General features: G+C 40.3%; 1 protein-coding gene across 1 annotated transcript; it reads right to left on the reverse strand.

Moving 5' to 3' along the window:
• Positions 1-28,073: 28,073 nt before the first annotated feature.
• LOC119629258 (uncharacterized) lies at positions 28,074-60,347 on the reverse strand. The gene is made up of 3 exons (XM_062671611.1): positions 60,318-60,347; positions 53,142-56,080; positions 28,074-28,275 (listed from the first exon to the last, which is right to left on the reverse strand). The coding sequence occupies exons 1-3, from the start codon at positions 60,345-60,347 to the stop codon at positions 28,074-28,076; spliced, it is 3,171 nt and encodes a 1,056-aa protein (XP_062527595.1).
• Positions 60,348-60,948: the final 601 nt, after the last annotated feature.

The raw sequence follows: 60,948 nt of genomic DNA on the forward strand, positions 1-60,948 counted from the left end.
CGTTTTCGAAGCGTCCGCTTTATCTAACGGCACCTTTGTTCGCCACTTGATCATTCCTTTAATAAATGTTTTTCATTTTCACTTTTCTTTATAAAGGTTTACGGTTATGTCTCTCAAGATGCAAACGAAGGTGGAGTGAAGTTTTGCTGATAAAAAAATATTTATATTTTTTGCTCGCACCGAATTTATAAGTTTGCTTAATACAGCTATGTGTGTGTGTTTTTAATTTGTCGTTGTTGACCAACGTGTATGGGTCACCTGATGATACGTACTTACCGAGGCTCACGCTCACTGACGAAGGGCTCATCCTTTCTGAAAAAGCTCCCTTTGAAACTTTTAAGGAGGGTATACCACACCACTCAAAGAATACCATGAAGAAGAGCCCGCAAAATTATAATTTGCGTAATTACTGGTGGTAGGACCTCTTGTGAGTCCGCACGGGTAGGTACTACCTCCCTGCCTATTTCAGCCGTGAATCAGTAATGCGTTTCGGTTTGAAGGGTGGGGCAGCCGTTGTAACTATACTGAGACCTTAGAACTTATATATTAAGATGCAAGCAATAAAAAAAAAGAAAGAAGAATTCATTCCAATGGCAAATGAAGAGAAGAAGAAGGGTCGTCGTACCCCCTTTCGGGGGCACGGAACGGGCCTCGAGGCAAACCCCACTACCCGGGACGGAGCTCCCTGCCACATAGGGCAGGGGTGAATTAGATGCGGGGAGGACTTGGGGAAGGTACGCTGTTCGCAGCGTGCACGGCTGCACTACATCGACAAAACATATATACTTATACATAATACGATGGGCTTGAATGGCTCCAGGGATGACGCCCGGCAGCAGGATCCTCCGGCGTCGTGTTGTCCTCAAAATTTTTTTTTTTTTTTTTTTTTTTTTCCCTTACTAACTAACTACAAACTAACTACAAACTAAACTACACTACTATTTACACGGGGACAACAGTCAGCGGCTACGAGGGGCCCGCCACCGGCCCCATGCCGCGGCCCCGCCTCTACAAGTCAGAGGGGGAGCCGCGGCACTAGTATGGCGCTCACCCGCTCCGGGCTCCCCAGAAGGGGAAGTCCGTCACGGGGAGGGGCCGACTTAAACACTCCCCAAACGGGGGAGTGGTCCACCCTCGGGGGTGGAAAATGGGTCCCCATAGGGGGGCACCCCAACAATGTGGGGGGAAGTGACGAGTGTGGACAGCTCAGTCCCATGGGGGCACTCATTATGAGCACTCCCATATCACTCCGGTTAAGCCGACTATCTTACCATAGCCGGGGGTTCCAGTAGCTCCATTGGTAGCGCCCTACCATCAGGTGGTCTGGCGTGCAAGGGAGCTATATTGTGGAGATGCTCGTGGGGTCCACCGTCAGCCCGCTCGTACATATTACGAGCTAGCCTCCGAATGAACTCCTCGAGCGACTCCACATCTAGATCCCGGGCGATTACGTCATTTCTGACGTAACGCCCTGCTCCGACTATCGTGCGAAGAGCCAGATTTTGCTGGACCTGTAACCTCTCCCGCATACCCTGCGGGATGAGGTGATACCAGGCCGCAGCTGCGTACGTGATACGGGAACGGACATACGTCTTATAAATGCCGAGCTTAGTCCTGACCGGCAACCTGGAGGCCAACACCGGCCGGAGGAGGAATCTCGCATAGCGAGCTGCCGCCAACGCCGACATGGCGTGGGCGGTCATCCTCAAACTCCGGTCGATATCGACCCCCAAGTACCGGATGCTGGATCTAAACTCGACATTAGCGCCACGGAGACTGAGCTGTCCCGGGACGACTGTTGTGCGGACTGGACCGAAGAGAATAGCCGCAGTCTTCCCCACGTTGACCGCGACCCTCCATCGGTCCAGCCACTGGGGCAGTAAGTCCAATAACCTCTGCATCCTCGAAATGGCCGCAGAGGGGAAGTTGGATGACGCGAAGTAGGCGCTGTCGTCGGCAAACAGCGCCAACTTCACGTCGGCTTCCCACGCTTGTAGGTTGCCCTCGAGCGTGGGAATATCGTTGGTATAGAGAGCGTAGAGGAATGGTGCCAGGACGCTCCCCTGCGGAACTCCGGCCGTGACTGGGCGCACCGACGACTTGGCGCCCTCGACCGCGACAAGGAAGGATCTTCCCTCCAGGTACGACCCCAGCAGTCGCACGTAGGCGTGCTGGAGGTCCGTGTTCTGCAACAGCTTGTGGATCAGTCCCGCATGCCAGACACGGTCGAAGGCCTTCTCGATATCGAGAAAGACTGCGGCCGTGTACTGGCGCGCGTTGGACCGATCCGCCAAGTGATGCATGACGCGGACCAATTGCAGCGTTGTCGAGTGACCGCTACGAAACCCGAATTGCTCGGGTCTGAGAAGGATGTGCGGCGACATCCTTCTCAGCAGCAGCCGCTCGAACAACTTGCCCACGTGCGACAGCAACGTGATCGGACGATAACTGGAGGGATTTCTCCTGTCCTTGCCGGGTTTGGGCAAGGCGATAACCTTGCCCAATTTCCAAATTCCCGGGAAGTGTCCTGTGGACAGAATGGAATTGAACAGCCGTGTCATATATGACACGACCGTTTCAGGGAAGTGGAAAAAAGCGAGGGAGGGAATACCGTCCTCGCCCGGCGCCTTGCGCCTCTTCATCCGCTTGATGATGAGGCGCAATTCGCTGGGAGTGATGAGATCACCATCTCCCAACGGTGGCACCGGGGAGGAGAGTAGGCTTGCTACGCTCTCTTCCACCGATTGGTGGAATGCGGCCTCTGAGGGTGCAGAGTCATTAGGAGCGAAAATGGCAAATGGTGCGTGCAAAAATGATCTCGGGAAAAGCACTATAGAGCAATGCAACAACGCCAGGTACTAGAATAGAACTATACTCCAATGCGGAACGATCGCAAAAATGAGCTGTCGGAATAATTTCAAATAATTTTACAGATAATTCCCAGTTTACGAAGTTTATGTTTTGTTCATTCCTAAACTACTATAAAAAAAATCATGTGTTATTAATTGATCGTGTTAAGGGATTATTTGAATGGCTAATGGATTGAAATGGTTACAATGATTCTTATGTAATAGTATGTCCTCATTCAAACGATCTTTAGCTCCATTATTACTGATATCTGTGAGCGATAGTACTTATTACTTATCTGGACAAAACTAATAGAACCTATTATACAAATAGCTATAAAAATAACATATAGTCATGCAAATCTAACATTAGCCAGCTTCAGAAGCTATACTTAAGCGAATACTCAAACATAATTAATACCACTTTCGCTTTCAGGTCAATGAGGAATGATTTGTTTTATAGTGTCACCAAGTGTCAGGAACAAAATTATAAAAAGTTGTTGTTGAACCTCAGCGTCATCCTTGGTCTGAGTACTCGGGTATTACTGTCCTTGTTGTCTTTCTTTTGTTTTTTTTAGTTTATTATTATTAGTATTGTTAAATATCTGTTGATATATTAATGTAATGCATGCTGTGATTGCCTCTAATTAGAGTTGCAGTTATCAATTGCTCTATACATGTCAATGTTATTTTATGTCTTACTGTAAGCCATGTTGGTAATCCTTAAATAAATAAATAAGTTCATGGGACGAAAAGATGGAATTTATTTATCGAACATTCAAGAAGAGATCAAACATATTAAAAAAGCGTTTTGTCAGTATCACCCAAAAAAACCGCAAGGCTTTGTGTCCCAAACGACACTTAGAAAAATAGTTTTTAAAGCGAGTCAGTAGAAGTTCATTGATGACTTTTGTACAGTGAGACTTGAGACGTTATAATTCCAGTTGGTGATTCAGACTAGATTTGGAGTCCATTAATTAAACCCTCATTAGTCTACACCTTGGTAGGTAGAAACAACCTTTTTCAATCCACTTTTGCTTACACGAAAACCTGACCTTGGTGTGCGTTACGAAGATATGTATATTTTTTTTCTTGGCGGGCAAACGATTTCATGATTAGACAGTTACCGGAACACTAACACAATAATCTCCTGATCCAAATTGAAAACTGAAGGTTCCCATATATATACATAAGTTGACGTCAGATTAGATCGAATCTAACTTAAGTACGGGAGACAAAGCATTTTGTTGTGTAAATAAGCAGAGGAGCTCTCGGCGCAATACGGAACATCACGTAGAAGACTTAATTGCATGTCCAACGACTGTTCCGCTTTTGAACCTGGTATGTAGGTACTTATGTGTAGTTTAATTGAAGTTAAAATTTATTTAGTCTCTTTGTGATTTGAAACTTGATCAAAAGAATATTACAGTCGAAAAGTGACACTAAAATGAAACATAGATCACATTAGTCTTTGAGAGACTAAGATAAAATACTTCTGAGTGTTCCACATTGACTTTATATTAATCTGTTTTATTAAATGTCTCATATAGTTGATATTATATATTATGTATGCTCGTAAATTCAAACAAATAAACACACATTGTAATACTTTCAATATTCATATACGAAGCAGAGACATGGACTATAAAGAAAGCTGACCGCAATTTAGCGGTAGGCAGCGGCTTGGCTCTGCTCTTGGTATTGCTGAAGTCCATGGGCGACGGTAACCACTCACCATCAGGTGGGCAGAATGCTCGCCTGCCTACAAAGGCAATAAAAAAAAATTTTTGAATTGATGCCTTCGAAATGTGGTGCTGGAGGAGAATGTTGGGTATTTCCTGAACCACACGTCGCACCAATGTATCCATCCTAGCTCAGCTCAAAATCCGGACTAGACTCTCCACCATTTGCCTGCGAAGGATTGAATACTTTGGCCACATTGCAAGGAAAGATAGTGACACCTTGGAGAAATTGGTGGTCACTGGAAAGGTCGAGGGCAAGCGACCAAGAGGCAGGAGCTCGACCCGTTGGACGGACCAGATTCGTGTAGCCCTTGATACCACAGTGCATGATGCTCTGCACTCAGCTGCAGATAGTAACAAATGGCGGTGGATTATAAATACAAACTGTTTCAAGACCATGACGATGACCCTCAGTAATGAGGAAACCGACGCAAGGAGAGATGTAATACTTTAATTGATGGCGTTTTGGGAAACCATCATCTTCAATCAGCTGTGTGGTACCTTAGTGGATCTTGAGTACGCATTATCCATGGCAAATAAAGAAATATCTCGCGGCCCGTACACCCCTATGCCTTAGGCCCTTATACGCTCAGAGAACAACAAATACCACGAACCTAAATATATTATCGAAAATTTATTGAACGAAAGAAAATGTTCGTGAAACAACACGAAAGTTTTCTCTCGAACGAAAGCAAAAGTTCATAACAAAGTCGAAGACTTTACGAAATGCAAATATTGTTCATACGTTTCTATGGAACCGTGTGTTATTGCTGTAAACATATCATCCAAAGTTTGTTTTCGTAATTCGCATATTGTTTCTCATTTGTTAGTTTATACAATAGATGTTTCTTTGTGAACCGATCAGTAACTTTGCTACCTAATCAGATATCACTGGGGATTATTACTGGTGGCATCTTTTGAGTCCGCACCACCACTCTGCTTATTTTTGCCGTGAAGCAGTCGAAGGGTGAGGCAGCAGTCGTAATGTTACAACTGAGACCATAGAACTCTTGTGTCAAGTTGAATGGCGGCAATTGTAGATGTCTATGGGCTTACGTACATAACACCAGGTGGGCTGTGAGCTCGTCCACCTATCTGAGCATTAAAAAAATTTCGAAACATCCCGATATTTGTTCCCAAAAAGCATCCGGGACCGCCATCATTCAATACTAACTAACTTCACTTTTTGTGACATATGGGTAGGTGAGTGTCGTTCGTCTTATGACGTCACTGCGCCTCAATCACCACTTTACACTAGGCTGTCCATGATCGCACTCACCCATTTACGCATTAAAAAATCGTTCTTTATCGGATTAACTGTCAAAGTAGGTAACTTATGTGAAGCTAGTTCGTTGTATGTGCAGTATGAAAGTGATAGTAGAAACCCATGAACAGCATCAATTCACGCACCTGAAGCAACTCCAAGTCTCAAAAATATTGTGATAACGCCTCTCGCGACCTTTAAAACGGAATCAATTCATTTTTATTAAGCGACTAGCCGTACACGCCCGCTTCGCTGGGCATTTAAAATTAACATTATTATTTATTGTCATTATTATTAGGGAATCCAACACTCATATAAATATTAGCCTATCCATTAAGTACATATATTTTCTACATGGATACAAAGTTTGAAGTCAATCGGATGCATAGTTCAGTAGCTATAACGGAACATCCGTACAAAACCAATGTAGATTTATATATTAATTAGTATAGATGTATTTCCTTCATAGTGGAAGTATTTTGATCAAGTCATTTAACTCTATATAGTTACTCGGTATGAGTATTGGTGACGCAGGTGAGCGTCACCTTAAACGTGAGCTGATGAGCTGAAAGGGAGCACATGAACTCTGCGGAGAATGAGCGGATACGAAAGGGTAGGTAGGAAAACGGGACTTACTTGGAGGCTGATGCTGGCACTATCACGGTCGTAGTGGTGTTCCTCTGCGATGGGTGGCACATACACCTTTTCACCGGTTCACACTCAACCTTTTACTTAGTATATAACGAAAGGCGCGCGCGCACAATTTACTCAATATCGAACGAGCGTATCTCCGCGTGCCGTCATGTACCGCACTGTTATGAGAGGTGCGGGGTGCGTACGGGCGACGGCACCCGAGTTGAGCCGAACATTTACAAACGTCGCGCTGTCGCGCGAACATCCTGGGGCGGCCGGGGCTGAACTTCTTCATGTTTTTTTTTTTTTTTTTTTTTTTTATTGCTTTGCTGTGTGGACGAGCTCACAGCCCACCTGATGTTAAGTGGTTACTGGAGCCCATAGACATCTACAACGTAAATGCGCCACACACCTTGAGATATAAGTTCTAAGGTCTCAGTATAGTCACAACGGCTGCCCCACCCTTCAAACCGAAACGCATTACTGCTTCACGGCAGAAATAGGCGGGGCGGTGGTACCTACCCGTGCGGACTCACAAGAGGTCCTACCACCAGTAATTACGCAAATTATAATTTTGCGGGTTTCATTTTTATTACACGATGTTATTCCTTCACCGTGGAAGTCAATCGTGAACATTTGTTGAGTACGTATTTCATTAGAAAAATTGGTACCCGCCTGCGGGATTCGAACACCGGTGCATCGTTTCAACACGAATGCACCGGACGTCTTATCCGTTAGGCCACGACGACTTCGACTTCGACTTCGACTCATGTGCTGAATCCAGCGGCAACCTGGCTAACTTGAACACAGGTCTCCGCAGACTTCCATGCTTCGTGTCCAAATCCACGACTCTGATCACTCCATCCTTGCCGGGTAACGTGCGGATAATCCTTCCAAGTTTCCATTGCAGCGGGGGCTGATTGTCCTCTTTGATGAGGACGAGCTCTCCAACTTGAGGAGGTGAGGATGTGGAAAGCCATTTGGAGCGGGTTTGGAGGGTATGGAGATAGGATTTGGTCCACAGAGTCCAAAAACGCTGAGAGAGAGCTTGGATGAGCTGAAAACGCTTAAGAGCTGATAATGGCCTATCATCAAAAGATGGCTCAGGAAGAGCGGTGAGTGGACGGCCAATAAGAAAGTGGCCAGCTGTTAGTGGCTCAAAATCGGAGGGATCTGACGAAAGTGGACAGAGAGGTCTGGAATTAAGTACTGCCTCGACTCGAGTTAAAAGTGTGGAAAATTCTTCAAACGTGAGGTGCTGTTCACCTATAACATGATAAAGTAACTTCTTAGTGCTCTTGACCGCAATTTCGTGAAGGCCCCCGAACCAGGGTCCCGTGGGCGGTTGGAGCAGCCAAGTTATGTGCTGATTAGCGAGCCTATGCGTGATTGTGTCATTATTTTGCGCGAGAAAATCTTGTACCTCAATGAGATGATTCTTAGCTCCTACATAATTTGTGCCACAGTCAGAACGGATAAGAGTAGGAGTACCGCGACGCGATACAAACCGTTGCATTGCAGCAAGAAACGCTTCAGTGCTGAGTGACGAAACGAGTTCCAAGTGAACCGCCTTAGTAGATAACAAACAAACAAAGACACAAAAGTATGCCTTCATGAGTTTGGCGTTACGTAAAGTACTAGATTTAATGAGAAACGGGCCAGCAAAATCTGTAGAGACCTGACTAAATACTGGCTGGGGTGTGACCCTGTCTGCGGGCAAATCAGCCATCAACGGAGCTCTGGCCTGAGCACGATATCGGAAACATCTAATGCATTTGTACACGCGATGCCTGATGACACGACGTGCTGAGAGTATCCAGAACTGCTGACGGAGGATAGCGTGTAATGTGTCAGCCCCAGGATGACAGTTTATTCTGTGATAGTGGTCTATGATGAGATCAACTAGTGGGCTAGAGCTGGGCAGAACGAGAGGATGCTGAGCATCGTATCTTATTGGCGCATGAGTGAGGCGACCACCAACTCTCAAGAGATCATCTTTCATCAAGGGTGAAAGACGCTGAAGTCGAACGGTACAAATCTTGCCTGCCTGAAGACGGTAAATATCTTCCGCAAACTCATTGTGTTGAACAGAGCGAACCCAGAATAACAGAGCATCTCTACGTTCTCCAACTGTCAAGGGACCAGAGCGCCTATCAGTTGAGTTGTGTCTACAATTGAAAATAAAGCGTTTTATGCAAGCTGTCACTCCAACGAGCTTGTCGAGAGAACTGAATCGAGTAAGCAAGTCAAGGTCGAGGTCAGGAACTGCTATATGAGCTGGTGCTTTCTTGGGCTTCAGACCTGGTAATGCATGGTGGCCTAGAGCAGGAGGCATTTTGGGCCAGGTGTCAGGAGGCTCCTTCAGCCAGCTAGGAGACCACCAAAGATCATGAGCCGATAGTGACTGGGCAGACATTCCCCTGCTCGCACAGTCTGCAGGGTTCAGGTTTGTAGGAACATGTTTCCATGTGGAGGTGATTGGATTGGATGTTATCTTGGCAACCCTGTTAGCTTCAAAGACCTGAAGTCTATGAGGAGGTGTGTTTAGCCATGCTAGGACAATGGTACTGTCTGACCAGCATATGTGTTGCTTTATGGTAATATGGGACAACAATTGAGTCGAGACACGTATCATAAGCTGTGTTAAGAGACTTGCAGCAGATAACTCCATCTTAGGGATGGTAAGACCTTTTTTTTTACGGGTGCGACTCGTGATTTAGCAATTACGAAGTATACGTTGACACATCTGTGCTCATCGAGTTCATGGAGATAAATAACGGCAGCAAAACCTGCCTCTGAGGCGTCTGCGAACCCGTGAAGCGTGTAAGTAGACTTAAGTTTGTTTGTACAAATAAGGCGAGGCAAACGAAGGGTTGACAATTGGGGCAGATCCTGTGATATGCGGTTCCATTCTGTCTGCACTTCAACAGGGGTGTGTTCGTCCCATTCTAACTTTAGAAGCCACAGCTTCTGTAGGAGAAGCTTTGCGCGGAAGATAACAGGAGTAACCCAACCGTTAGGGTCATAAAGAGAGGCGACTGTGCTGAGGATTGAGCGTTTGGTAATTTGTTTTATTGAGGGGAGAGAAATACGATAAGTTAACTCATCCGATTGAGGAATCCACTGTATACCTAATACTTTTATGGAGTTGGAGTCTGGGCTAATGTCAAAGTCCTTGGGCATGTCACACTGATCATCGGGAAATCTTTCAAGAAGCTGAGGGCAGTTTGAGGTCCATTTAATGAGCTGAAAACCACCTAAGGCTAGTAAGTTAATCAAGTCGTTTTGGAGAGCTTGAGCCTTTACTACAGAATCGTGACCAGTGAGAATATCATCGACGAATATGGACTTGCGCAGCACTTGAGCAGCTGCAGGATAGCGATGACCTTCATCATCCGCTAATTGGATTAAAGTGCGTATAGCATGATATGGGCTTGATCTTAACCCGTATGTAACAGTGTTTAAGGCATATGTAAGCAGGGGCTGATCTGGCGAAGAGCGCCAGAGAATGAGCTGGTAACGCCTCTGATCGGGATGTATGAGTATGTTTCTGAACATCATACAAATGTCAGTGCTGAAAACTACGGGATGAGTTCTAAACGACATGATAATATCGACAATGTCCTGTTGAAGAGCCGGACCAGTGTGTAAACAGTCATTTAGGCTGACACCATTTAAGCTTTTACAGCTACCATCAAAAACAGTGCGTAGCTTGTCTGATCCCGACTTGAAGATGCCATGATGAGGGATATAGAAGTGAGGTTTATGAGCAAAAGTACTCGGGTGGCATGGGGACATGTGACCCAGCTTCTGATAATCTGCCATGAAGTCAATGTATTTCACACGGAGATATGGGTCAGCTTGTAACTTCTTTTCAAGATTAAGAAACCTACGCAATGCTATGGCATGGGTACTTCCTAACTCGGGCATATTATGTAAAAAGGGTAAAGTTACCGTATATTGACCTGAGGGTTTACGAGTAGTGGTAGTGCGGAATATTTCTTCACACTGATCTTGCAAAGGGGTAGTTTCAACATGAAGTTGGGGCTCTTCAGATTCCCAGAACTTCTCAAAGCTCTTGCGAATGTCATGTGTAGATACCTCGAGTTCTGGTTGTGCGCTGACAATGTGAGCCGATTCAGTTTTGCTTACAGGAGCAGTATACAAATCGTGTATGGGTCCTAACAATGTAAAATCAAATATCGTGCCGAAGGCTATTGGCCTGCCGGGCCCCAATGTGACTTTAGTCCCATCTAAAACCTGTCCGAGGATATCCGAGCCTAACAACAGATCAATTGGAGCTGATGTATGGTATCTTTGATCAGCTAAGGGGATCGTTGACTGGTCTACCATATGTGATATATTCTGTACCTTCCCTAGAGGCAGATAACCAGTAACATGCTTTAAAATATGAGCTGTAGCCGTTATCGTAGGTGTTTCGCTATGAGTGGGTCGACATACAATTTTGATTGATGCCTTGGAGTACTGTGCGCTAGGAGTGGGTAATATCGGTTTTGCCGCGTACCGAATCGTATCTATATATCGAGTATCAATATCGGATATTGAATCTATATATTTTCTGAATCTATATATTGATGGATGCTAGTAGATTTTCTCGATTCATGATATTTGAGATTTGAAACGATACGCTGATATAATATCGTAGTAGATATAGATTTAAGTCAACGTTATACGGTTGGTTTTCTGATATCAATTTATAATATGATTTTAAAGTAATAAAAAGAACATGAAAATAAAAATAGCAAAAAAGCTTTCCTTCATGCTTTTATCAGGCTTAGGACTGGCTACATTATTTTCAGTTTTTAGTATTTTGTGTCTTAATTTAAAATTACAAAATATACCAAAAGAGTGTAGATTTCAAAAGTTTAATACAAACACAAGAAATAAACTCAATTATTTGGATTCAACTAAAAATAGAAAAATGTGTACTTTAAAAATCAAACACAAAAAACTTTTAAGTATTTATAAACACTTGTCCAAAAATTCTAGTTCAAGGTCAAAGCGCGTGAAATTAAATTCAACGATGCAAATAGGCTATACTGCATTCAAGTTAGGGTCGAAAGTTGAAACTTCTTTCCTAAATTGTATCCTGCTGATACGCTAAGAATAATCTACAGACATATGAACTTAAATATAAGGTTTACAATTGTATGTATAATGCCTGTTTCTGTTTCATTCATCACATGATATCCCTATCGTGCGCTCACTCACTCTGGCCGATTCGATACGAACCAAACGAATATTGCTGATACACGAATCGGTACGATACGCCGATGCGCATCACATCGAGCAATATCGTGTATCGGCTGATATCGATACATAGATTTCGATTCACGAATCGGTACGATATGCCGATGCGCATCACATCGAGCAATATCGTGTATCGGCTGATATCGATACATAGATTTCGATTCACGAATCGGTACGATATGCCGATGCGCATCACATCGAGCAATATCGTGTATCGGCTGATATCGATATATAGATTTCGTGCGGGGCGATATCGGATTCAACGATATTGCTGCGATATATAGATATTGAATCTAGATACGATTTATATCACCCACTCCTACTGTGCGCGCTGATTTCCCACTCCCGAAATTTGTAATGAAGTATTCTTTAGGGGTAGTTGTAAAGTTCTAGCCATGCGCTGAGTAATTAATGTTACCATACTGCCACAATCCAATAGGGCTCGTGCTCTTTGAAATTGACCATGAACATCTGCTATTTCTAAGGTGACAGTAGGCAATAATATGGGTGTATTAGGGTTGTGGTTTTCATGTTGTGCTGAAGTTATGGTTTGTGTTGATACCGTGGGACGAGTGTGTGTTGTATGGGTGTGCATGAGCTGAGCGTATTTCTCTTCCTGGTCGTGTTCGATGATGGTAGATAGTCATTGGTTCCGGCGTGGTGATCGCGATTGATGTAGCGAAGAACCATGAGTTTGATACTCTTGGGGTGAGACTGGCCTATCTGCCTCTTTATACAACCAGGGCAAATGTGGTGAAGCCACTTGTGGTGTGTGTGATGGGCTCGGCGTATGCGAGGTCGCATGTGACGAGCGTGCCCGAGGACAATGAGTAGGGCGCTGCCTAGGCTGCTCCCGTAAATTCAGGGGAAGGAGATGTGCAGATGACTGTGTTGGAGACGATGCGCCATGGCGGTGAAGTGAGGTGTGATGATTAGCACTTCCACATTCCTTACACACACCCGTGGTTTTGCACTCGTTTTCATAGTGCGGTCCTAGACAGCGTTGACAACGCTCGCGGGCTCTAATAAAGTCCCATCTACTCTGTATCGGCTGATCATTGTAGCGAGTACACGTAATTAGTTTGTGCCCTTTTGTATTGCAATATGGACAATATAAGTTATTATTTTGGGAGAGCTGAGTAGGATGAGCTGAGTTAATTTGCTATGGTGGGGCAGTAGTTCGGGGTAGATACTCAGGGCGGGAATTATTTGGGGTAAAGGGCCGACGCTGTTGATATTGTGTTTGTCGTGAAACTTGAAGGGGCTGAGAAGTGGGAGACTGCCTACGAGAAAAACCAGGCTTTTGAGAAGGTTGATTGTATTGTGAGTATGTTGTATTAGACCATTCGGTCTCATTACAGCGCGCGTGTTCTTCTAAAAAAGAGATGAAATTTTTTAAAGTGGGTAAAGACTGACGCGACCCATGTCTACGCTCGAAGAGAGTGCGGAGCTCACCTTTGAGTTTTCGCACCACTATCGAGACAAAGATATAATCGCAGTCTTTCATGGGCAGATCTAGATTACTAAGGGCTGATTGCGCGGAAATCAAAGGTGTCAAAAAGAGTGTGCGGATATTAGAGCGTGAATGTATATTTGGGAGGCTCATTATGATGTCCACAAACCTATCAATCAGCACGCGGCGATTCTCGTAGCGCCTGGTTAAAATGTCCAAGGCAACGGAGAAATTCTCATTAGTAATTTTGAGATGAGACACCATACCAAGCGCTTCGCCCGATAGGCATGAAAACAAATAATGCAGTTTGACAGAATCTGAGAGAGTGAGCATATCATCCGTGAGACTTTTAAAAATTGTAATAAATGAAGGCCAATCTTCGACCTTTGAGCTGAACTTGGGAAGGGCAATTTTAGGCAGAACAGTCGTCAGCGTACTAGAAGTTGAGGGTTGAGAGCTGGGTGAGGAAGCAGACTTCGAGTTTATTTTTTCCCATGCTACTAAGATGTCATGGTAGTCAGCAATCGAGGTCTCATAATTTTTTGTGTACATTTTTTCCTGCTCCTCGATGACGAGGATCTCATAATATACATCTTCTAGTTTAGATTTATTGGTATCCAATCTAGGCAAGCGAGCAGACAAATCGGCCATGTCATATTTTATTCTGTCCCCAGCCAGTATGGACAAGGCAATTTCCTTTAATAATGTTATGAATTTTGTTGCTTCTCGAAAAATAGCTGCCTGAGATTTCGACGGCATTGATAACAATATATGGACTTAACTAAACAAAGGTGAAGAGAAAAAAAAGACAAGAAAAAAAAAGTGTGTTCTAAAAATAAAAAAAAATTATAATAAAAAATACAAAATGGGGCACCCTGTATACTGAACCTACCCTGTGTAATGATAATGTGAATGAAAACAATTTTTTTTTTTTTCAAAAATCTTTTGACCTTCTGTTCTACACCGAACTATGGCAAAAATCAAAGTTACAGTTGATTTACTGTTGTAAACTGTACTGTGGCGCGCAAGCACTTAAATATCGTAGGAATTGTACGTACCTACAAGTATGTAATTACAATAAAAGTTAAAGTATAATGAAATGACACAAATCACGATACGCTTTGACAACAAATTTAATGAAAAAAATCATCAATGTTCCACACTTTTAAAAATCAAACTAATGTACTAATGAGGTCTATATGATTAGAAATATATTTAGATAGGTATATATAATATTCATTCGATGAGCCGAGACGATAAGTCCCTACTTGTTTACGTTCTTCGTTTTAACTTTTAATAATAACTTTTTATTGTTATGGGTAAAATGGAATGAAGTGATTGTATAATGGGCAGACAATTTATATACTTTTGCCGTGTTAGTAATTATTATAAACAACGAAATGAAGATATTATTTACTATGAGTTAAATAATGGGCTCTGATTATAACCGATTAAAACCTACAAAAGGGCCAATTTTTTTTTTTTGAGCCGTTTGTATATCAAAATTTGGGTGGGTCTATGGAGGGCAATGGATTGTATCCAAAGGATTTAGGGTTCAAAGCTCGAAGGACCAGAAAATGGTGACGCAGGTGAGCGTCACCTTAAACGTGAGCTGATGAGCTGAAAGGGAGCACATGAACTCTGCGGAGAATGAGCGGATACGAAAGGGTAGGTAGGAAAACGGGACTTACTTGGAGGCTGATGCTGGCACTATCACGGTCGTAGTGGTGTTCCTCTGCGATGGGTGGCACATACACCTTTTCACCGGTTCACACTCAACCTTTTACTTAGTATAACGAAAGGCGCGCGCGCACAATTTACTCAATATCGAACGAGCGTATATCCGCGCGCCGTCATGTACCGCACTGTTCTGAGAGGTGCGGGGTGCGTACGGGCGACGGCACCCGAGTTGAGCCGAACATTTACAAACGTCGCGCTGTCGCGCGAACAAGTATAGATAGAAACAGAGTTTCCATGTTGTTATATGTCTATGGACTCGATTGTCTATTTAACAATGTATAGGCTGATAAAAAATATACCAATAGCCCTATCCTTTAGGGCACAGTATCTTCCACACTGAAATTACTATAGAAAGAGAGCACCAGTGTCTTCAGATTAATAACCTTACTTCCATAATTAAACATTCCACTAACTACCCAACTAGAGCATGTCATAATCATCAACAATCAAAATCGTACGAGCAAGCATTATAACAACCCTTCACAAACGTGACAAATAACATTCTACAACTCCGAAGCGAAATTACAAAGTTACAACTTACAAGACAATATGTCAAACACATCAGAAACTTGCTTATTAAGTACACATGTACTTGTTATTGGGTGGGGAGTAGACGCGAGTTGGCTCGAGTATGTAACAAGTTTTGATATTATAAACAATATATAAGTATTTTTGGGTGTCAGACATATAAATTAAACAGAATAACTTTATTCACACTCTGATTTAAACTACCAATTTTACATTGATGCGTCTTATTCAACTACTGTGCTTTAAATATGTCTCAGCCGGCTATCCCTTCTTGTCTGGTCACGTGGCTTCGTCACGTGACTTTAAAAGCAGTCAATTGAACAACTAATAAACAATAACATTAAAATGCTTTGCAATACAAAGCTCATATTTAATAATAATTCTTAATATCTATAGGACTTTATATAATCATATTAGTATAAATAATCATAAACCTTACAGTATTGCTTAGCTTTTTTATATTTTAAGTGATATGCGTTTTTTTTGCCTACACACTGCCAATAGCTACGAGAGCCTATTTTGGCTTAATCTTGATGAATAGGCAAATTCATAGGGCTCAGACTCAGAAAATTTGCGAACATCTGCTCTAACAAGAGCTGTGCTTCACTTAACTTACCACTGGATCGTAATCACGGCGCGCTGAGAAGGTTGGGCGAAAAACTTAGTGACTCGGTATGGGTAGATGACATATTTTCCTTTTCAATTTATTTTTGTATGACTAGTTACATAGATTAGATTATTAATGTCTTACCGGCTATGCCCCTATTCAAACCAGACCTCAAAACGTACATGGGCAGGATGGTAACACCTACTTGGCTCACAATTCTCCCTTCATTTTCCCTTCAATTAGTATTGTAGATTCACTACTACCTTAAAAAATGGTGCGCGTGCAACGTGAAAGAAGTGAAACTTCTTTCGCGGTGTGTAGTATTGTGCTTATCTTCATTCTTCATCCTTAAATCAAATTTCTCTTATAATAGGCAATGGCGTGTATAGAAGAAACGACTTAGTTTGCTTTGTTATTTCTCTCTCTCTCCACTGTGAAGTATTCAGCTAGTTACACTCATCCAGAGCAATACAAAAACACAACCACATACAACAATAGCCCTTTGTCTTAATAAACAATCCAAGATTAACAGGCAAGATCGGGCTGATCTTACAACGTTCTGCCAAGCAATGAAAATCGTGAAGGGTCATTCACTCCCTCATACAAAGAGTTCCTTTTCGTCGACTCCTTAAACCAAGCGGTTACTTAGCAGGATCCGATCGGAGTGCCAACCCTGATGAGTGCCCATCCGTAGGAGTGCTTTCGGTTTTTAGGACTTGTGTACTGAAATTTAAGGGAGTAAAATATGAATTGGAAAGCTCCGTTATTGTATTTTGAAAATAAATCCGCACATTTGTTCAAACTACTTTTACGGTAAAATCTTAGCATATTTTTTTTCGTCAAAACGCGACATCAAAGCGTAAAACTTAATTTAATTGTATCTACGATTTCTGAAAACGGAAAAAAATACTAGTCCAAGCATTATTTTAATTTATCTTTCAATTGATTTGATACAGGATACCTATCACTCTATTTTTAGCGCAGAACTGAACCATCTCAACGAAATGTAAAAATGTTAGGTCAGACAGAGGACCTTGCATTAAAAATGGGCACTCCAACGATACATTTTGGCGATAACCTTACTACGTTCCTTCGTCAATTCTAGTAGTATGCTCCCGTTACCTGCCTACTTTTTCCGATATTGTAAAGGTGTATAGATGACAATCACCATTTTGTTTGATTTTGTTGCAAAAAGGGTCATACGCCACAGTTCGAAGTGCAGGACAAATTTTATTATCATCATCATCATCATCATCAACAGCCCACAGTCGTCCACTGCTGGACATAGGCCTCTCCCAATCTACACCACTGAGCCCGGTCTGCGGCTCTCCTCATCTACTTCTTGCCGGCCACCGTGCGGAGGTCATCGCACCATCTAGCCAGGGAGCGTCCCACGTTACGTCTTCCGCTGCGCGGTCTCCACTCGAGAACCCGTCTGGTCCAGCGATCGTCAGTCCTACGGCAGATTATGGGCATTTCCTCCATGAAATACACACAAAAGGACACATTTAATACAATACAATTGATATTCTTACGTTTCAAAGCGGGTGGCGACATTAACGTTTTGACATCTATGGCCTCACACTATTGGCACAGGTGAGTCATAAAATCGTCTACCCATATCTATACTATTAATATTATAAAGCTGAAGAGTTTGTTTGTTTGAACGCGCTAATCTCAAAAACTACTGGTCCGATTTGAAAAAGTTTTCAGTGTTAGATAACCCATTTATTGAGGAAGGCTATAGGCTATATAACATCACGGTAAAACCAATTCAAGTGGAGCACCAATAAAGGATGTTTCAAAATAGGGGTTTAAATAGCTCCTTCACATAATTCAAAAATATTTTCACACTCTACATAATAAATAAAGTGGGCGGTAAAATTTAGCGTTATGCCAAAGTACCTATTCCACGCGGACGGAGTCGCGGGTAAAAGCTAGTATAACATAAAGGTGACATGAACTGTGAGACCGCCCAACCCTATCCAAGTTAATTTTCAATAACACGGCGTCCTCATACGTTTTAATGTTCTGTGTGCTCCCATCTTACGTAGCTCGTCTACTGTTCATACTTAGGTCACGCGTGGTACGGAGAAGCCTTTCATCCGTCTACTGAAGATATCATAATTGTGTTCTTATAGCATGGATGGGTGGATGAGCTCACGGCTATATACATACATACTTAACTATAATATAAGCGTTTACTATTATAAAAGATATTGTATAAATGTATGATATTATGATGTTTTCCGTAAAAAAATATGTATCAATTTAATTGGTACAAGACAAAAATATTTCACTGGTGGTAGGACGTCTTATGAGTCCGCACGGGTAATTACCACTTACCACCACCCTGCCTATTTCTGCCGTAAAGCAGCAATGCGTTTTAGTTTGAAGAGCGGGGTAACCGTTGTAACTATACTGAGACCTTAGAATCTCAAGGTGGATGGCGACATTTACGTCGTAGATGTCTATGGGCTCCGATAACCACTTAACACCAGGTGAGCCGTGAACTCGTCCACAAACTTAAGCAAAAAAAAATCTATGTCTCTTTTGTTTTAGTGTCACTTTTCGACTGTAATATTCTTTTGATCAAGTTTCAAATCACAAAGAGACTAAATAAATTTTAACTTCAATTAAACTACACATAAGTACCTACATAACGGCTTCAAAAGCGGAACAGTCGTTGGACATGCAATTAAGTCTTCTACGTGATGTTCCGTATTGCGCCGAGAGCTCCTCTGCTTATTTACACAACAAAATGCTTTGTCTCCAATACTTAAGTTAGATTCGATCTAATCTGACGTCAACTTATGTATATATATGGGAACCTTCAATTTTCAATCTGGATCTTAAGACTGTTGTTTTAGCGTTCCGGTAATTGTCTAATCATGAACTCTTTGCCCACCAAGAACTAAAAAAGAAAATACATATCTTTGTAACATACACCAAGGTCAGGTTTTAGTGTAAGCGAAAGTGGATAGAACAGAGTTGTTTCCACCCAAGGTAGACAGAGTTAGACTAATGAGGGTTTGATAAATCAGCTCAAAATCTAGCCTGCATCACTAACTAGAATTATAACGTCTCAAGTCTCACTGTACAAAAGTCATCAATGAACTCCTACTAACTCGCTTTAAAAACTATTTTTCTAAGTGTCATTTGGAACACAAAGCCTTGCGGTTTTTCTGAGCGATACTTTAATCTGTTCTTGAACCCCATGTTTGAAAAATAAATTCCTTCTTTTCGTCTCATGTACTTGGCCGTTATACTTTTAAAAGTGAGACCTTAGACCATATGTCTCAAGGTGGGTGGCGACATTTACGTTTTAGATGTTTATGGACTCCGGTAACCACTTAACACCAGGTGGGCCGTGATTGAGGTGGATGACCCATCTAAGCAATAAATAACTAAAACATTTCTGTCTTTGTCCGTTTGTTTGTTTCATGTTCGCGCATTGATTATCCCATTCAGTTTGTACAATTGATTTTCAGGGATGGGTCTTGCCATAGTGCCATGAATGTGCACACCTGCGTGGTGCGCAAGTGCCAATAAACGGGTGTCTGCAAACATTTAGAGTCACAGCTACGGCGAATCCTTGGTGGAATTCAAAATTGCACCTCATCTGTTTCTAAATGCTAAACTATTGAAATGACATGCTTCTCTTACTGACATTTAAGACATTTTGAAGTGAAAACTTCTTTAGAATCGTTGTGATTTCAAACCGGATGCAACGGAAAAAACGACAGGTAAGAGACACAAATACAAAGAATGAGACAGAAATATACATACTATTTAATACAGCGCCATCTGTGAGATTTTTTAATACTAACGTGTGTATGAAAGCTCTTGTAGTGAATTTTAATTTAGGATTATACGTGAAATTAAAATATCAATTCACAGAGGGCGCTACCTTGCAATTATTTACTAATGACAAAATTTTACATATACTTAAGACGTTTAGGATAATTGTATTTTAATTTTGGAAGGTTTCACTTCTACCACGTGTGAATTGCACACATTTTGTTATTGAAGTGAAACTTCTTTATCGGCGTTGGAAAAAAATTTACCGTCACATTTTTCGGTTACGCGTCACATTTTTCCGTTACGCGCCATCTTTTTTGTATTCATGTCTATGATAATAAAATCCTTTTGTTTAAACTTTATCTAATTTAACTTTTTTGTATTCATGTCTATGATAATAAAATCCTTTTGTTTAAACTTTATCTAATTTAACTTTATTTAACCAATTTCTAGAAAGTTAGTAGATCATTTTTCGAAAAATAAGGCCATAAAGAAGTTTCACTTCTTACGTGTGTACACTAGTACACGCACACATTTTTTTTTCTCTATACATTTGTATTTGCAGACAGTATTGCTAGCGACATGCCTGGTAATAAGTGTCTACCAAAGCACGTGTACACAATCTAGATAAGCTCATCTAGAAATATAAGACTAAAGTCTCGTATACATTTAAATTCAAATATCATGCCATTCGGACAGGAATTAAGCGAGTCACGGGTTGGCACCGTCCACAACGAAATCTATAAATTCTTCTTTGTCGTTTCCTCATTACTGAGGGTCGTGACCACCTTAGTCCAGTTTTTGCACCAGCTTCCTCCAATGTTGCCTGCATTCGGCCTGCTTAATGGCAAATAAATAGGTAAGCAAAAAACAGACAAGTGCCACTTTTTATCTATTTGTTAACCGGTATGCTCAGTCGTCACCACAGTGTCTCGAAGAACGCACGCGCCGCCCGTCGGTCGTTGCCTCTCGCGGACTCGGAATTTTTCCACGTGTGATAACTACCTTCCGTAATAATAATTTTGCCATCGATAAAATGATGCTAAAGTACTCAAACTATATATAGTAATAATAAGAGTTTTAGTGTGTTTTTTATATTGTTTCTGACTACAGGAACAAAATGAGTACCCAAATGTTAGCTAACAGCCCCAGTTACGCGAAAGTTGCACAAAATACGATGTTCCCAAAAAAAGATCAAGCCATTGTTATTGACGCGATAGAAAACGTGCAAATTAAAGATTATGCACAAGCCTTAGGGAAGGTCATAGATCCAACTCAAATAAGGTTTCTGTCTAGAATTTCTAATAACCGCATTTGTATATATTTGTCATCAAAGTCGATAGCTGATGACATCGTTGATAATAAAAAGTATATAACCGTACAGAACCACAAGCTACCAATTCGACCACTGATCAACAGAAACAAACGTATCATTCTCTCAAACGTATGCCCAATTATCCCTCACTCTGAAATAGAATCCAAACTGAAGGAAGTAGGAATCAATCCAATGTCGCCTATATCTTTTTTGAGGGCCGGTATCAACGATCCTGGATATAATCACATATTGAGCTTCCGCCGTCAACTCTTTGTGACTCCCGAGGATTTTTACCGCCTTCCAGAAAAGATCTCCATAGAATTTGAAGACACTCCCTACTGGATCTATCTATCGTCGGATACTATGACCTGCTTCGTTTGCAAGAGTGAGGGCCATATTGCTTCGAAATGTCCTCAAAGCGAGTTAGGTATAACTTCTTCAATTGAAATTATGGACAACAGCGTGTCACAAAATGAACCTTCTAACTTTAAAAGGCCACATCCACCTACTGAATCTTCTACAACTGATGAGCCCCAGGTATTTGAAACAGAGACCCCAGAAGAGACTATCATCGACTACGACAGCGACACTCTTTCACAATCAAGTTCAGAAGGAGCCATGAAGAGGAACAGTGTTAAAAAACTTAGGAAGTCACCCCAGATCGACTTAGACTTACAAAACTGGAAAGATATTGAACACTTTTTATCAAGCTCTGTCAAACCCTACCCACTAACAGGAGTTCAAGTAAAGAATTATCTGGAACACACCTATGGTGTCAAAGACATCGAAGAAATCACGGCTAATTACACTGAGAACATTGACGATTTAATTATGCTTTTTAAAGACTTAATTCCCATTATTGCAAGTCGTTCTGTTAAAAATAGAGTTACTCGTATTGTTTCTAAACTTAAATCTATTAAAAATAAACAATAAGTATAATATTATGTGTAATAAAAGTAAAGTCAACAAATACATAAATTTAAAAATTGTACAGTGGAATAGCAGGAGCCTTAGTCCTAAATTATGTGAATTAGAAACATACTTAGTTAGAGAGAAAATCCATATTTGTATATGTACGGAGACATGGCTGTCATCTGAGAAAAGGGTAAGTGTGCCCGGTTTTTATTGTTTTAGAGAAGATAGAGAGGATGAGCACGGAGGGGTTGCCATTTTTGTACATAATTCGATTAAAGCAAAGTTAGTTACTACAAATATTCCGAACTGTCGGATGGAACTCATTTGTATACAGATTATTAGTTTTAGTAAAATTAAGAACATTATAGCTATTTATTCACCACAAAATGTCAATGTCAGTAGATCGGATTATGATAATTTATTTAGGTTTTTTGATCGAAACACTTTGATAGCGGGAGATTTTAATGGGCATCACGCGGCGTGGTCCTATAAAACTGATACTAGGGGTCGTCTCATCGCGGAGGCAAGTATAGATCATAATTTCGTGTACTTAAATGACGGCGAACACACACGATTTGCAATGCATAACGGTGAAGCTGTCTTATCTGCGCCGGACATCACCTTTGCAAGCTCAGATATAGCCCTAGATTTTGACTGGTCTGTAACAAACGAATGTTTTGGTAGCGATCACCGTTTAGTTCTACTAAAGCTGCATGATTTATTTAGTTATGTGCAACCAAGCCGTAAACGAAATATAAAAAGTGCAGACTGGCATTTATATGAACAAGAAGTGGGCGCAAGCTGTGTGGATTTTGCCTTGAATAATGATTTGCAGGACTGCTACGATAGGCTCCTCGTAGCTATTAACAGCGCGGCTGATAAAGCTATACCCTACACTCGTTTTCCAGAAAACCCGCATTCCAAATTTTCTCCAAAAAGTTGGTGGAATCAAGACCTTTCAAAAATCGTCGCTGAAAGACGTTTAGCTTTGAAAAACTTTCGTAAAAACCGTTCTGCCGAAAATTTTGATATTTTACAAAATAAAGTTAGGGAAGCCAGACATATGATTAGAGCAGCTAAAAGGGAGTCATGGCAACGGTTTTGTAATAGCATAGATGCAAAAACTTTATGTACAGACCTGTGGAAAAAGTTAAGGTGGTTAAAAGGTTATCGAGCACCCAAAAAACGAGATTTTTTACAAGATGAGGTTGCTGAAAGTTTTCTAGCTAGTCTATCTCCAGATTGTGTTAGTTCTGAGTCCCGGAAAATTAATGGCACCAGTTTAGAATCTCATCCATTTACTTTGTCAGAATTAAATGCTGTACTCAAGAAAAAAGATACATCCGCAGGGTTGGACAATATTGTATATTCTATGATTTTTCATCTACCACCAGACGTTAAGGCTCTATTGTTGTATATATATAATCTGATTTACATTTCCGGTCTTATCCCGAGTCAATGGAGAAACATCAAAATAATAGCAATTCCAAAACAAAATAACAACACATGTCAGTTTCGACCAATATACCTTCTAAATTGTATATGCAAAATATTTAACTTGATGGTAACTAAAAGACTAGAACATTTTTTTGAAAGTAAAAAACTATTTAATGAACATACACTAGGGTTTCGTCGTGGTTTTTCATGTGTTGATAACTTGTCTCGTTTTGTAATGGATGCTGAAATAGCTCTGACAAACAAAGAATACATGTTGTGTGGTTTTTGTGACATTTCAGACGCCTATAATAATATTTCAATCGAAGGTCTTTTTAATTGTTTAGTCAGTTTTGGTTTAGATCCTTATCTATGTGTTTATATTAATGAATTTTTAAAAGAAAGACATCTTTTTTTGTTTCTACAAAATGGTGAATGTTTATCGAGGTTGTGCCGACAAGGCCTTTGTCAGGGTGACCCTATGTCTCCGATACTTTTTAACATTATTACAATAAATTTAAGCAGCAAGCTACCTTTGGTGAGAATAACTCAATATGCTGATGACTTCACCTTTTACTACGTTAACAAGGATATTCAATGCTGTGTTGAAAATATGGAGATCTCTCTCAATGTATTTTCGATGTCTTTACGAGAGGTAGGATTAGATCTTTCATATGCTAAAACTAAGCTTTGTATTCTTACACGGAAGTATAAAGTTCCGTCGATAGAAATAAAGATTAATGGTGAACAAATTGATGTTGTTAAATGTACGAAATTTCTTGGTATGTGGATTGATAGTAGATTAAACTGGACCAAACATATTGATGAATTAGTCAGTAAGTGTGTGTCATACATAAACATATTTAAATATCTGTGTAATTCTGGCCTGCACCCGTTGCAGCTGAGACGATTGTATGGTGCCCTAGTACAGAGTAGGATAGATTATGGTAACTTTCTCTACGATAGTGCGAGTACAGGAGTCCTCAGGAAGGTAGAATTGATTCAAAACCAAGGCTTACGTGCTTGTGGTGGCTTCATACGGACAACTCCAATTCATGTGATGCAATCAGAATTAAGTATAATGCCATTAAGGTTTAGAAGGCAATATCTTTGTCATAAATATATGTTGAAGGTTTGGTCCAGGTCAAATGATTATCTAAGTTCGCGTATAGCTACTTTTCTTGATTTGTTATTAAATGGTGCCCGATATTGGCGAAGAACCGGTAGTGTTTTACTGGTTGATACATATAAAAAAGTTAGAGAGTTTGAAGTCTCCCAAAATCAGACACCGCTACAGTATCAGTTACCCTTTCTTATTACGAGGCTGCCCTTGTACGATATCATTTGTATAGATATTAAATCAATAACAACCACTAAAAAGCAAACCATTGAGTTTTTTTTTTTTTTTTTTTTTTTATTGCCCTTGTAGGCAGACGAGCATACGGCCCACCTGATGGTGAGTGGTTACCGTCGCCCATGGACTTCAGCAATGCCAGGGGCAGAGCCAAGCCGCTGCCTACCGCTTAATACTCTCCACAAGCCTCGTTTGAAGAAGGACATGTCATAGCGCTCAGGAAACACCGTGGAGGGGAGCTCATTCCATAGCCGGATGGTACGTGGCAAAAAAGATCTCTGGAAACGCACTGTGGATGACCGCAGTGGCTCCAGGTAGTATGGATGAACTCTACTCCGGTGGCGGGCGGTGCGATGGTAAAAACGAGATGCCGGTATCATCTCGAACAATTCCTCAGAGCACTCCCCATGGAACATACGGTACAAAATACAGAGGGAACCGAAGTCCCTCCGCAGACCCAGAGGCTCCAAACGATCCGTGAGAATGGGATTATCGACAATCCGAACGGCCCGCCTCTGTATGGAGTCAAATGGAAGAAGCTGGTATTTGGGAGCCCCGGCCCAGAGATGGGAGCAGTACTCCACGCGAGGCCGGACTTGTGCTTTATAAAGCAAAAGCCTTTGTCCAGGCGTGAAGTACCGCTTCGCTCTGTTGAGGACTCCCAGCATTTTGGACGCCAACTTGGCTTTGCCTTCCAAATGACTCCGAAACTGGACATCGCTCGAAATGTCGACCCCAAGTATCCCAATACTCTCGGAAGGTTGCAGGGATACTCCTTGGAATTGCGGCGCCATGACAAAGGGGTCCTTCTTCGCAGTGAACGCGCAAACTTGTGTCTTTATCGGGTTGAATTGAACCAAGTTCAATTCACCCCATTCGGAGACTCGCCCCAGAGAGTTCTCCACTTCAGACACAAGTTTTGATCGTCTCTCTTGCACCGCGCTCCGAGAGAGACTCTGATGGCCGATATATCGCGCATCCCCCGTGCTGTCATCCGCATAGCAATGCATGCCATCAATAGACAGCATGTCATTGATATACAGGATGAAAAGCGTGGGGGAGAGCACCGAACCTTGTGGAACGCCAGCGTTAATGGTCATGGTATCAGAGCAGTCACCGTCTACAACGACCGTGATGCTCCGCCCATCCAAAAAGCTAGCGATCCACTTGCAGAGTCCCTCGGGGATTCCGTAAGATGGTAGCTTCGATAGAAGTGCCCTATGCCAGACCCTGTCGAAGGCCTTCGCGATATCAAGGCTCACAGCAAGAGCCTCGCCCTTGCTCTCCAAGGCTTCAGCCCACCTGTGAGTAAGGTATACAAGAAGATCGCCAGCTGAGCGACCGTGACGGAAACCGTACTGTCGGTCACTGATCAGCTGGCGATCCTCAAGATACTTCAGGAGTTGTGTATTTATTATTCGCTCCATCACCTTGGAAAGCAAGGAAGTTATCGCGATAGGCCTATAGCTCGACGGGTCCGACCGGTCACCCTTCTTGGGGATAGGGTGGACGTGGGCGGTCTTCCATGAAGACGGAACCCTGTTAGCGCAATAAGAGAGGCGATACAAACGCGTTAGCGCAGGTGTCAGCTCAGGGGCGCACGTTTTCAGAACCACTGCGGGGATGCCGTCTGGCCCACTCGACTTATGGACGTCCAGGAGTCGAAGCTCCCGCCTAACTGCACACTGTGTGAAGCAGATATCCGGCAGGGAGCTATCACACCGGGGGATGTTCGGTGGTGTGGCACCCCCGTCGTCCACAGTCGAGTTCGAGGCGAAGAGTTTGACCAGAAGGTCAGCCTTCTCTTTCGCGCTGTGGGCCAGAGTGTCATCGGACTTGCGCAGTGGTGGGAGACTAGACCTACAAAAGTTTCCTTCTGCAGCTTTGGCGAGCGACCAAAAAGCACGGCTCCCGGAGGGATAGCTCTTTAATCGCTCGCCAACTCTAGCAACGTGCTCCGCCTTCGCCTTGGCAATTACCTTCTTGTAGGACCTGGAAGCGGCGTTATATTTCCGCCTTTCCCCTGAGATGTTAGGAGGAGGAGGAGGAGGAGGAGGAGTATGATTACAATAATGCGTTTGCATCAATGTTAGAAAATGAATTTCATGATTTTGTTCAAATATACACAGACGCCTCAAAGGATAAAGTAAATGCGGGTTGCTCCTTTTTTGATCACAGTAGATCATTTAACGCTAAGTTCAAGATTGATAATAAACATATTCCTATTATGGGACTGGAGTTGCTTGCAATATTGAAGTCAATCTCTTATGCGGAATCATGCGGATATAGAAAATTTGTGATATTTACTGATTCGGCGTCTTCTCTGCATCATTTGTTAAGCTGTGGAAAGGGCACTTTTGGGAGACAGGAGGCTTACTCCATTATAAAATGTATTTGGTATTTAATAGATAATGGTGTTCAAGTCAGGTTACAATGGGTTCCTTCGCATGTGGGGATCCGCGGCAACGAGGTGGCTGACGCTGCAGCCAGGTCGGCCTTAACCAATGGTGCAGAGCTAAAGATCCAACCGTGTCATTTTGATTACTTAGCACAGGTTCGCGAAAGTATATATAAATTGTGGAAAACAGCATTTTGTCAAACCTCAAGAGAGAAGGGTATCTGGTACGGTACTATTGTTAGGGAGCCACCTCGTGTGCCGTGGTTTTCCGCATGTGGGTGGAGTAAAAGAGAGCTGATCCTCTGTATGAGGATTCGTTCTGGACATGTTCCCTTGGGTGCATTTAGGTTTCTAATGCGATTACAAGACAGTCCCAACTGTGCCACGTGCCACAATGTCAAGGAGGATCTCTACCACCGCCTAATGGAATGTGTCCAGAACGAACCGGAAAGAGCAGAACTGCTGCAAAATACGGGTCTTTCTAGGTATGAATTGTTCTTTTTTTTGCATAATATTTTTGTATCAGGTTTTAAATGTGATTATAGTGATAGAGTTATGAGTTTTTTAGTTTGTTCTTTCTTGAAAGATGTAAATTAAGCGATATAGTTATTTTAAGTGTTTTTGTTTAAGATTTATGTTTCACTGTTTAAATATGTTATTTTTTTGTTTTGTTTATATAATAGCCGACTTAACCTAATAGGTGTATGGCTCTAATAAAGAATAAAAAATTAAAAAAAAATAAAAAAAAAAAAAAAAAAACCGGTATGCTTTTCTAAATGACATAGGACTGTTCACAAAGATTAGTTAATTTTAAATCAGACATGGATCGGCTGAAGCCTTGGAAACCAAGGGTGAGGCTATCACTGTAAGCCTTGATATTGTAAAGACCTTCGACAGAATCTGGCATAGGGCACTTCTGTCGTAGCTTCCAGCTTACAGAATCCCCTACGGACTCTGCAATTGGATCACTAACTCTGTAAATGGGTGGAACATAAAGCCAAATTGGCCTCTAAAAGGTTGTGAGTTCCCAACAGAGCGAGGTGGTATTTCACCCCTGGACAAAGAGTTGCACTTTACATAGCACAGGTTCGGCTTCACAGGGAATACAGCTCTCTCCTCTGGGACGGGGCTCCCGAGTACCAGCTTCTTCCATTGAACTCAATACAGAGACAGGCTGTTCGGATTGTCACTAACCCAATTCTCACGGATCACTTGGAACTTCACTTTGGCTCTCTCTGTGTTTTGTACCGATTGTTCCATAGGGAGTGCTCTGAAGATTTTTTTGATATTAAACTTATCGTCTTGTTTTTACCATCGCACAGCCCGCCATCGAACTTGAGTTCATCCATACTAACTGATCTGGCTCTAGAATGAACTCCCTACCACGATGTTTCTCAAGGGCTGTGACATATCCGTCTTCAAACGATATCTGCGGAGAATACTGGCAGGCAGCGACCTACGTGTGCCCCTAGCATTGCTGACGCTCACGAGCAACGGTAACCACAGGTAAGCCGTGTGCTCGTTCTGTCTACAAAGGTATTAAAAAAAAAATTCTGACAGTTCTTTCCAGATGTCAATAACAAAACAAAAGAGGGATTGTAATATTTCCTTTAAAATTACATGTCAAAATTTCATTGATTGGTATTTCGATTATTAAGCGACATTGGTATAAACGGTACATTACGACCTTACTGTACCTATATACTAAACTGCGTAACTACTCAATCCATATGCGATTTCTTTTGTCTTTCTAAATGTAAACATGTCTCAATCCAATAGATTGATTAACCGGAACGTTTGCTTTATCGGATTTCGTCCCCGAGCTCACCTTTAAAATATTCACGGCTCATTTCCGTCTCCCGACAATAATTATTGATTTTGTACGCTCTTTGATCTCGTGTCGGATATATTCCGGATATCCGAGTGCCCAGCCTTGCGCCATCAACGTCTCATATGTGAAACGATTCGGGTCCGCGTGATGCGTCGCTTGGCAATTACGGAGTTATGATGGATTAAATTACGAGGAGATTGAATAACTGTCGGCTTGCTCTGATCCACTAAGTGGGCTCGGGTCAATGTCATTGTGTTTATATGGTAGTATAATTTAGATTTAAGAGTATGACTGATTTCTGTTCGGTACTGGTCTCCTACATTCTTCTTCTTCTTGCCCTTTTCCCTCATTATTTGGGATCAACATGTCCTCTTGTCATGCTACATAGGAATTTCGCATAAATTTCACCACCGACCGCCTGCCTAACGTCAATCCTTCTTGGTTCATATCTCCTTTTAGTTCTTTTTGTGTTCCAAAAAGCGTAGAGTCAAATTTTTTATCCTAAATTATAACAGTTGTCCGGGAGCACAGAAAAGTGTGAAGTCTTCAAAAATTCCAAACTAAAATAAAAATCTTAACACGAGACCAAACCGCATATGTAGTCTCAATGACGTTTAATTAGCTCTCACTTTGCAGATAATAAATCAGCGGTCACACGAATCCAGGATATCACGTTTGCCTAATTACAAAGTATTAGTGGTACCACAGTGCACGGAGAACAGAAACTCTCTGTCTGGTAGTACATTGCTGTACATCGCCTTCATGCATCCATATGTATGTATCATCTAGCCCTAAAGTGTCTCCCCAAAAAAACGTATCGCTGTGTTAATAAACACTAGCACTGTCACAAGTTCGATGATCCGTCTGATTTTACTTTTCATCATTCCTTAACAAACAGTAATTCTACTTTAATGTGTACAACAGTTATTACAGCAACGCCATGGAGACTTCAATTTGGGCCGGGCTTCGGTGACTGGTACAGCTTCTCTATTTCTGCACCAAAGCAGTCATAGTTTAAAAAGTCGTCGTGGCCTAAAGGATAAGACGTCCGGTGCATTCGTGTTGAAGCGATGCACCGGTGTTCGAATCCCGCAGGCGGGTACCAATTTTTCTAATGAAATACGTACTCAACAAATGTTCACGATTGACTTCCACGGTGAAGGAATAACATCGTGTAATAAAAACCAAATCCGCAAAATTATAATTTGCGTAATTACTGGTGGTAGGACCTCTTGTGAGTCCGCGCGGGTAAGTACCACCACCCCGCCTATTTCCGCCGTGAAGCAGTAATGCGTTTCGGTTCGAAGGGTGGGGTAGCCGTTGTAACTATACTGAGACCTTAGAACTTATATCTCGAGGTGGGTGGCGCATTTACGTTGTTAGATGTCTATGGGCTCCAGTAACCACTTAACACCAGGTGGGCTGTGAGCTCGTCCATCCATCCAAGCAATAAAAAAAAAAAAAAAATTATTTTCTGGCATAAGAATTACACAAATTAATTGACTTTCAGTCTACTTTTTGGGATCGAGGACCACCACTAATACTGGACGGGCCAGCTCAGGCTCTGCATAAGTCATCTGATTTTCTTACAACGGCCCGAGCGCCTCCAAAAGATGGTTTGAATGAAATTGATGAACTGGTTTGCTAATGCATCTACCATCGCATGGAAATCGCGTTGCGCTGAAAAAATACGTTAAGGCACTCAGCGGGTTGAGGTTCGGGCTAGACTAATCAACAGACATATTGGATTCGGATTGTCGATAATCCCATTCTCTCGGATCGTTTGGAGCCTCTGGGTCTGCGGAGGGACTTCGGTTCCCTCTGTATTTTGTACCGTATGTTCCATGGGAAGTGCTCTGAGGAATTGTTCGAGATGATACCAGCATCTCGTTTTTATCATCGCACCGCCCGCCACCGGAGTAGAGTTCATCCATACTACCTGGAGCCACTGCGGTCATCCACAGTGCGTTTCCAGAGATCTTTTTTGCCACGTACCATCCGGCTATGGAATGAGCTCCCCTCCACGGTGTTTCCCGAGCGCTATGACATGTCCTTCTTCAAACGAGGCTTATGGAGAGTATTAAGCGGTAGGCAGCGGCTTGGCTCTGCCCCTGGCATTGCTGAAGTCCATGGGCGACGGTAACCACTCACCATCAGGTGGGCCGTATGCCCGTCTGCCTACAAAGGCAATAAAAAAAAAAAAAAAAAAAAAAAAAAAAAAAAAAAAAAAAAAAAAAAAAAAAAAAAAAAAAAAAAAAAAAAAAAAAAAAAAATATCAAACTTTTCGAATAGTTCAACAAGTATAGTGCTTCACATTGCGCTGTGGCCACTGCTCAACTAGAAGCCTCCTACAGCGCTGAAAGTAAAACAGCGTATAAGCTTTCAAGCGCAATCAGTAAAGTTGCCTCACTGTCCATGTTCCATCAACACGCAAGCAAGCCACAAAATGTATTAACGTAGCGTAATTAGCCCACAACACTAATTACCGGATGATTACCCAACCGGATCAAGTAATAGTATCGTGGCTCGTGTAAATAAATACACGAATTGTGATTGGCTTGTGTTGACCTTTCGGAATCGATTTCGGGACCTGTGTATTTTTGGCAATAATTATTCGGCCTTAAATAGTTGCCCTTTTTCTCGATTAGTTTATAAGGGCAAGAAACAGCGTTTTACTGTAAAAGTCGAAGTCAGTGGAGTTACTGATATAGGTATATAATTAGATTAGTTTGATGAACGGAATTACTGGAAGACTCAACTGATGTGGAGTAGTTACGACAGCCTTTTTTTTCAGTCCACAGATGTCCACTTGCGGACATAGGCCTATATATGCTTTATAATGCTGTATATGGGTGGCCGAACTCACGACCCATTTGGTGTTAACAGTCTCAGGTTTACAGTACAAAGGCTGGCCCACCCTTCAAACTGAAACACTTTACTGCTTCGTGGCAGAAATAGGCTAGAATGTGGTACCTATCTGAACAGGTTCACAATACGCCCTATGACTAGTAGTGTCACTAATACCTAATATTTTTTATTAGATCAGAATAATAACTAACCCATATTCACCTAAATGTTATAATAACCTACGACATAACGGTTTTCCCATTATTCAATTTGTAACCCATTACTACTTAGCGTTAGAGATACGCACAATGATAACACCTATCCCTGCGGACTTACAATACGCCCTAATACTAGTATCAGACAAATTTAGAATTTTATAAGTTAACTATTTCACGGTGTTATCAGTATTTGCATCATTTCTTCATTTTCATAGCTTTTATACCTTTTTTTTTTCATATAAAAGGAGAAAGGCATAAGGTAAAAGGAGAAAGGCATTTCATATAAAAGAAGATAGGAATAAGGAATTCAGAAGTCGATTTCCTTATTTCGATGTAAATCTCACGGTAGATATTTTCAAGCGTAACATTATTTACCAGCCAACTAAAATATTGATACCCACTTTAAGGTCCATAAATTAAGTTAAACCCCAAATACAGCTGTCATCAGAAACTTAAAGTCCTTAGACAGGTCGCAGTGACCCTCGAAGGGACCATTGTCCGTATTCATTTTGATTTATAGTCCTATAGTAGGGGCGGAAAACCAGCCTAATATATTATCTCTGTTCCAATTTTCTCAAATATTCGATTCGTATGAGACGTGCCAACAAACTAATTGAAGTACTTAAAAGCGAAATTGGAGGAAATTTTTTTGCGAACAAAACCTGTCCACGTTTTATGCCTTTTTTATATTTCAAAGCGACTTTCTCACGACAAGCGACTTTTTCTATTGGTGGTAGGACCTCTTGTGAGTCCGCGCGGGTAGGTACCACCGCTCCGCCTATTTCTGCCGTGATGCAGTAATGCGTTTCGGTTTGAAGGGTGGGGCAGCTGTTGTGACTATACTGAGACCTTAGAACTATATCTCAAGGTGTGTGGCGCATTTGCGTTGTAGATGTCTATGGGCTCCAGTAACCACTTAACATCAGGTGGGCTGTGAGCTCGTCCACACATCTAAGCAATAAAAAAAAAAAAAAAAAAAAAAAAAAAAAAACGTATTTATAATTAATTCGTATGGCCATTCGAATCGTCTCTTAAGGTTTAGAATTTACGATACGAAGAAGAAATATTTAAGGCCATTTCATATAATGCTACTTGCCGGTGATGTCCAATGAGAAACACAGTCGGATAATGCGGCAGTTTTTAAATAAAAATCATATGGTTATCTTTACATAGTATTGACCGCTACCGCCTATGGTTGAGACCAGTTTTTTTAGCAAACAAACCGGATAAGGCAGTGTCAACACTAATTTGAACTCGAAGCAAGTTTTCCCATCGCCTAACAGGCCTTATTTTGAGTTTGTTCGATTTAAGAGGCGAAAAGTAAATTACAGAATAAATAACGTCTCCCCCTCTGATTTTACACCAGCGGAAGATTTCACGCACAAAAACAGAGGGGAAGGCTTCAATCGAATTTCATGAATCCGACAGAGAAATATTAGAATTTGAAACTTTATTTCGACGAGTTTAAAACGATTTTGTTTACTGGTGAGGTGTTTAAAACATCGTTCTACAGTGGAAGTAATTATTAATATTGTATCTCAATTTATTAGCGAATTGTATGGTATAACAGCTTCCCCAGTCTTCAAAAATGGTTGCATTAATACTTGGAGGCAGAAATAGGCAGATGTCGGTACCTAGCCATGGGAACACACAAAGACGGTACAGAACGATAGGCAGCGGCTTGGCTCTCTCTGTCCCTGGCATTGCTGACGTCCATGAGCGACGATAATCACTTACCATCAGGTGGGTCGTATGCTCATTTGCCTACAGGGGAAAGACTCCCTACCTCTAGTGGTCGTGGATAGACAAAATGGATAGGCCTTTCGCAGGATGGACCTCTGAAGTAGGTTGCAGGTATCCACGAAATTAGTAAAGCACAGAACCGGCTATTTTGGCAATTCATTAAGTAGTTACTGGATTCTAAAGACAACATAACGCAATTACGTACCTCCTTAAGGTATAAAGTTGCAGTCTGAATTGTGTTTTGCAACAACTAAGTATACCAGTTTTCAAACCTAATAAAAATCAAACCCGCAAATTTTAATTTGCGTAATTACTGGTGATATGACTTCTAGTGAGTCCGCGCGAGTAGGTGGTGGTACCTACACGCGCGGACCCTGCCTATTTCTGCCGTGAAGCAGTAGTGCGTTTCGGTTTGAAGGGCGGGGCAGCCGTTGTAACTATACTTGAGACCTTAGAATTTATATCTCAAGGTAGGTGGCGCATTTACGTCATATATATCTATGGGCTCCAATAACCACTTAACACCAGGTGGGCTGTGAGCTCGCCCATCCATCTAAGCATTAAAAAAAACAAAAAACAAAAAAAAAACTCGCAACCAGCCACAGAATTAAAGTATATTAAGCACTCGATAAGAGTATACCGGGTGTCTTTCCGAGAACAGTGGATGTAAAGTTGTCATATTATCGACGCGGCGGCCATTGGAACACCTCATCAACAACATTTGCGATGGCTTCCATTTGACAAGTTGTTTTTCTAGAAAACAATTGAGCGGTTCGACTCCGTGGAAGAACTGTAATAAACTTAAGTTGAAAAAGCAACAAATATTATTTTCAATAACAAATTGAGCATACTAAAAGCTGAACTTCTAAATCAAAGCTCTTAATTATAATTTAATACAATTTTATAGAAATACCAAAAGCTTTTAGGTGTAAAGTACTCAGTCTGATTTTATTTGCCCGCATGAATTTTGATAACGTAGTAAATAAAAAGTATAGTCTAATCACAAGGGCAACTGAGAAGCTTTCACGGCCTAAAAATGCCTCTTTGATCTTAAATGGATTATCGTCTCATTATCCAACCATTATAATCTAATTAATATTATAATTAACTCAAATTTTCGTTAAATATGATGAACAACCTGGCGATACACTCAGTGTAAGTTACAGGTACTCTGTGGTACAGGAGCCCATTCACACCTTGAACGTGATTGCTGCCACGTTGAGACTTTATGATCATGACTGTTTTGCGGCACAAATAGTCAAAATGGTAACTGATATATACGCTGCGGTACGGTGGTATGGTAAGAGAGTTTTAAGTATGATTATGGAAGGCTTTAGAGGAAGAAGTAGACCTAAGAAGAAATGGATGGATTGCATGAAAGGCGATATATTTAAGAGCGGAGTGAGCGAAGGAATGGTATATGATAGAGGAGTATGGAATGATGATGATGGTAAATGTTATATACACGTACGGACTTACAATACACGCCACCAGCACTAGTTAATCTTTGATCGTGAAAGTAATTTGAAATAAAACCTGTGCTATGTGCGTATTTTTATTTCAAAAATAGGTACTTTCCTGTGGGATTTAAGACCACCATAGGCACCGTTTGGTAACAGTACCTCGACTGTTTTATCTCTGCTTGCTTTATTTGAAATTGCTTTCAATATCTCATATCTCATGGCCAACCTACTTTTAATTAGTTTCCAGAACCCACAGACATTGCAACATAATTTCCGTCGCCCTCCACGAGATGCAATAGAATTGAGACCACACGTCAAAACAGAATGGTGAACTACTTTGGGGCAGAAATTCGCCGACCATTCTTAAAATCTGGCCACTGGTATGTGGATTCAACAAAATCTTTACGTTTCTTTGCTAATTTTGAAGTGTAAATAATCTTACGTGGAAGGAAACCTCTCAAGAAATTTTTATGCTGCTCGTTCTTTGATTTCGTTACTGTTTATTGTACACAGAGTTAATACAATACAATAATTGCGAAAAGTTATAAAATGGCGAGCTTAACTCAACAATTGAGTTATCTACCAGCTAACCGTTTTTAAAGAGGGAGAGCTTTACATAAGTGGGTAGAAGAGTACAATCTAATCAATTTACTTATTGATACAATACACAATAACAATCATAATAATAATAATAATAAAAAGGAAATACTAATATATAATATATCAGACTATTCTTCTTCTTCTCAGTTGTATGCACTCTTGGCAGAGTGGTCGTGGTCATCACTTCGGTTGGTGGTGCGCTTCACCAGACGTCACCATTCCTCGCGTACCGCGACCCTTCTTGTGCACTCGTTAACGGGACCGTTTAGAGCTGCCTTTATTTGGTCGGTCCATCGTAACGGTGGTCTGCCGCGCGGTCTTGTACCCTCTATCATGCCCTGCACCACAAGGCGCTCAACTGAGTCGTCACCCCGTCGCGACACATGCCCGAAGAAAGTGAGAATGCGACCCTGAACAATATATCAGACTATATACATACACAATTACACACATAAATAACATAAACATATACATACACGTACATATACATTGACGTCTCCAATGTTTTGCAGACAAGGTCATCCCGGACGACACAAGTTGACTACAAATGACCGAATAGTTATTGCGAATTTTCACAGGCAGAATTCGAAAAATTAAATATCAATGAAAGTATTCAAATAAATAATTCGTATATCTACATTAACGAGCCCCGTTATAAGAACTTCTATTTGCGTCGCGTATCGGAGCCGATCCGGACCGCTCTCTACTTTATTTGATAAATTTATCAAGCCCTCGAATACTGGAGGCAGTTAAAACTTATCTCTTCCGTTTAGTTTTGACGTAAAACAGAAACGACAAGGTTGTTGGAGATTTTATGTGTACGCGAAATAAATCTACGCAATAATACAGCTGTAACGGAAATGTGCCTGTATTTTGTAGAACAACAGTTATTATGTTACAGTTGAAACGATCTCATGTCTCAAACTGGGCGGCGCATTTACGTCGTAGATGTCTAAGGGCTCCAGTAATCACTTAGCACCAGGTGAGCTGTGAGCTCGTCCACCCATCTAAGCAAAAAAAAAAGTTGTGTATATGGGGTCCCGTAATATCATGACCCTTCTTTATTTCTGTCCTCGATCCAAGTATCCACTAACCATTTCTAAGGAAAATACTCGATAATTCCACTGCAATTAACCATTTGATATCAAGTCTCTAAGGCTCGTGTTATAATGTCTACGAACTATAGAAAAGAGGCCGGAAAGGCTTGAACTAGTCTACTCAGTTACAACTGTAGAAATATGTCGGAGCAATAGAAAATCTTCAAAATATCGGCTATGGACTTCGCACTGAAATGCAGAACCACTCCGCCGCAGATAAAAGATGGTCTGTGGTAGCGACCCGTAAAAATGCGTTTAGAATGTTGTCACTGCGGCGCTATTGTAGTGTTTCCACATTGCTCGCGACATCTCACACAGTTGACTTAGCGGAATAGTAAAGACTTAGTGAAGACTTAGCAAGACTTAGTGCTTAGTAAAGACAATAAAGCGGAAGAGAAGTGCATCGTTATGGCGTCGAGTGCGTGACAGTGACAACAGTCCTCTCAATGTCATATCGAGCAAGATCGAGGGACTGCTGATTTGCAGCAGGCACTTGGGAAAGATTCAACAGTCACTGGTAGTAAAACGTTTTGTGAGTCCGCATGGATAGGTACCACCACTCTGCCTATTTCTGCCGTGAAGCAATAATCCGTTTCGGTTTGAAGGGCGGGGCAGCTGAAGTACTGTAAAAACTGAGACATTAAAACTCATGTCTCGAGATGGATGGTGGTAATTACGTTGTGGATGTCTATGGGCTTCGGTAACCACTTAACACCAGACGGACCGTGAGCTCGTCCATCCAGCTATAGCAATATAAAAGAAAAGTCCGATATATAATGTGTTAGGTTTATAATGTATATAATGTAAGTATATAATGTGTTAGGTTTTTAGTTACTAACATAGATTATAAGTAATACTAACAAAATTGATGCCTTCTTTACTGAAAGAAAGATTTAATAATAATAATAATTAGCCAGTTCCAAATATACACGCAGTTTTAGGAATTATCCAATTTTAAAAACAAATTATCATCACAAGAATGTTATAAAAATTCTAGCTAAAAACATACCAATACGATGTCTCATCCAATCGAACACTGAACCGAATAATTTCGACTATCTCTTGTCCTTTGAATATTAAATAGCCTAAGGACATATCTTTCATTGCATATTCATACAAACAGACGTAACTGTAATTGAATCCGATAACACAAAGAAAATAACATTATTTTAATAGTTTTTGTGTGATTTGATTTTTTTTCAAAGAAACAAAAGCTTGCAAAATTTCTTTCTCTCTCTCTTTCTCACTCTCTCTCTCTCTCTCTCTCTCTCTCTCTCTCTCTCCCTTTAATTTGTTCACTGTTTGTGTTGTAACAATTAAATATGGATTTCGTTTAATTTTATACTAATCTGATCTAAATCGAAGTACTTACATATTATTATATATGTAAGTAAATAAATACAGTGACAAAAATGGTTTTTGATCGCTTAAGACCTCCGTCCTGTTTACTGGTTACCGGGGTCCATAGATATCATAAAGTAAATGCTGGCCAATTGCCAGAGCCCGCCTGCAGTTGAAATTTGAATGGTTATATATAATAGTGGTCTAACAACAGAATAAGTCGTATGGTGGTACTCATGCAAGCACACATTACGCGTAACAATCAGCTCTTTTACCTTTTAGTTCATTATAAAAATTTGTCACAATTTCTGACCGGATGCTGTTGTTTCAAAAACCCAACTGCAAATACTAAGTAAAGAAGTAAAACTTCTTTAGAATCTTTGTGATTTCAAACTCGATGAAACGAAAAAATAAGTCCATAGAGACACAAACACATAAATGTATAGGATTCAGCCGGCGAGAGAATGAGATAGAACACGTTAGACGTTCTCGGTCTCTTTTTTGTGCGACTCTTCCTAGCATCGCCACTATCATCTACTAAACATTGTCCATATGTATGCTCCTGTGTAGTGGGATAGTCAGTATATCTATATCTTATTTATAAGTTTCACTACTACCGTGTGTGACTTGCACATACACACACACACTTTTTATTTAAATAAAGAATCCCTCACCCAGAGCATAATAAAACTGAGCATCAAATCGCTCGACAATGTTCCATTTCACCGAACGCAAAGTAAAATTCCTTTTGTACCTGCATCATCATAACTCCGCTGTGGAAACAATTCAATAACAATATTTTATCATGAAGGTGATAAATATATAGCGAGTCGTTGAGCGAGATGAAATAAACTTCGCGTCGCCGTTTCTTTTGCTGCGCTTTTGTTTTATTTTTTGTAACAAATTATTATGTTAAATTGAACTTCGGTCGTTAGTCTATCTACATTTTGTACACTGGGTTTCAGCTATCAATAATTTCGAGGTGCTGAAGGCAATCGCCTTGACGCTGTACTGTTTTGGAAGAATGGTTCTGGTGCTTTCAATCGATTTGCTACCATTTCGTTTTAGCAGTTTCCTAGGTTCAGATACAGGTTAGTAAGATTCTTCCTTTACAAATATTTTATCTAAAAAAAAACATTTTAACTCAACCATTATTTTCATTTTTAATGAAATCCCGAAATGTAAACCAAATATAATCTTCTTCTTTTTCTCCACCTTATCCCACTAGGTGGGGTCGGACCAGCAAATTTTTGTCTTCCATTCTCTTCTATCAGCCGTCATCTCAACACTCACTCCTCTCTCTCTCTCGTATCGCCACTCACACACTCCATCCATGTCTTCTTTGTTCGACCTCTCTACCTTGCACCACCATTTCCAAACATCTCCTAGTCACACGCATCTTCTCTCTACGCATCACATGTCCATACCACGTTAACCGTCCGCTCTTTAATATGTAGATTACCGCGGCCACTTTCAGACTTTTTCTGATATCCTCATTCATTTATCTTGTCCATTCTTGTCACTCAAAACCAGTAAACCAAATATAATATTTACTAAAATTTTAAAAGAGCGTCAATTATCGTTGCATATGAGATTCGGCCGCTACTGCGATGTGGTATCACCGTGATAAGGCACAGCGTCTTTAACTAATTGACCACAATTAGAGGAAAAACTTCAGAGAAGAATAACTTGTTCCAGGTTAGACACTGGAGCATAGGCATGGTGCATCAACTGTACAATGTGGTGTTGGCTATTGCAAGGCAAGTTTATAGACAAACAAAGTAAACACATAAAAAATTTCGAAAGTATTATTATTAGTTTTACAGATAAAAATAGAATAAAAATTTCTTACAAATAAAAAATCACACATCAGATAAAACTATATATATTTGTACATCACAACAATTTTGAAGTTATTAATCATATAAAGTTGTGTTAAAGAGTTATTATAAAATTACACAAAAATGCAACATCATTTTTGATACGAAATATGAAACTATTTTTTTCAAGCTTACAGAAGCTCTCTTTAATAAACAGGCACTCTTTGTCGCTATATTTATTTATGAAGTAATGTAAAAGCCATTAAAAATTTAATAAAATCGTCATGTCTTCTTACATGAAAATGTAATAAAACACTTAGTTATGCATCATGACGCGCAAACCTCGCTCAATCTTCGAGAGGCTGCACTTAAAAGCACTGTAGTTCATATGAGGTTCCAAAACATTCTTGAAACAAACCTATCTTACGAATCAAAACTTAATAATTTTAAACAATGTTAGTGTTTGAGCTGGTGTTTCCTTTGAGTACAAACATTTAATTATAATTTTTTTTTGTGAATTTTTTTTCGGGTAGCTACGAAGGAAAACCAATTAAAATTTTTCATTTCCAACCGTTCCACAACAAGCGAGGACGACCAAAACTCATCACAGCTAAACCTTACCAATTTTAGCATTGCGGCCGTTAAAACTGAAAAACTGGCATTGTCTCGCTAAAGGGCTGGCCACTGGACGTAAATTAGGGCCGGATATCCTTTTCATTGGCAGACTCGAGAGCCGGATAATAAATCGAGGAACGAAGCCATTTGCAAATTGTCGATACGCGGCCGGAGATCGGTTTTCGGTATAAATTAGTTTAAGGTGTCTTACCTTATTGACTTACGCTAGTGGCTTTGGCTTAGTTGGCTTTTCTTTATGCTTCGTCCTAACAACTACCACCGTGACGTCACTTACATTAATGACTGTCTTGATAGCGATAGTTTTAGTCACAACTACGATCCCCACCTGCGATTTACTGAAAATGATAAAATATTAATGAATAATTAATAATTGAAAAACGTGCCGCAAACAACTGGTATGTCGCACTGGTATGACTGGAGTGTCACAACCTAAATCACCACGTTTTCAAGCCCATGTAAACAGAATGTACACGAAAATTTAATTACCCAACTGAGAGCATCGTGACTGCAATAGGGTGACAATGAGGTTGACCTAGTTCAGGATTCAATTTGGCTTGGGCTTGTGTTTCATTTATTTTTGTTTTGATTCGATTGAGAAACGAAGATTTCAGATTTTATATGTAAATTTTTTTTACCGCATAAGGAAGTGAGTCTATGTTTTTTTTTTTCTAACGGGATCTGGCTAGAAATATCGTCAAGCTAATGCACTGTTCGTTTTTTATTTATTAGTTTGAAGGTAGTTTAAGATTGTCATAACACCTAGCCGAACTTCCATTTTTAATAAAACCCAAAATTTGTGTTAACGATTGATTCAGAATGCAATGTTAGTAAGATCTTTTGGATATTTCCATGCTGTAGAAAACACTTAAACTTCGAATTTCAAGACGGACCGAAGCTTTTAATTACGCTGACAAAAAAAGTATACAATCTCTAAATTAAAACCAAAAATGTATGAAATCTATTTGGGGTCTACGAGCCATGACTTTGGTCATAAATAACGACAATTAATAACCGATACTCGTGGAAATCAATTAGCGGACCACGATCACGCTGCGGTTCAGCGAGTCGGTCTTAATCGAGCCTTTATTCATCGAGCGTAATGTAAGTGAACAAAAAATTCAAAATGAAAATGCCACAATGCGCACAAAAGATCAAAGAATGAAGAAGGAATAAAAGATCGAAACAAAAGTATCTTATTCGAATTTTGATGTAATTAATTTAAACGATGACCTTGTCATTGTCAACGTTCACTTTTTTTTTTATTGTCCTTTTAGGCAGACGAGTACACGGCCCATCTGATGGTGAGTGGTTACTGCTTAATACTCTCCACAAGCCTCGTAAAAGAGTACAAGTTGCGCAGTGTAAGGATTGTGCGGTAGGTAGCGGCTTGGCTCTACCCCTGGTATTACTGAAGTCCATGGGCGACGGTGATCACTCACCATCAGGTGGGCCGTATGCTGGTCTGCCTACAATGGCAATAAAAAAAAAACTATGCTTACTTTATGCTTAACGTGAAGATTACCTTTTTCAGCTACTATTATGAGCTCTCGGTATTTCAAAATACTGATCCAGCTACTCCTTACTGGCTTCGTGCAGAATTTCTCGGAGATTTAATTCTTCCTATATTCAACAGTACGTATTTTATGAGAAGTAGTTTACCTTTTGTTGCAATTAACTGTACAGGCAGGTTCGTCCCGACTATCCAAAGTCGTTGCGTTTCGAGACATCTTCAGAATTCTTTCCACCACTATCAGAACTCCTTACTAACTCTATCAGAGCTGCTTACATAACTTTAATAGTCTCGCGCTGTAACAAAGTAAACAATTAGAAAGTAAAAGAGAAATTCTCGTATCTTTGCGTTTACTTCAACTATTTCGTCGTTTTTGACGCAATAAACTTGAAACGAGATTAGGGCTGAAAGCTTGGATATCTTTTTTATTCGTTTTTATGTTTAAATGAAAAGAAAAACTTTCTATTCACCCGCGTACAGCTAATTCAGTGCCAGCAAAAAAATGTATTCATATTGAAGTGTTTTTCTTTTTATTGCTTAGATAGGTAGACGAGCCCACCTGGTTAAGTGGTCACTGAAGCTCATAGACATCTACAACGTAAATGCGCCACCCACCTTGAGATATAAGTTCTAAGGTCTCAAGTATAGTTACAACGGCTGCCCCACCCATCAAACCGCAACGCATTACTGCTTCACGGCAGAAATAGGCGGGGTGGTGGTACCTACCCTTAAGCATGGATAAATATGGCGGGTTTTTTAATTATTTTTTTTATTGCTTAGATGGGTGGACGAGCTCACAGCCCGCCTGGTTAAGTGGTCACTGAAGCCCATAGACATCTACAACGTAAATGCGCCACCCACCTTGAGATATAAGTTATAAGGCTATATTTATAGTTACAACGGCTACCTACCCCACCCTTCAAACCGAAACGCATGGCTGCTTCACGGTAGAAATAGGCGGGGTGGTGGTACCTACCCGTGCGGACTCAAAAGAGGTCCTACCACCAGTAAAAAGTCCCAGTTTGATTTTTATTACGAAAAAATATTGAAACCTTTTTATGTTTATATTTTAGCTTCTTAAAAAGAACCCTGTTTTCTCGGCAACACAGCCCTGCGGTAGTGGAGTCCAGCGCCGACATTAAACATTCAGGAATGCCAGTCCGTTTTATTCGACAGTTAAACTCCATCCGATAAACGGAATTAATTCCGTCTGTAAGCCGACAACCGGATTTTTTCTACAGGATTATAAAACTAAATACATTATAATAGGATTGGTATTTGTTTACAGTATGGAGTAAATGTTGCCCTACTTATTTTTTTTATTTGATATTTCTGCCTCGTAGATGTTGCTTTTATAACGATAACAGTAATGAAATAGAAGAAATCTTGTAAAAAAATTCAAAATATTCTTGCAGAAGTGAAAGTTCCAAAGAATATGATTTTGGTTCGGGCATTTGGCCTACGGACTAAGAATGGTCATCATGATTATCATTCATGTCAAGATCTTCTTTTCTGTAGCAAGGCATCGATTGGGAATTTTATAAACATAATAAAGTAATAATTAATAATAGTACATTGTGCACCGCGGTGCACATATTATTTTTTCTCCTACCAGGCCGAAAGTTCGTGGAGTACCGAGCCCTGGTCTAAGGATGAAGCCCTGGTGGGGTCCAGGGGCGAAGCCAGTACCACCGCCCTGCCTATTTCTGCCGTGAAGCAGTAATGCATTTCGGTTTGAAGGGTGGGGCAGCCGTTGTAACTATACTGAGACCTTAGAACATATATGTCAAGGTAGGTGGCGGCATTTACGCTGTAGATATCTATGGGCTCCGGTAACCGCTTAACACCAGGTAGGCCGTGAGCTCGTCCACCCACATAAGCAATAAATAAAAAACGTTTTTATACACTTAAAATTTATTCCCGCGAGTAGATACATCCAACCGTACAACAAAAAAACCTCAATTCAACATTTAAACGTATTTTTTGTTTGCGTAATGTTAGGTGAGAGTTCATCGCCCTACTTCGGGAATGGACCACTGATTACATGTTTAAAAAAACAATACAAACCGGACAACCCTCTTTAATGTTTTTTAGAAATAAAATAAACGGTAATATATCAAAGGATTAGAGAACATTTATGTGGCTACAAGTAGACCATAAATAGCTTCGGGCCAGCAATGGCCACGTCTCTAGGGAGGGTGTTTATCCGACGCCAGACACAGATAAAATGTTCAAACGTACATTTTAAATTGTCTCGATTAAACTATACAAGAGTTTTCCAGAAATGATAAAACTTCTATTTTTTGTATCTTTTGAATGCAACCGAAAGAAAAAGATAGAGCGCCGCGCCAACAGGTATCGCAATCCATTTTTGCGAGGTGAAGCATGGGTGGTGGTGCCTTTAAGGAAACTAAGAATTTCACCTCCAGTCTTAAGTGGCAGTGGTTTTCTCAGACCGGATCATCTTCATCACCCAAAATGAAATTTCCAAATCAAGATCCCCGTTCCACTAATGTAGAATTGGGGATCGTGGCGCATAAAATATAACTTTCTATTGTTCTCTATCCAAATCTTCTATATTATGATAACTAAATGTTACCTTTTTTACATCTTCCTCATTCAATAGGCCCCGCCATCTTGCTTTTTCTTTCACTCTCTTCATCCTTTCTTGCCGTTTTATTTATTTATTTTTGGAAGGAAGTTCCTTATGGGACGATGCGGAGGGGTACCCTGACTGGGAAAAAATGTCCGTAACGTAAGATTTTTATTAGTAATGCACACACGCTACCAAACGACCGTGGGTTGTTGCGAAACCTCCAGTTTTATTTTCTTTATCCCTCGAATAGAACTTAAAATTAATATTTTTATAATAGGGAACTTCGTTCCTATCTGGTGTTCGACGACACCACACATCTTTTTTTATTTCCCGTGTAGGCAGACGAGCATACGACCCACCTTAAGGTGAGTGGTTACCATCGCCCATGGACTTCAACAATGCCAGGGGCAGAGCCAAGCCGCTGCCTACCTTTTCTCTCACTTAACGCTCCGTTCCACACCCATTTCACATGTTCCATTCGTACCCAACCTACATAAATTAAAACACGTGAATTACCGTTGACCTAATACCTAATCACTTTCAAACACCGCTCTATTGAACGATACAGCAAGACAATTAATTAACATTAACCACCAATTAAATGCTCGCAAAAAGGGGCCCCATTTTATGTGATTAACAGCTTTCACACACGTTTACCGACGTCCAGCGCGGGCTTGTAATTAACACGTCACAATGCGCATTCCAGCCTGGACAATGGGAATAGCCTATTTTCATTTCAACTTATTTTGAATTAAGTTATTTACACGCTTTTGTGAGTAACTTAGATAATAACCTATCTGTTGTTTAATGGTTAACGGAGCTAGCAGGCAATGTGAGGGTCACTGCCTGGAGCAACCGATTAAACTCGGGATTGTTTCTTGGCAGAAATAGCCAAGGTATTATATGCCTATGTTATATTATAAATGATAAATGCCTATTTCTGGCGTGAAGCAGTAATGCGTTTCGGTTTGAAGGTTGAGGCAGCCTTTGTAGTATAAAAACTGAGACCTAAGGGCTCATATCTCAAGGCGGCATTTACGTTGTAGACGTCTATTGGCTTCGCTAATCACTTAACACCAGGCGGGCCGTGAACTCGTCTACCCAACTAAGTAATAAAAATAAAATAAAATAAAATAATAGAAACATACCAGTATCGAAAATGCAACTAATTTGAGAATGATATTGATAATTGTACCCGCGTACTGCAATCGCCGACCGGCATTTATTGGTGTTAAAAGGTATTGGAGGCCCCCGCGGCTAGGTGCCACAACAAGTCCTTAGGGGTCACCCTCGGCAGAGGGATCACATTCCGTCCCCGCATAAAGACAGTCCGCAACCGAAGGCGTTCTAACTCGGTCATCTGTACCCCGTCATCTGCAAGCGAAGTGAAATTATACCTTCCTGACAAAGTGATACTGTCCCAAACTTGGATACGTTCCGTGATGACATCCAAGTGTAATGTTGCTCACTTGGCCCACATACATATCAACTCTCTCCGGGTCATACAATCCCGTTTCTGCAGGATAGCTCGCAGAAAACTTAGTTTCGGGTAGTTTGGTTGAAGTAAAATGACAAAATCAATTCGAACTATTCTCCAGAAAATTCGAGCAACCGTAGACCTACTGGTGGTAGGACCTATTGTGAGTCCGCGCGGGTAGGTACCACCGCCTTGCCTATTTCATGCGTGAAGCAGTAATGCGTTTCGTTTTGAAGGGTGGGGCAGCCGTTGTAACTATACTTGAGACCTTAGAACTTATATCTCAAGGTGGGTGGCGCATTTACGTTGTAGATGTCTATGGGTTCCAGTAACCACTTAACACCAGGTGGGCTGTGAGCTCGTCCACCCATCTAGCAATAAAAAAAAAACCCCAGATGCTCCAAGCGATCGGTGACATCGGGAACATCGACATTCCGAGGTTGACGACAAACAACAACGCTCTGAAGCATTCTACATAACACATTCACCAGATATAAGGAATTACACAAACAGTAAAGTTATTTCGTGAAATAGCTTTACGAATATGCATGGCGCATGCACAATGTGTGCTCTGGCTTTACGCCAAATATCCGACGTGGAAGGCACGACACGCGACATGTCACACGAAGTGTGTTGCACGTGACGCTACATACGCTATCGATCCGGCTGCGGTTGATTGCTTTGAAGGTATTGTGATCCATATATCACAACATTAGAGGCACAGAATTGGAATTCCATGAATAAACCTATAAAAAATTTAAAATTAAACTGGTGGTAGGACTTCTTGTGAGTAGGTACAACCACCCTGCCTATTTGTACCGTGAGGCAGTAATACGTTTCGGTTTGAAGGGTAGGATAGCCGTTGTACTGTTAAAACTGAGACTTAGAACTTAAGTCTCGTGGTAGGTAGCAGCATTTACGTTGTAGGTGTCTATGAGCTCCGGTAACCACTTAACACCAGATGAGCCGTGAGTTCAAGCACCGACCTAAGCAAAAAAACGTTATTTTTTATTTAAAATCGGATATAACGATTCTTATGTCTGTTTGAATAAAAATGTGTTTGTATTTTGATCTCTTTCCATTCTAAAAGCATTCATCGGATTGAATTGTTATTGGTTATTTCGGGAACGAATCTGTCATATTAGGATCAACGGACGATAGGTGACTCGGGAATAGTTTTAATAAATGTGTCTCACTCGGTGTCACTAGATGTCAAGGCTGCACCAAAATAATTTCCAACTCGTCTATTTCACTTTGAATCATAGCATCAGAAGACTACGTTAAAATTACCTATAACCTTAGTAGACGGGCCGGCGGTGGTAACCCTGCCTGATAAAATGATCACTTTACTCTGAGAACGTCTTGAACGTTAGCTCTAGTTAAATTCAGCTTACTTTCATTTAGCATTGGCCCAGTCTAATACCATTGAATTAAATCTCTACTTGATATTGAGTTAGTGACACTCTCAATATTAATAACAATACCTAATAATAATAAAGCCCGTATTTACAGTTTTGCCAGCTCTGTCGACAGACTGAGCTGAGAAATTGCCAAATCTATGGGCAAATAATAATAATAACAATAATTTATGTATTTCTCTCTTAAAGGTACAGTACAAATACACATAGAGTTTGACCTTATAATTTATTTTGTTAGCCTTTGAAAGAGCTGAAGTCAAAGTAAGTTCAAAGACCTGTATTACTTATCTCCAGGTGCCCTCCTTCTTAGGATAGATTAGGTTAGGTTAAGTCATGAACAGATGTCGCGGACTAGTGTTGAGAGATCATTAGGTGTTATTATTGCTATCATTTAAGTAGGTGCGTGTTATTGTGTGCGCGTTTATATTAGGATGAATCTGGAAGATGTTAAGCGATTATCACAGTATCTAGATGTAGCTCAGCTGACATTGGGAAGTAAGAGCAGAGTCTCCATTATGTTGCAACCAATCCTTGCAACCTGAGTCTTTAAATGCTTTTACTGGTGGTAGGACCTCTTGTGAGTCTGGAAGCGTAGGTACCACCACCCCACCTATTTCTGGCGTGAAGCAATAATGTGTTTCAGCTTGAAGGGCGGGGAAGCCGTTGTAACTATACCTTAGAACTCATATCTCAAGGTGGGTGGCGCATTAACATTGTAGATGTCTATGGTCTCCAGTAACCACTTAACACCAGGTGGGCTGTGAGCTCGTCCACCCATCTAAGCAATAAAAAAATGCTTCGCAGCAAACATCGTCATGACGATAGGATCAATCTATGCACGCTCGCCAACACAACACGTCCTCGTTCAGTACTCAAGATAGAAATGAAGGGAAGTATTCAATTAACAGCTATTAATTAATTTACATATAAAATTGTTTATTGTCGTTCATCGCTTTGATCCCAAAGAAATTCTGACCCAAACACAGGCTTCCTAAAATTACAAGCAACTCTTTACGTTTGATAAGAGCGATTGTCCTTTCAGAAGTCGTCCCTTCGTCCCTAACCAGTATTGATGGTCTCCCGGAGGACACGAAGCCCTTAATTGTGATTAACTTACAAACTTCCGTGTATGGTCAAGTCTCAAACTTTCTTGATACGTTGTTTGAAGACGTCTCCGTACTTATACAGTTTATAGTACTGACGGAAAACTGAAAATAAATAATTGTTTAAAAAAATTTACAAATTACACTTTTATAGAAAATGCAACAAAAAAAAAATAGAAAACAAATTTTAATAAATTTGAATTAAAAATAGTGTAAGAAAAAATGATTTTATTGTAAAAAAAAGCGTGAGCGCACATCCAGGGATCTTGTTTGGCACGCACCATCCGACTCTGGGATTTACTCTCCATTATGTTTCCTGAGCGCTATGACATGTACTTCTTTAAATCGAGGCTTGCGGAGATTCCTCAGTAGTAGACAGTGGCTCAGCTATGTCTCTGGCAGTGCTGACATCCATTATCGACAGTAACTATTTACTTTCAGATGGGCCATATAGTCGTCTGCCTACGAAGGCAATAAAAAAAACTCACGGCCAACTAGAATTCAGTTATTACCAAATCCCATAAACATCACCAAGTGGACGTCGCCATCCACCTTGAGTTGACTTTGATCTTTCATTGTTCTGTATAACGGCTACCCTACCCTGCAAACTGGCTTCACGCCAGAGAACCGTGTATTATGTAATGTAGTATACTCGAGTGTAGGTCCTGATACAAGCACGCCCCACGCCCTTAACTGCCTTAATTTCCTTGACAAAATCTAATGTCTTTCTTATTTACAATATTGTAGACAAATTATATCTCAATTAATCAAATATTCACCACAGTATATATTCTCCATACACATCTGTACATTGAATAATCAGCTATTTATTGATTACTGCAACTGGACGCAGGTGAATATGGGATGTAGTAGCGAAACTTGATGAGCCCAATATGGACATGGTGCTTCTGATGGATCATTGATAATGTGTTTCTGGGCGCTTGAACTCCCACACTGCAGCTACACCATCCTTCAAATTGAGAAGAAACAAGAAATCCGACGATTTCATTACGCCCTAAGAAAACAAAACTCTAAATTATCACATATCAGCCGCGATATAAAGTTATGTTAGTAACTACTAGCTGACCCGGCAGACTTCGTAGTGCCTCAATCGATAAATAAAAGACCTAAACTTTTGTATAAAATAAACTTAAAACTAACAAAAGGAATCCGTCCGACGGGGGACACATCAAAGGGAAAACAAAATTGTTATTTTTATTTAATTCCGAGCATTTTTATATTGATTTACCTTTTAAACCTTCTCTAGACTTCCACAAATAACTCAAGACCAAAATTAGCCAAATCGGTCCAGCCGTTCTCGAGTTTTAGCGAGACTAACGAACAGCAATTCATTTTTATATATAATATATAGATAGATTATAGATTGCTTACAATAAGAAAATAGTGGTTCATTCGATTAGACTTATAATAAATCAAACTATTATATTTCAAACCTGCAAAATTGGACGTGGACTTTAAAAATGTTAGTGTATCGTTCACCCCTCGTGCGGTATGTGCCGAATCCGCAGAGCACAGTCGCAGATTTAGGAGGATTTTCCGCGTATCACGGAATAGTCTCGTGGTTTTTCGCGCTTGTGTTTTATTTTTTCGGTCAAAGGTTTTTGGCTGAAAGAGGATTTTTTAGGATAAACTATTTAATTTTATGACACCGGCGACCTGTTACTGAATCAGAGAGGGCTCAGTAGGTACGCTATGAACGGGTCTAATTGCAAATACTACCTTTTACAAACAAACAAAGTATTTTCAATGAGATCCACAAATTTTAAATTGTGCGAACTAGTATGTGTTTTTTTTTATTGCTTAAATGGGTGGACGGGCTCACAACCCACCTGGTGTTAAGTGGTTACTGGAGCCCATAGACATCTACAACCTAAATGCGCCACCCACCTTGAGATATAAGTTCTAAGGGTCTCAGTATAGTTACAACGGCTGCCTCACCCTTCAAACCGAAACGCATTACTGCTTCACGGCAGATATAGGCAGGGTGGTGATACCTATCTGCGCGGACTCACAAGAGGTCCTACCACCAGTAAGAGAGAGTTGGCCTTATTCAACATTATGTAGGTACGGCACAGCATCTCTTTTTCCATTCAAGCCTGTCATACGACATGTGTCCATTAACACCTCTCTCTCGCATATCCTTCTTTAGCCCAGTTTGCCCAAGTCTTTTAGGACAACCCTTAGTCTGTTTAATAACAACACGGCAATCAAGAGCAGCACAATGTAACAGCAGCAGCCACATTTAATGGAAAACCCGTATCAGTATAAGCTCAATGAAAAGCCGGAGAGACCATTAGCAGTGTCCGATCCTCCGGTTTTTTTGTTGTCAATACCAAACAAGCCAATGGCCCGTCTAATGGCAAGTTGTGAGCGTCGCCGTGAACACCACCAAGCTTACCGCTAAAGTTCTAAAATCTCTGTCCCGAAACGTAAAATTTATAAGCATGGAGCTCTGAGCCGTCTGAGATGTTGCTTCAATCACAATTTGGCATGCCCAATTGATTTGCGTACCATGTGTAAATAAATATTCTTATATATTGTATAAAAAATTAGTTTCAAATAATGAATCTCTTTTTTTGTATTGTAATCATTGAGTCCCAGAACAAAAGTACAGCTTATTTATTAGGGTAACACGAGGCTCGGGACTCTGGAGCTTTTATGCCCGTTAAAAAGGTTTTTTATATGGCATTATTTTTCGCGGCTTCATTCTAACTACCTTTTGTTTATGTGTACGAAAAGGTATCATAAACAACTTCTGAATTATTTATCTGTGACTTACGTAGGGTATCTACATAAAAGAGAAAATAAAAAATTGTTGATACAAAAATCCCAATCTGTCATCGAAATGTTCATATTACGTACGTAAAGGTTTCTTTGAAAGATTTCCTCTAAACTTTCCTAGAACGTTCATCCGATTGTGATGAAACTTATTGCTATATAGTTTATTTCTTTTTGCACTTTAAGAAATTTTCTACCATTGTAATATCAACGAACAATAAGTTGCACATAGGTAATTTCAATAACCAGATCTATTTAATACAGTCAGGCGCTGGGATTCGGGATGAATAAAACTTTCACCAAAGTACTAATTGAAAATCTATTAAACACTGGTGGTAGGACCTCTTGTGAGTCCGCGCGGGTAGGTACCACCGCCCTGCCTATTTCTGCCGTGAAGCAGTAATGCGTTTCGGTTTGAAGGGTGGGGCAGCCGTTTAACTATACTGAGATCTTAGAACTTATATCTCAAGGTGGGTGGGGTATTTACGTTATAGATGTTGATTGATGTAATTAGAGTTCAATTTGGTTTGCGTACTATCCGTAAAGAAAAACTGTGTGTGGTTGCAACGACATTTATTGTGCGACTGACTTCACTTTTGACAAGTAAAAATATCGTAATTAGCAAAGAGTATAAGGTTAGTAACAACATACCGCCCACCAAAGGACTACTAAGTTCTTTCTAAATCTATTGCACTAATTACAACGTCAAGGTGACTTCAAAACAATATTCTACAAAACGAAACAAAGGTTGCTTAAATACTAGACATCATAATACAATATGCTTAACTTGCGACTTAGTTATAATATTGCTGCAGTGACATTGGTAGAGAATCTTGACAAAATTACAAGATGACCTTTCACCGAGTGGAATCCACCGGCAAACGACATAAATTTGTTATTGATTTTGCCCTTAGGATCCAATATTTTGATCTGAAATAACTTAACATTAACTGAATCCCTCCATGTAGTGTCTTGATATGGGCGTCAGCAACGATCAAGTGTACTAGGGTGTTGTTATTTCCAAGAATAATTGGGTGTTTTCGGTCATCAGGTAAGTTAGTATGTTTAAGGCGACCGCCCACCCTGAGGATATGATTCTCATCCAGGTATGGGTTTAGCGATCGTAATTTACTTTTTCTTCTAACTTGTTTCTTATCTCTGAGCCGATCTATTTCTTCTTTGAATTCTTGTTGTACTAACTTAATGCATGTGATAAGCGCCTCTTCAAATTCTTGTGTAGTTATTTCCTTGCTCGTACTTAAATTACTTTTGTATCTTAAAAATCTTTTACAGTAAATAATAGTTTTTAGTAATTCTGGTAACGTATCAAAATCTTCAAACTGAGCGGTTAAAGGTTTTAATTCTTCTGCATTGTGGTAAGTATTTAATTTTATTGGTTTCATTTCCAATTCTGTTTCTGTTATTCCTGGCTTACTGTATATTATTTCTTTTTTGCATAACCACTTGGGCCCTGTCCACCACAACTCTTTCTGTTTCAAGTCCGCCAGCAGCATGCCTCGCGACCCGATGTCTGCAGGATTCTCTTCCGAAGCTACATGGAACCATCGATGTGTGTTTACATTCTCTACAATTTCTACGACCCGGTTCGCCACGAATGTCTTCCATCTATGAGGATCACCAGATAGCCATGCAAGAACAATTGATGAATCTGTCCATGCATAGATGTTAGAAGTAGGTATACGCATTGCATTTTCTATTTGCTTAAGTAACCTTGCTAATAACAGCGCCCCACATAACTCCAGGCGTGGTAGAGACACGGTACGGAGTGGTGCCACTCTAGTACGGGCAGCTAATAGATTGGTGAATACTGAACCATCTTCCCTCTTCACACGAATGTAAGCTACCGCAGCATAGGCTTTCATGGAAGCATCGCTGAAACCATGAACCTCGATGTTTTCCATCTGTGTGCTTACTGTGTTTAGCCATCTTGGAATACCTATCTCTTTTACATGTTCAAAGTCTTCTCTAATTGTCAGCCAATCGTGTAACAGCGATTGGTTAATCTCGTCATCCCAGCCAATCGGTTCTAGCCATAGCCTTTGTATGAGTATCTTAGCCAAAATTAAGCTAGGGGCGATCCATCCCAGTGGGTCAAAAAGTCTTTGAATATCAGATAGTATGCCTCTCTTTGTAATACTGCTTGACCTTGCTGGTAAGTTAACTTTGTACTGAAACTGATCTGTGCCCAGGTTCCAGATCAAACCTAGGGCTTGTACATTTCCATCCAATTTAAAATCCAACTGTGCTCGAGATGTCCGTTTGTTTGGTTCGATAGATTTCAAAAATTCAGCAGAATTGGATGACCATTTTGATAATACAAATCCACCTTTCTGTAGAATATTATCTACTTCTTGTGCTCTCTTTATGGCTTCAGGAGCACTGCTCTCCCCCGACATTAGATCGTCCATGTAAAAATCTTCTTTAATAATTCGAACAGCCATTGGATGATTTCGACCTTCATCGTCCGCCACCTGGTGAAGCGTTCTTACAGCCAGGTGAGGGGCCGCCGCTGTGCCAAATGTAACACGAAGCATACGATATTCTTTAATCGGGTCTAATTCATTCTCTCTCCACAAAAGGCGTTGATATCGATCGGCGTCTTCTTCATAAAGTAATATTTGCAGGTACATCTTTTGTATATCACTTGCATAGCAAACACGATGTAATCTCGATCTCATAAGTATGTTCCTTAAGTCCTCTTGCAGTTGCGGACCTACAAGCAATTCATCGTTTAGGGAAACGCAGTTAGAGCCCTTCGCTGAAGCATCAAATACTACGCGTGTCTTAGAAGTTTCTCTGTCTGCGTGTATCACGGCGTGATGAGGTAAGTATACTGATTTTCTCTCATTTATTTCATTCTTAGGTATTTCTTCCATGTAGTTAGCTTTTATGTATTCTTGCATGACCTTTGTATAATCTTCTTTCAGTTTAGTTTCTTTCTTAAATCTTCTTTCTAGCTGAAGTAACCTCTTTCTAGCTATTTCTTTCGTATTTCCATCAATCGAAATTGGATTCTTTGTATTAAATGGCAGCCTTACTAGATATCTTCCTTCACTATTTCTCGTATGTGTGCTTTCATATATTGTTTCACATAGCTTTTCTTCCTTTGTTAATATTCTCTTTTTATCATTGTCTATTTCCCAGAGGGATTTCAACATATGATCTATATGGACTTGATGATGAAGGACCAGAAATGATTCATTTTCGCGGTTATTATCGATTTCTCCGAAGAGGATCCACCCCAGGTTGGTTTCTTGGGCACATGGAGAACCTGGAGGGCCCTTAATAAGTGTTGGTTGCACAATCTGTGCATACTCTTTAACACCAAGAAGTAAGTCTATAGAACCTGGTTGGAAGTAGTCTGGATCTGCCAGGTTGAGTCCTTCTAGATGTGGCCAATGTGTGACAGTTACAGCTTTGGAGGGGATCTTCGTGGTCAACTCTTTACTCATAACATATGCTTGTATGTTGATTTCGAAGCTTGGATTCCAGCGGGAGCCAATCTTAAGTTGAACCACGTGATCAACATTAGTCCTAGTAGATCCCACCCCGATGATACTTCCTCTCGCTGATTGCCTGGTAAGTTTGAGCATTTGAGCCGCCTTCTCGCTTAAAAATGAAGCCTGCGAACCTTGGTCTACTAGCGCACGAAGAACAACGGTTTGGTTATGCTCGTTCCTCGCTAAAACCATCGCTGTGGCTAGTAGTGCTGTGCTTTGTTTAGTACTGTGATGTGACGCCACCATGCTATTTATAACCTCTTCTTTCTCTTCTACCCCGTGGTGAGATGCACTCGGTTGATTCCTTTCCTCAGTTTGTGCCGAGTCTTGATGGCGGTGGAGAAGAGTGTGATGCCGTCTTCTACATAGGCGACAGGACATTTGTAACTTACACTGGTAAGCAGAATGCCCAGGCAACAAACAGTTAAAACACAGATTGTTGGTCTTGACATAATCAGCTCTTTCTTTAGGTTGCAGTTTGGTAAAATTCTTACAATGACATAATGTATGTTTTTCTTTACAGAGCACGCAAGTTCTTTCATTTGGCTGTGACGTGGTGGCTGTGGCAGTTACTAAGTGTGAACGTTCTCTTACAGGTTTGTCACGGCTGCTACAAGTCCCTGACACGGACAATACAAGTTCTAAGGTACGGTATCTTGACTGCAGGAAATCCTTAAAATTCTCCCAAGTTGGTAGTTCGTCCTCTAATTTTGAATAAGCTGTCTGCTCCCATTCTTTGTGGGACTCCGGGTCCAACTTCTGTATCACAAGGAATATAATTATAGGATCCCAGGAGGTCGTAGGTATATTTAAATTTTCTAAATTATTCAAACAATCTGTCGTGACGTCTAATAAATTTTTTAATTGATTTGCAGACTGAGAACTAATTTTCTTCTGATTAAATAATTTCTTCAAAACTGAGTTAATTATTAATCTTTTATTTCCATACCTTGACTTCAAAATATTCCATGCTTTTTTATAATTGTTTTCCGTGACTTGAATAGGTTTTAATAATGCTTCTGCCTCGCAGCTGACTGTACTCTTAAGATAATGTAACTTTTGTACGTCACTTAAAGCCGGGTTCTTATCCACTAAGGAGGTAAATAGGTCTTGAAACGTAGGCCAATCTTCATAGTTTCCAGTGAATTTAGGTAATTCGATTCTCGGTAACCGAACAAGGTTTTCGGTATCCGCAATAATCTTAGAAATATTTGGTGAGGACGTTAAAGTACTCGGCGCGGCTGCTTGTGTGAAAGATTGCAAAAGATCTTTTAAATCGGCTAACAAGACGAGATACAAATCTTCGAACACGAAGTAATCTTCATTTTGAAAATATGGTAACTCTTGTCTTTGTTCTTTCGGTGTTATTTTTACCAATTGTAGATGCGTTTGCTTAAATGTAGTCCAATATTCTTCGATACATTTGATTCTTGCTTCTACATAACCTCTTGTCAATCTAGCTTTTGGACATTTCTTCAAATTAATTTGAGTTTTGTTTAAGAGCGCAGCGGTATCTTCTAAAACGTTCAAAAGTTCATCCATATTACCGTCCAACCAGAAAACGGAATAAAATTGTAATATTTATAAATTATGTATAAATTATTTGTCTTTAAATCACTGGAATGTGGTTTACGGCTTACTGGAAAACAATATTTTCACTGACCGGCGTCCATCTTCGATAGCTTGTTTGTTCAAAAAAAATCCGGCTCGAAGGACCAATATGATTGATGTAATTAGAGTTCAATTTGGTTTGCGTACTATCCGTAAAGAAAAACTGTGTGTGGTTGCAACGACATTTATTGTGCGACTGACTTCACTTTTGACAAGTAAAAATATCGTAATTAGCAAAGAGTATAAGGTTAGTAACAACAGATGTCCATGGGCTCCAGTAACCACTTAACACCAGGTGGTCTGTGAGCTCGTCCACACAACAAAGCAAAAAAAAACACTTAGAACACTTTAAGATTCTCGAATTCACTTCTTCTGCTTCGCTTCAGGTGATACGTTCGCTGTTTCGCTTCGAGTAGATCCGATTAACTGCCTTCGCGTCATCTCTGCAGCGCTTTTATAGTCAATACGACATCTCTACAATTATCAAGAACATTCCCCAAGATAAGTCGTTTCGATATGTGTTTCCGCTATTTGATAATAGATGGCGTTACTTCTCGAGTATTCTCGATTTTACATTTTCTTTTGATAATTGTTTCTACTATTCCACGAAAAATGGCGTTACTCTTACCGGCGTAACAATACACAGCACAACATAACTGGATTTCCATAGTTTTATTAAAAAACTGATTTTATCATAGTTCTCGTCATTTATTTTATAAACATTTATCGATTGAAAGTATTTGTAAAGGTCGATAATTGTACTAAGATTACAATTAGGTTTGTATTTGTGGTAAGACAATCTTTTACTCCTATCGATTGGCAATCGATCTAACGAAGCACCTGTTGGTGAGTGAGAGCATATAGAAATCACAGTTACGACAATCGACGTCCTGCCATTAGCTAAAGTATCAAATTGTTTTGAATAACACATGTTCAAACTCCAAGTAATAACTTATTTACAAAACCAACACGAAGACTGTATATGAGTTTATATAGTACATACAAGTACTTCGCACGTATTTACTTAAAAAAATGTTACGAGTACACTGAACGCCTTACATATTAAACCCCAGACATGTCACTAACTCGTGGTATTATAAGTAAGATATCCCGACGACGTACTGACGATTCAGGCAGTGTTTAATACAAAGCTTTTTATCCGTATTTTTGACATGACAACGACTTATAATTCGATGGAGCCGGCTGCACGCACGAAAAACATAACTCATGCGGCGTTACCTCGCTCTGAGGCGTTCCATTTAAGGCTTGAAGTGCAAGTGAGAGCGCGCAACGAACGACAAAGAGGCACAGTCGGCCTCCGCGTTCGGCAGCGTTCGACATCTGTCTCTCTCCTACTTGAGTGAGCGATGCATCAGCGTGGACAGCTGCTATACAATAATACATTTACGTGATTTCGTCAAGTATGAAGTTCAGTGAAAAGTGAATGTGGTGTCAATTGTTTATAGCAACGATAATTGCGATAATTGAAAAATGAAACCATTCCATCAGTATTTTCTTATGACGTTGTCACGTTCAACTATCGTCAGTAAACCGACTTTACAGACAACCGATTTTTAATGCATAAGCCAGTAAAACCTACCCACGAAAAATATAAAATTGCTTAACACTGTATCGCCTCTAGAGTCTATAAAGATATATTAGATACAGTATAAGACTCTATCTCGGTCCCGCTCTATTATTGGCCAGGGTATGCACATGACGCTGTCGGCTATACGACCAATGTGACTACACTTTAACAGTATCGCTGGACCTGATTACTGCGAGTATTTGAAGAATGGATGTTGATTGTTGGCAGAATTTAACAAATGGAATGTTTAAGTTCAAAAAGTGTATCCAAGCTTTAAGCACTCGATAAGTACGTAGCTGTATAAAATAATGTATAATATATATAAAATAATGTATAAAATAATAAGTTTTTTTTTAAGAAGCGAGTTGTAGAGCGTTATCTCTGAAATAAAGTATCTTAGCTAAAAAATGGATAGTACCTATTTATAGTGATATAACCTATATATTTGATTCAATTTAAATATATTTTTTTTGTCTTTTCACTTTACCTCGATAAAAACATACAAATTTCATAATCAATGTTAATTCTTTATCTTTCTACATCTTTGTTACTATGTTCAACCTTCTAAAACATAATTATTCTGATTTCAATTTGTTAGAAGAAATCTCATGTAATACTTAAGTTCGCTCTTTATACACCTTATTAAAATTGTTTTCTTTCTGAACAACTTCTTCTGTATATATTAAAGAATATAAGTAAATAAATATACTCAATAAATTGTTTCACTCGCATGGAACTTTGCTGTCTCTAGTACTTCTCCTTCATTGCACAACATAAGTACATAGTCAACACAATAATAGCAAATGTCATTAAACTTGGTTGATTTGATTACAGATTTTTGAACTTTCTAAAATTTTTACGGTACGGCTTTATGAGTGATGCAACTTTGTAGCTGGTACCGCGTGAAAATGTTTCCAACGTCTTCCACATCAAGTCTCTAAGAACAAATCGTGTAATCAATAATTAAACCGAAATTAGGCTAATTACTTGTGAGTGTAACGCGACCCAGACGAGGAGATATCGCCATTACATCTGTTTCAGTTCAGCGGACGTTTTATAAATTCTTTCTACAATTATAATAAAATGTATGTATGAACGCACAGGGGTTTTGGTGAACTCTCAAATGACAAGGCCGCTATACTTAAAGTACAAAATCATACTCACTACACTATAGAAAGATTCTGAGCAATTACGCAAGAGTGAAAAGTATTTCCCGAGCGCTATGACATGTTCTTCTTCAAACAAAGCCTGTGGAGTCGTCAGCGGTAATCAACGGCATGGCACCGTCCTTACCGTTACTGACATGCATGAGCTACGATAACCACTTAATATTAGGTGAACCCTATATTGGTCTCCCCACAAGAGAAAAAAGCTGGTCCGTAAGCTCGAAGACCCCGCACGTAATTAAACCAAATTGGAAAGAACGACGTTAAAGACGTTAAATGAAATTATTGTATTGTCAGGAAGTACACGCAAGAACACTTGTTGTATATTTTGGACAACTTCGAACAAGATATAACGTTATCCCAGACACTAAGCAAATCATACTCCCTCTACAAAAATCCCCGAGAGGGCCAAGTTTAAACAAGTTCTCACTTTTATTAACATACCTCAACTAATAATAAAGGGAAGATGCTGTTAGAGTTTAAGCTTTGAATACATTAAACTCGGCGAGATTTTCGTATTTAAGGCATTTTTATACATTTTAATCTCGGATTAACAACACCACACATTAGGTAGTGTCTCAGCTGGAACTCTGATGTGACTGATGTCTATGGAGCTATGGTGACTACTTACCAACAGAAGTGCCGCTAGCTTCCCACACATCGTGTTTCTATAGCCAATGGAGATAATGGTGTTATGTTAAAAAAGCCACTGCTGTCACTCCTTGAGAAATACTAAACAATAAATTATATTTTTTCTGGTGTTAGGACCTCTTGTGAGTCCGCACGGGTTGGTACCACACCCTGCCCATTACAGCCGTGAAGCAGGAATTCGTTTCGACTTGAAGGGTGGGGCAGCCTTTGTGACTATACTGAGACCTTAGAACTATATCTCAAGGTGGGTGGCGCATTTACGTTGTAAATGTCTATGGGCTCCAGTAACCACTTAATACCAGGTGGGCTGTGGGCTCGTCTACTCATGTAAGCAATAAAAAAAAGGTCGTTGTCCGAAGCATTATCGTATTGTAATTTTAAAAGATCCAAGTACAGAAATCTAAGATACCCAACAAAGAATTAAAGATTGAAGCGATCGTAATATGTATTTCCAAAGTGTAGGTAATAAACGGTAATAAGTTTGATTTAAGCCGTCCTCTATGCTCCCGAAGAAACTTCAATCAGCGGACAACCCAGGAAAAAGATTAAGAATCTAGCGCTTTGACTCCATGGACTTGATATTTTCCTACGGCTGCGACTATAACTTCCGT

This window comes from Bombyx mori, chromosome 12 (assembly GCF_030269925.1).
Source record: "Bombyx mori chromosome 12, ASM3026992v2".
Lineage (NCBI taxonomy): Eukaryota > Metazoa > Arthropoda > Insecta > Lepidoptera > Bombycidae > Bombyx > Bombyx mori.

What these genes read in the sequence shown, in the direction of transcription:
- LOC119629258 (XM_062671611.1), bottom strand. Translation starts at nt 60,347, where the DNA reads ATGTGTGGGAAGCTAGCGGCACTTCTGTTG. An exon ending in AGCTAGCGGCACTTCTGTTG is followed by an intron (nt 56,081 to 60,317) that starts GTAAGTAGTCAC and finishes CTTGTGATACAG; the next exon opens with AAGTTGGACCCGGAGTCCCA. An exon ending in TTAAAACCTTTAACCGCTCA is followed by an intron (nt 28,276 to 53,141) that starts GTTTGAAGATTT and finishes ACCCATTTACAG; the next exon opens with AGTTAGTGATCCAATTGCAG.